General features: G+C 40.7%; 2 protein-coding genes across 5 annotated transcripts in view; both read left to right on the forward strand.

Annotated features, from left to right (window-relative positions):
- The window catches only part of KCNK18 (potassium two pore domain channel subfamily K member 18), a gene marked incomplete at both ends in the record, with an annotated part of 9,173 nt that extends 2,922 nt beyond the window's left edge, over nt 1-6,251 (forward strand). Inside the window, one exon of the mRNA XM_083615158.1 lies at nt 5,440-6,251. Within this exon, the coding sequence (XP_083471284.1) occupies nt 5,440-6,251 (812 nt within the window). The remainder of the gene's footprint in view (nt 1-5,439) is intronic.
- A 27,077-nt stretch (nt 6,252-33,328) lies between these two features.
- Nucleotides 33,329-59,274, forward strand: SLC18A2 (solute carrier family 18 member A2). Of its 4 annotated transcripts, none has more exons than XM_083616715.1 (16): nt 33,329-33,551; nt 36,220-36,370; nt 40,246-40,603; nt 44,903-44,961; nt 45,701-45,784; nt 46,328-46,420; nt 47,333-47,422; nt 47,533-47,576; nt 47,656-47,716; nt 50,150-50,245; nt 51,653-51,731; nt 51,979-52,030; nt 53,785-53,848; nt 55,469-55,588; nt 56,850-56,983; nt 57,553-59,274. In XM_083616715.1, exons 2-16 carry the CDS (start codon nt 36,250-36,252, stop codon nt 57,661-57,663), a joined length of 1,566 nt encoding a protein of 521 aa, XP_083472841.1. In that variant the 5' UTR covers nt 33,329-33,551; nt 36,220-36,249; the 3' UTR covers nt 57,664-59,274. The 4 variants fall into 4 exon arrangements, with proteins under 4 accessions (XP_083472841.1, XP_083472840.1, XP_083472842.1 ...); XM_083616714.1 differs by having other exon boundaries at nt 33,539-33,698; XM_083616716.1 differs by lacking the exon at nt 33,329-33,551 and adding an exon at nt 33,762-33,813.
- The last annotated feature ends 1,674 nt before the right edge of the window (nt 59,275-60,948 follow it).

Below are 60,948 nucleotides of genomic sequence, written 5' to 3' on the forward strand. Positions count from 1 at the left end.
AATTTTATTGGCCTCCATCTATCTTGAGAGACAATGGAGTGTGCCTGGGGGGCAGGCGCAAGTCAAACTGCTGTGCTAGCGGCACTGAAGTGACTCCCCTGGGGCACAAACCAGGACAGTTTGTATGGAGGTCCAGGGCTGCCAAGATGACAAGACAAGATCCCCCTCTCAGCCTCTCTATTGTGGTTCAAAGGAAAGCCGAGCAATATGTTTGGCACCAGCATTGCTGCAGGAGTTGCCGGAAGGAGGTGTACAAGATGCCATCCAACTGTCTTAGGGACTCCACTCAGGATTTGTGTAGGGTTTAGTCCTTAGTCTTTTCTTCTCCCAAAGATATCCCGCAAGGCAGCAGAGGTTTAGGATCAGAGTTTTCCTTCTCCTAGATGGGCTGCCTTCCCAGGTTGATGAGCCCCATCTGCCCCTCATTTCCCTCTACAGCATGTGCAGAAACCCCTTTCTTCACCGTTGGACCCACTACTGGTCTTGTCCACTCAATCTGGCAGCCCCTGTCTTCACGTGCAGGAGAAGTCCCTAACTCACAAGGGTTTGAGACCCATTGGCTACCCTCACCTGGTTTCGCCAGCCAGTGAAGTCATTCCTGGGATATGGCTGCTGTCATGCGCTGACAGCTTCTAAGAGCCACAGGTGAGAGCTGAGTGCAGGGTGGGGACCAAAGTGGACAAACTACCCCAGAAGGAGAACCACGTGTCCCCCACCACAGGTACTACCCCTCTCTTAACACCCCGTTCACCCCTCATATTTAATTCAGCTGCTAATAATATTATTTCATCTCCTGTCAGAATATATTGGTATATAATCAAATTAAATTGGGAGCTCTCCCTCCAGAAAAAAACCTCATTTTTTTCTCAGTGAAATATGATTGCCACTACCTCAAACCAGGAAGAAGAAACCAGGTCAGGAGGACACTAGTCTCAAACCGCCATAGTGCATAATGTATAAATGATGATTTGGTTTCAGTGTCAGAGCATTGATGCCTCTCTTAGTGCTTAGGCTATGTGTACTATGTATATTCTTGTGATGCATGCACCAGAGATAGATTCTCTACCTCTGCACAGATAGCCTGTATAGTATAGTGCTTAGAGTACCTGGCAGACTGGAGTTCAAATCCCCACTCAGCCATGAAGCTCACTGGATCACTACCTCTCCACCTAACCTACTTCACAGGGTTGTTGTGAGGATAAATGGGAAGGAAGAGGAAACATGTATGCCACTTTGAGCTTCCTGGAGGAAAGGTGGAATATAAATGTAATAAATAAATGAATGAATCTTCAGGTCATCAGTTGGTATACCCCAATTTATTTCCTGAGATTGAGGTAAAGACAATAACTTATAGGGACCACTTCAATGAACATATTATGTGGGTAACCAATGATATTCAAGGAGCAAGTAAAATCTCACTTGGAGTTCTCTTAAAGATATATTAGCAAGGAGCAATGTTAGTTTTTAACATTTGCATTTTCCTTCCAGTGTAGTACATCATATGGGGAAAGGTGGGCTTTGGTGAATCTAGTCTTCTTCTGCTAGCTAAGTCATTTAAGATGACTGTTTCAAGAAAGAATCATCTAAGCAACATATGCATACCAAAAGATTCACAGTAATAGGGACCTAATTCGTTTGTGGCTGACAAATGCCATATTGCTATTTTTAGCAATTGAATTTATAGTAAAATAAGCAACAGGGTAGATCCAAAAGGTGTCTCATAACAGAAATATTAATACATGACAATTTTTAACAAAAATAAAATAAAAATATTAGTATTGATGTCATTTGATGATTTTCAAAAGTTAAGACGTGATTGACACTGTTCTGCATTCTCTTCCCCCCTCCTCACTTGTGGCTGCTTGCCATACATTGGCAACCTATTTCTTGATTGTGAGCACTTTGGAACTACACCAACTTTTTGCAATTATCATTTTTGCTGTCGTCAACAATTCTGGGATTACAAGACAGTGCATGTCTGATTTGTAGTCACTTATGAATCCAGGCAATAAGGATTTGGGAGTTAATGGCCAATTATAGTCTGTAATTGATTTCTGTTTAAAAAATTTTCCCAAACTGTTTAGACAACAGTTTGGGAAAGAGGGGATGTTCACTGAGACCTTTCATGGGCATCAGAGGAGGTACCAACTGGCACAGCCATCCTCTGAAATTTGCACATCTTTGAATTTTTCAAATCACTCAAATCATATATATACACATTATACTCAAGAAAACTGCTTTCCAATAATGTGTATATTAGGTAAAACTCTGTACAAAAATGTGTATATTAGAAGAAAAGGAATATAAAGGGACAGAAGAGTAGAGACTACTTAGCTAGATGGACCTGATATGTGGCAAATTCCTACTATCTAACTGAGATCCAGTGTGGTATAGTATTTAGAGGGCCAGGGAGTTCCCCGATCAGACACCTGCCCTCTGTCCTTGGGCCAGAAGTTATATCTCAGCCTAGTCTAGACTGCTGTGAGGATTAAAATGGACCATAAGACATTTTATTTTTGACACCATACATTGCAATCCAGCAACAGCATTCCAAGTGAGATGGGCTAAATCAGTTTAACAGCTGGCCCACTGCAGTCAGTGAGGCTGCAACCTGCAACCCACTTGCTAGGGTAGAGCATGGCAGGTGTGTTTGGATCTTATGGCCTTTAGGTTGCAGAAAGCTATTGGATCAGATGTCTGTCAAGAGCCATCTGTCCCCGTCCCCTTGTGCAGGCAGAAGAGTGGAAGAGAGAGAATAAAGACGAGGGTGGGTGTGGGGGTTAGGTCCAATTTCAGCTCTGGTTATGCCAACTGCTGGCATTCAGCCCAGCATAGCTTATTCTCAAAGACAGATGAAAGATTGACCATCCTTGTACTAAGGAGTAAGCCTCATTAAACTTAGTGAGATTTGCTTCTGTAAGAATGCAAAGGGAGTTTGCAGTGATGCAAGTAGTTCATGCAGAGTGACCTTATCCTGACTTTCCCATGTTGTAGCCTCACAGTTAGAAAAGCCGTAGAAATGTTTCTATAACTGAAGTATCAAAAAGTTGATTGTAAAAAATATTTCCAGTTAGGGGGCAAATGATAAATGAACAAATAAAGGAATCCAGTTTGAATATGACATTCTTAGCAGCTGCAGCAAAGTCCATTTGTATTAACCTAGAATAAAATCATTATAAAAATTTCATATGTTGGGTATTTGCCACCTTATATGTTGAACAGAATAGATAACATTGACTATTAAAACTACTGGAAACATACAGGTGTTGTGAATAAGGCAGAAAAATAAGAATCTATCTTGCAGGGAAATAAAACCTCCAAGAAATTTGAATATATTTTAGTACAGCAGGTTTTCAACGTTATCTTAAAGCAGCAAACATATAAAAGAATATTTGTCCAGCTGTAGACTTGCACTGGAGATTTCATACTATCATAAAGCTGGAAATAATAATAATAATAATAATAATAATAATAATAATAATAATAATAATAATAATATAGTTCCCTGCTCCAAAAGAAGGTTTATCCCTCCACCAGTTCTCTTCCCCTTCCTGGTCCAATCCATATACGCAATCCAGACTGTTGTGGCTCATGAACTAGAAGGTGCCTGTAAGGCAAATACCCCTGGACTCAGGAAATCAAGCCAAGCCAGCAAAATCATGAAAGCAATGCCAATCTATTTGCTGAGGTTTTTTTTGTTTATTTGAGATAGGAAAGGAGGACACACTCTCTGTTGCCTGTAACCTCAGGCAGAATTTGTTAGTATTTGGGTGGACTGTATTGTTAAAGTATTTTACAAATAACAACCCCACCCCATCCCCCCAAAAATCCCAGAGTCTGGGCTTAAGCCTTTTCGATTACTATCATTAAGAGATAAAAAGGAAACACAAAAAAAACTACTCCATACATTTAAATTATAGCAATTAACTTCCTCCTCTAGCCAATCCCTGAAGTCTACATTATTAGTTGCTTCCAGGTGTGAAAGTAAGGAGGTAAAGGCATTCCAAGCTTCAAGGCCACACATCAAGTTGGCTGTAAAGTTGAGAATGGAATCTAAAGACTGTAGGAACGCTTAGTAGCAAGAATTCATGCAGTATTTGGGACGTACTTCTATAACAACTTTTCTGGGAGTAAGTCCTATTGAACTCAGTGCGACATGCTTTTGAGTGGACACAAATAAGATATGCTGTTAAACCTTTGGTTTGCTAACATCTCTTGATGAACTAAGTAGCATATGTAGTGACAGATCTCCTCATAAACTACTATCTTCATATTGTACTTTGTATGCAGTGTGGAATCACTGTACCCCCCCAACCCAATTTTCTATTAGTTCTTAGGAGGAAAGGACTCTGATCATAACATATAGGAATGTTATTAATGCAAGTTGACATCATGTGATTTGATTTGTTGATGATTTGCCCTTTGCTGCTAGATCTTTAAGGGAGAGTGAGGCCTCAGGCAGCAGATACTAAAGGGAAGGGAGCAGGCAGAACTGTGTAACCCATACAGACTGCCCTGAAAGCCCTAAGGTAGCTTGCTGTCCTCAGATGGGGTGGATAATTTTTTCCCATTGCCAAATGTAAGAGTCAAGTACAAGTTTGATCAACTTCCGTGCATGGAATGGGAGAAGTGCCATCTTTCACCTTTGCCTCAGGCAGCAAAATGTCTTGGGCTGGCCTTGTGTTGTAGTCAACCAGTGTATTACAAAGAGATGAAGTTGAAGTATGCTAACATCTTGCTAAATCACCTACCAGCACTTAAAAAAATCAAAATCAACCAAGGATTACCAAAAGTCAGTCTTTAGTTGAGCAAAAGATACCCAAGTTAGATACAGTGGTACCTCGGGTTACAGGCGCTTCAGGTTACAGACGCTTCAGGTTACAGTCTCCGCTAACCCAGAAATAGTACCTTGGGTTAAGAACTTTGCTTCAGGATGAGAACAGAAATCACGTGGTGGCGGCACGGCGGCAGAGGGAGGCCCCATTAGCTAAAGTGGTGCTTCAGATTAAGAACAGTTTCAGGTTAAGAATGGACCTCCAGAACAAATTAAGTTCTTAACCCGAGGTACCACTGTACTGGAAGAATGTTGTTATTTGCAGATAAGCATGAAGAAACTAAGGATAAACTCTACAAAAGGAGGCAACTTTTCCAAAAGAATTTTTAAAATGCACAAAAGGGGACTTAAAGAAACCATTTCATCTTGCATTGTAGGTAGGAAAATTAAGTTCTGCGTAGTATTTGTCACATGCAATGGAAATACATGAATGTAGTAGAGCTGTCTGTTTTTAGACTTCACGTTCTGGGTGGCAGGGAAGCAATATTGGATAAAGGGAGGAAATTCTTTGCATATTTCATCAGCTTGGTTTTAATTGACATACCAGTGAAAAAACAAATCAAATGGAATTTAAATTGTGCTTCTCTGATTCTGTTTGGTTTCAGGTTATGGTCATACCTACCCTGTGACAAGACCTGGGAAATACTTGTGTATGCTGTATGCATTATTTGGCATCCCTCTAATGTTCTTAGTTCTCACTGATATGGGAGACATCCTCTCATCTATATTATCCACATCTTACAATAAAGGGAGACAACTACAGTCAAAAATATTAGCCAGGCTTTCTCTTGCATCCTGCTGGAAGAAGAAGAGAGACTCAAAATCTGGATCCTTAGCCCTCAGGCAAACCAAAGTAGTCCTTCATGAACCTTTAAACATCAAAGAAGTGCTAAGACATCATTCTTCACTGAAAATAAAGCCTTGCCAAAGTCGAAATGTCGAAATATTTGAACAACTTATTGCCAGGGAGAACCAGTTCCTTGCACCACCGAGACCTGGCAAGTTTGAACGATGGAGTTCATGCCCTGAACTGGATTCAGGGGCAATGATGAACCACATGATTGACAATATTGACAATATAGGGAAAAGAGTAGAAAAGTTGGATGTGCCATTTTGGTTGATGATGCTCATTGTCTTTGTATACATTTCCTGTGCTGCCGCCATCCTTCCGCGCTGGGAAAGCCGTTTGAATTTCGAGGGCGCTTTCTATTTCTGCTTCATCACCTTAACAACAATTGGCTTTGGTGACGTTGCCCTGGAACACCCCAACTTCTTTTTGTTTTTGTCATTTTATATTGTAGTCGGCATGGAAATTGTCATCATCGCTTTCAAGCTGGGACAAGACAGGCTCATTTCTCTGTACAAAAAGTTGATCTGCTGCATCGGACGGAAAAATGCCCCACAAAAAATGGTATGAAAAATGTCCATCTAACTAAAAGGAGAGGCAGCAACATCAGTGCCAAACTCATGTTGATGGACAGCTGCTGCAGGCTATTGCAAATGCTTTTGTTTTTCCACCTTAGATTCAGTAATGGAAAATCATGATGGGTGATTATTTTCATTGACAGTGGGATCTGCTGTAAACTAGTGGAATGATTATGGAGCAGCTGAACACAAATGATAGTGAGGGCATTCCTCCCCTTTAAGGAGTGGAATAAAACTATTCTTTGGAACGCTAGGTAATATAGAAGGTGCCACTCTGTTAAATATGAATATTTACAATTGTGTGGACATATCCACCATTTGGCTCCCCCCACTCCATTGGCAATGACAGCGGTGAGCTAGAATAATTGATAATAACAATGAAATATTTACAGTATTAATATACCACATCTTACTGAAATTGGTTCCATGTACATTTACACAATTGAGATAACAAAATAAAACACACAATTGGTAAGATTTAAAATGCTTAAAATTTAAAAACCTGGGATAACAAAAGGGGGGTTGTTTGGCACCCAAAATATGATGGTGATTGATCAATCAATCAATCAATCAATCAATCTAAATAACACTTGACGCAAAAAAAGGACTTCAATATGGTTTACAGGTATATTTTTAAAAATACTGAATCATTGAAATATAGGCATCCAAAATTAAAATGTGCAATAAAACAATTTCATCAAAATATAGACAATTGAATCTGCAATTAAGGGGTCATCCATAACAAAAGGAACTCCTTGATGGACACTGGCGGATGAAGAGGTTCCTGTGGAAGCTGGTTTTCTCTCAGCTGCCCCTGATCTAAGCATGGCAAATGGCTTTGAAAACCACTGAGAAGAAATCCAGAAGAACCCACCATGTTACATTCCCTCTGTCTCTCCTAGAGATGGTTATCAACCAGGGCAACCAAGGCAGTTTCAGATGGCAACATTACTACCATGTGAACTTCCTGGGGGATGCCATTCCATGAATGAGGCACCATGGCTGAGAAAGCCCCCTGTCCAGTTATCACTCACTTCACTGATGTCACCCTGGTCTATTTAGTTGTCACATCTGAACCAGAAGTGGCTGTATAAGCTCTGGACTGGATTCTGTGGTGGGCTGGATGAAGGCTAGGAAACTGAGTGAATCCTGGCATGACAGAGCTTCTGTGGGCAAGTGATTTCTGTGGTCAGAAGATAGGCCAGCTGTCTGTTCTGGGCAGGGTTGCATGACCTTTGAAAGTGCAGGCATGCAGTCTGGGGGATGCTCCTACAGGTGCCTGTCACTGGAAACGCAGGTATCTTCCTAGGCTTGAAAAATCTGCTAATAAACCAATATGCTACTGGGTCCAATCTCTTCTTCTTCTTTCTTTGGCAATCACTCATAGCTAAATATGGTCTTAACAGTGTGTCCATAAGTGACTGTGGAGGCCAATTCTGGACCCACAGATCAAATTTAAGGTGCTGCTGTTAGTATGTATATAAAGCCTTAAACAATTTGGGGCCACTGCCAGGCAAAGCCACCCCCTGAATTGTCGGCAGCAAGAAAGTGGACAAGTGAGAGACGGCTGAGGGCAATCTGAGGTTGGTGGGCCAGTTGCCCATTTGCCCTAACAGATCAGCCTCTACCAGTAGCAGCACTGATGTTATGGAACCCCCTGCCAAAGAAGATCAAGCAAGTTCCATCTGTATTAACTTAGAAGCAAAGATCTTTGTTTAATCAAGCTTTCCTGAAATGTGACCATTTTTGTATTATTAGTTACTTGACTGACAGTACAGTATTCATGTTTGAATTTTATATTGTTTCATGTAACTTTTTGTACCATTCAGCACTTAGGTGGGACTTTCCTTTTGACTGAATGGTGTATAAATTTGCTAAAGAAAATAAAGAATAACAGGAAAGAACCTTAGCTAATGATCTGAGAGTGCAAGCAGGAAGGCACTCCTGCAAGTACTGGGATCCCAAGCTGTTTAGGCTTTAAAAGTCAATGCCAGCACTTTGAGTGGGCATAGAAGTGGGCAGCCAGCCAGTTGAGCTCTTTTAATGATATATGACCTGAATAGGCTGTGCCAGTTAAAATCCTGGCAGCTGTAGCAGCTCAAGCTTCCAAACTGCTGCCTTCAAAGGCAGCCCCAGATGGAACACATTATAGGAATCCAATTGGGAGGTTATCAGGGCAAGGGCAACTGCGGCCAGACTAGCCTTGTGCAGGAGAAGCCACAGATAATAAACCAGGCAAAGCTAATGAAAAGCACTATGACAGCCTAGGCTGTAGCTTGCCCCATGAGAGAGAGAGAAGGAAGGCAACTAAACCAGTCCAACCAACCCCTTCTTGGCCACTTCACCACTGTCACAAAGCGGATGTCTTTATTTTTCTCCGGGTGCCTCTGCTAAAAAGCCCTTTAATTGGCACAACTTGCTCCTAATACTGAGTAGTGTGGCATTTAGGGTGCAATCCTAATCCTGGCTGCCAAGCAGCAAGGATTTATCAAGCAACAGGCACTCTGCCACATCTCCAGCCCCGACACACACAGCAGCCGACATGGAAGGTGGAGGGAGGCAGCAAAAGTGCTGGAGCTGATGCTTCAACTGGTCCCAGTGTCATCACACAACAGCAGTGGCTCAGGATGAACAGATCCTAGGGCAGCTTCCCTCCTCTACAAAAATACTCCATTTCAGGGTAGAGGAGATCCCGTAGGAAGCACTGCTGCACACCTGTACATTTCGTAGGCAGAAGGATAATAACATCAATGGAATGAAACCTGCGACATTTCATCAGTGGCAGAAAGCTGGAGGCTAGCTTAGCCAGGAGAGCTGGGTGCAAGTGACTGAGCACTCCCACCCCTGAGCCTGGCGCAAGAGAGAAGATTGAATTGGTTTGCCAGGCACTGAATGAGTAACAAGGTCTCATACCTCCCCCCTATATGAAGTTTTTCACAATGTGTTCCCTGGAAAATATATGTGGCTGAGAGGGATATGTCAAATTTTCCTGCATATGTCCAATCTTTGTTCGTTACTTTGCAGAGAACACTTGGATAGAGTTTAAGCACTCCTCACACATCCTGATCTTCTTTTTATGGCTCAACTATGTATTATGCACTGCTGATAATGGATGGTATTCAGAATTGTGTGTGTGTGTGTTACTAATAGCTTTTGTGGAATGTGGAGGTGAAGGGCCAACTGATTCTCATGCTTACAGAGCTGGAGAAATGAAACATGGCTGAGAGCAAAAAAACAACAACAACCCAAAACAACCCAATAATTTCTCAAAATCATAAATACCGTAATTTTTCTTATTTAGCATAGTGAATGCATTTCTTCTATTTCCTACAGTACTATCACTAGAAACTTTATTTCACAACAATGTACTCCTGTTATTAAAGCACATAATGAAAACTCACCTTGCAGACAGCAAAGATTCCTCCCCCCAGGCATGCACTTGCTTTGAGCTAGCAGTCACTGGGTGCACAACTAATCTGATTTAATGTTCTAGCTGCAGTTACTATAATATTTTCAGAGAGGCAGAGTTGGGCATGCACTGTCAGTGTTTCTGTAAAACTGCAGTCTGAAAAGCAGTTATATCAAATTTTGCCAATGATATCTTGGCTGAACAGATTGGTGCCTTCTCACTAACCTCTTTCATTTTCACAGTGAAATAACCACCATCTCATAGCCGGGCTGTTACAAGGATTAAATCAATGAAACTTAATGTATACCTTGATCACAGAAAAGCGTTGTCATCCTAATGCATGAATATTTTCCAAATGGTGCTTACATTTGGTCTCGAAAGTGGGTTTGATTCTCTTTGTCACACAAATCCTATATACAAGCACATTTTGATTGTCAGAAAGTTCAGTAGTGCAGAACTAGGTATATAGGCTCTCGTATCAGTGAAGTATTCCTGGTAGGGTCACTGCTCTGACTTTTAAAACCCTGCTTCAATACAAATGGGCAGTTCTTCAATATGTATCATTTGATTATGGTGGACTCCTTTTACAGTTGACATTTTGATCTGAGCTGATTGTTTTTCCTGTATAAGAAGCAGGAGCACTGCTAGGTACTTAAGAGATTAACAACACAGGCCATAAATTGGCACAACATGTGCATATGCTAATTTATATGTGTAGATGCAAGTTTAGGTTTCTGAGTGAATTACGATGGTGTGGCTGGGGTCTCTCTCTGCCACTGTGCTTCATAGCACCCCCAGCATGCCCTGTAAGCAAAGGCTCCCTGCCCCCAACAATGCACTAATTTATTGCCCTGCCGGTGCAAGGATTTCTGCTTGCACAATGGGACTTGCCCCCTCCCCCATGTGTGCCCCTCCCCAAATCTGCCCCAGAGGCTTGGGGATACCCCCAGATCAGATTTAGGGGGCCTGTGAGGGAAGAAAGTCCTACTGCACAAGCAGAAATCCTTGTGCTCATGGGACAGTACCTTAGCACTACATTCAATGCAAGCTAAAGTAGATTTTTTAAAAGTTTGTTTTTAATGGTAAAGGAGTCCAGAGATCTGGGGCCCAGCATAAAAGATGTGGGTCTTGGAGGGGGCCTGCTAAACCACCCACTAACCACACTGCTGGTAAGAAGTGAGAAAATAAAAATCCACGTTCTGAGTTCCTGATCTTTTTGCAAACTGTTAATGACATTTGTCCAATAAAAACAATTATTTTATGTTTGTTTCCTATGGTTTAAGCAAAGAGTATTAAAATAAACAAGCTTTCAGTAACCTCAATAATCATGACTGATTGCTAGGAATTAATGAATAATTTATCATATGCTTTAATGTATGCAAAACAATACTAATAAAGGTTATGCCTGCACCACACCATTCTAGGTATTTAATCTTTAGTTTCATTTGGCAGCTATTGTTCCAAAATAACAGCACTGTTTGGAGTGACTTATGAATTTCTTTCAGGTTGCCTGATATTTACTTATGCTCTATAATGCCTCTAAGCTTGTCCTGATATAACTGAAAAGTAACGCACACAATTTCACCCAAAGCTGCTTCCAGGAAAACATAGGTAAATATGAAGCTGTCTTGAAATTACTCTGGAGATGTAAATTTGGGTGGCCCCTCTGAAGTGGCACTGAGTATGGACCCTTAAGTCCCCAAAACAGCACCATACACACAGAAGAGGGAGATATCAACAGACCTGGTGCAACCCCAAAGCTTGCAGATAAACAAAAGAAAACCTTTAGAAAAACCTTAGGCGTGGAAACCCTAAAACAAACTAAACATAGTGGAAAGGGAAAATCGAAAATAGGCGTGGGTGGGAGATGGAATGCCATAGGAGCACCAGAAGCTGCATTATTGTCAGACTCACATACCCCAAACACCACCGCTGAATGTCCAGCACTCATTCAGCAATTGGGGTTCTCTCCAGATTGACGTTTGCTGCAATTTAGCATAAAAGAGCAGGTTTTCTCTGGGAAAGGAGCAGGGCAAGGGGGAAAGGCACAGCACAAACAGAAGTGTGGAACACTTAAGAGGTGTTTTTAATATTTCGTTGAGAGCCACCCAGAACGGCTGGGGCAACCCAGTCAGTTGGGTGGCATATAAATAATAAAATTATTATTATTATTGAGAGTAAGACAGACTAATAGCAGTATAGGCTCAGTAGCAAACCTAAGGTCCAGAAGTCTAGATTCTAAGAGATTCATAACCTAATGGATGCTTCGAAGACGTCCTGAAAGGTAACATGTCCCTCCTGCCAAACTTTTAAAGACGAGGCAGGCTGAGCTTCCTCATTACACACTCTTGTTCTGTGGGCCTGCTTTGCAGACATGTGCTCTCTCTGGGTGCATTTGAACCCACCAAAGAAGGTGGTACCTTGTTTTCAGTGACAAGACCGTGTCCTGTTCCTCTCCAGCACCACTGCCATCTCCTCCTGTTCTGCCCCTCTCTTTGACTGGTTGAAGTCCTGCCCGCTCCCTGATGAGGCTCGGTACTCCCTGAAGGGGCAGGGGAGAGAGCTGGCCCATCTGCTTCTCTCTCTTTGACATCCAGAGTCACAAGCAGAGGACTTCCCTTCTCCATCTCTTTGTGCCAGCCTCTTCCTCTTCCTCCTTGTCCATCTGGGGTAGCCAAACTATGACACATCCTGATGGAACCACAGGGTCCATGACACCTATTCTGAGCCAGACAATTGTTCCATTTAACTCAGTATTATCTAAATTGACAGACCACAGCTTTTCAGGGTTTCAGGCATGATTGAACCTGGGTCCTTCTGTACATAAATCTGTGCTCTTCCACTGAACTCTAATGTCAGAAATGTCAAACAAGCGTGCTCAACTGTTTGAAGTGTCTCTTACAATAATGTGGAAATGAAAGAGAATGGAACTTGATCTAATATCACCACAATTCTGAGGATAGTTTCTCCCAGGAAGACACCAACAACGTAAAATAGAATATATTCTTTGACATAACAGAGCTGTGTCAAAGCCTGATATTGGCTTGGAAAGGAACATTCTCAATAGTGACAGTGCTTTTTTTCTGGGGGGTACGCAGGGGTACGCATTCTTCTAAACATTTTGTGAATCTAAGTTTGGCCTCATTGAGGGGCAGTATTTCAACATGAGTAGGAAAATGAGAGTATCCCTAAACATTTTTTTTAAGGAAAAAAAAACACTGAATAGTGGCATCCCAGTTTGGAATGTTCTCCCCTCCCATGATAATAAAGTGTCAGCTCCACATAAAAATGTGACTATTCACACAGCCATTTGGCTAGACTAGTGCCCTCTCTTGGCTGATGGAGTTACTGTACATTGCTAGCACATTGCTTGGTGTTTGTTTTTTGTTTTTTTACATTAAGTTGTATTTAAATGAAATATTTTTGTTGTTGTATTTTAATGTTGTTCCTTGGCCTGAGATTGTGTGAAGAATAAAGGGCTGCCGCAAACGAACAAATAAAAGTATGCTGCGAACGTCTTCATGTAGTGTGAGCAAAATGCTCTTGTAAAAGTGATTGTGTCTTGGGGGTGGGGGGAGATCATCTGAATGTATCCGTAATTCCATGGAAACAAGATAATCAAGAAAAGCTCTAGCACAGACCTTCTTCTAAAAGCTGGTGATACTTGATTCTCCGCTTCAGCAGAATTACTTGGCTTTCATGCTATGTTGGCTGTTGGCTGGCTCCATGCTGAGTGCTATGAAGGAGCAACTCATTGACTTGCGGAAAGAATAAGTGACTGTTGACACTGCTGCCTATTGCCATATGTGATACAAGGTCTAAAGAAACAATCACATGTTTAGAGGATTGTGCTTCCAGATGGCACATACTACTCTTCCATAAGCTTGCCTTGCTATTCATTTCAAACAATGGGTCAAGTACTGAGAGACTAAAATGCAAACAAGACCAGCAGTGTTAATTCAGGTGAAGGCTTTCACATTTTAGGTGGTTTTGTCCTGCAGAAACATACTTCAATACTGCAAGATGTAACTGATAACTAGGAGTTTCTGATTTGCTCTATAGGCCCCGTTTCAACTTCAACTGGTGGAAACTATGCTTCCGCTTTGGGTACGGTTCCAACATTTGATAAACTGGGAGCTGTCTTTAAAAAGTTCATTCTGTCTGCAAGAAATTAAACCATTTCCTTCAGTAGTGGCTGTGTATGTAATATGTTTAAAAAGTGAAAAGTGACTGGCCTGAGGTCACCCAGTGAGCTTCATGGCCAAGTTGGCATTTGAACCCTGAAATGCCTTCTCATGAGTAGAAGGCAAGACCTCTCTTTGGGTCCAACCTGCTGAATTATATTTTGTGTTTTCATTTTACATTATTATGGTACAACAGATTCTAAATTATAATTTGAAAATTATTCCAGGTAGGTCCTTGAAGAAATATTTAAAATTAGTATCCTGTTCAATTCCAAATCTATTGCTACTTAGCTCAAAATTCCTGCAGCATATGCTTTTAAGTGCTTTGTTTTCATTGGCCAAATCTCTCCCCCCCCCAGTTAATTGTACTCTAAGCCACATAATGAATTTAAATTTTAAATTAAAGAACTTACATCAAATTTCAAAATGTGGATGGATTCATTTTTTAAAAAAATCAGCTTGCCCTAATAATTCTTCTAGGGCTGCCACTACAGTATCTATCACATCTACATCATATGTAATGAAAACGTATTTACGGCTTGGTAGCAAATATATTGCGGTATAGCTTATTAAAGTATGTCCATGTCATAAATTTGGCCAATTTACTAACATAAAAGAGTCTGGTGACATCAGCATTGTTGTCTGTCCATGTCCAAATGACGCAATTAAAAAGCATTGCAAATAAAGCATGTGCAGCATGCAATTGTCCAAATGGAAAGTGTTCCAGCTGTACTGCCTTTATTTTTTCAAATTACATTTTGGAGCATAGCCATTTGACCAGCATTTATAAAAAGGCCAATGTCTTATCAGAGCATTCATTTTTTGTGTGCTTCCATTAATAAATACACATTATGATCATTGTGCAAACACACTGGAGCCTTCCAGCAAGCACCAGGGAGAAGAATGCAAAGGTTTCAAATTATAGCACTTTCCATTATGAACCAGCTATCTTGATCCCTGCAGGAGGGCAGAAGTGGGCTATTTGAAAGGAGCAACAAAGCAGAATATTTCTCCCCCCACTAGCAAGGGAGGAAATAAATATAGTGAGCCTATTTGTGAACAAATATGCAACTTCTGGTATATGGACAAAAGTTGTGCTTGTTTTGTTGTTGTTGCTGTTGCCATGCTCACACTTTTGAAGGACTTTTCAGGCCTGTGCTCACTCGGTTCCATTAAAAAACAACAACATGCCAACAACAACAACTTGGGATTCTCATTAGGAAAAACTATATACAGTGGTACCTCAGGTTAAGAACTTAATTCGTTCTGGAGGTCTGTTCTTAACCTGAAACTGTTCTTAACCTGAGGTACCACTTTAGCTAATGGCGCCTCCCGCTGCCGCCGCACGATTTCTGTTCTCATCCTGAAGCAAAGTTCTTAACCCGAGGTACTATTTCTGGGTTGGCCGAGTCTGTAATCTGAAGCGTATGTAACCTGAAGCGTCTGTAACCCAAGGTACCACTGTATGTGTCTTAAGAACATGAAAAGATAAAATGGGCCTGCTGGATCAAGCCCATGGCCCATCAGGTCCAGCGTCCTGTTCTCACAGCAGTAGCCAACCAGATGCCTGTGGGAAACTTGCAAGCAGGATTCAAGCACAGGAGCACTCTCTCTTCTTGTGGTTTCCAGCAGCTGGTTTCAGAAGCATGACTACCTCTCTGGCCATGGAGGTGGAACACAGCTATCATGGCTAGTAGACTTCGATAGCCCTCTTTCCTCCAGGAGTTTGTCTAATCCTCTTTTAAAGCCATCCAAGGTTGGTACCCACCACTGCCCACCTCCCTGGGAGTAAGTTCCATAGTTTAACTGCACCCAGAATAACTGCACTTTCTGTAATCTGTCCTGAATCTCCCAACATTCATTGGACATCAGACTTGCCTCTTCTTTTCCATTTCAGTAGAGGGCTTGCTACAAACATTATTCAGAACTTGCTGATTTAAAGGATGAATTGGTGGCAGGGTCTGGAAGGCAAACACATCCCCCCCCCCCCCGCTATTTTCATAGTTTGAAAGTAGTGAAGTGACCTGGTCTCCTCCTTCTCCAATCCTGCTACAGAAGGCATATAAAATTCTTTCTCGTGTTCTTGGTACATGGCCAAATAGTTGAGGGAAGATGGACAGTCGTGAGCAATTTCTGCAGGAACAGCAGCCTCACTATCTCATAGCGATATTTTCTAATTTTGAGAGAAGTTTTTTTCTCACCCAAACAGCAACAACAAACTGCACTGTAATTCCAAAGCTATGGCTTTTGTAAGAGTGCTTTCAGGCCACATCAAACCATTATCTGCTTTCACATCTATAGTAACTGCATCCCTGGTGTAATCTCATTGGCTATTCTTGAGGTGCCCAAAGCTGACTCATAAAGTGTGAGCTTAAAAGCCCACATGAAGAAGTGCTAAGTCTTACAAATTAGACTATATGCCTGCAGGCAGGTCTATTGTCCATTTTTTTAAAAAAATCTGTACAGTGCATCATTGTAGGCATAATTTGTTATATGGTGCATTAAGGAACCTCATATCAATATAGTGAATGCACAGTGATAGCAGAATACTCCATCTTCACTGTAAATATGCAGCACATGGGCGAAGCACTGTTTTTCGCTGGCAAAATCTTCCCAGACATTTAGTAAATTTCTGCCTGGACACTTTTTGCAATATTCTGGCTATGTCCAGGAAATTCCAGACATATGGCAACCCTCAGATGGTTTGGACAAAGCAGCTGTTAAGGCACAGGAGCTCTGGAGTGGAGGTGGGGAGGGACCACCCCAGCGATAACTTGCTTTCTTATACATCCTCCCAAGGACTTTCATTGCGTGCTTCCAAATGCCTATCCTTTTGTTTGGAAGGCTGGCCTCTGTTCTACGTGCAACACAAGTTGACTCCTCAGACAGACTTAGCAGTGGCCACCAGATGGCATCACTGAAACATATAAATAGTTTTGAAACACAAATTGCTTGTGGACATAAAAAATCAAAAGACACCAAATGGAATCCTCTGACACAAACTGTTATTTTTTGATCCTTGCTTCAGTATTCTCATTCCATCATTATTTTTGTAAGCATAAAATGTCATGCAAAGACCTTAACTGATGTTAATGTTGTAGGTAAATCCCATGGTGCAGTGATTTACAAAGCCATTACTTGGGGAAAATGAGGCAATAATAATAATAATAATAATAATAATAATAATAATAATAATAGACCCAGAGCCATAGTGCAGCTCTGTGGCAGCAAAGCCCTCAATTTTCAAAACAATTTGGCTAGTACTTTAGTATACTGTCCTTAATATTAGCACATTTTCATTCAGAATTCTTATTGAGAAACAATGTAGAAGTACCCAGTATATTCTGTCAACTCAAAAGTGTGCACTTATAGTCTAGGTCTTAATTAAAATTAGAAGACAATGTGAGGAATAAAAAAAGTAAAAATTCATTTTAGGAGAATTAGAATATAATCTTCAATAAACTTTTGTATACTGATATTAGGGCATCAATATACAGGTCTTAGGTTGCACTCCTATAGACACTTACCTCAGAGTCTCAACAAAGTTAAATTGGCATGTATAGGATTGTGCTGTTAGGCGGCAACTCTGTGCAAGTTGAAAGCAGGCTGGTCAGGTAAAAAAGAACACAGGGCACCCGCACCTTTAATAGCTGTATAAAAGAGAGAATTTCAGCAACTATTAAAGATACAAGAGCCCTTTCTCTTTTTTTCACCTGGCCACCCTGCTTAGAAGTAATTCAACCCAATGGAACTTATTTCCAAATAAGCACATATATTGTTGTGTTCATATTTCTTTTAGGGAATTAAATATTGTTCGTATTTTGTATAATGTATATAAGGAGCATTTATTCAAATATTGTTATATGGCATGTTTCAAAATACAGAGCCAGCAAGAGCATTTCTGAGCATGTGCAAGGAATACCTCCCTTGCCATTGAATGCTGACTGCCTACAACATCAAGATCTGAGACGAGAGACAGGGGATTCTGGTCAGAGGTTGGGCTTCCAGTCATGCACAGGTATGTTAGATATTTAAGGCACAGCAGTCAGTCAGAATAAAGTAGGCCTATGGTCTCATTGATTTTAATGGGAGGTATTTAAGCTATAACTCTCTTCCACTGAAATGAAATGCTTTGGTTGGATCATGCCAGTAGAGATTAAACACTGACTATATATAACACATGTCATATCTTAAAACAGTTTTAACAAGTGACTGAAATATTGGCTCAGTGCTTGCTCTACAAGGGATGATAAACTCTGATGCATTTAATGCTTATGATAAAAGCATACCCGACTAATGCCAGGTGTTCAAATGATGGACTGAGAAACATATTTTCACTACTGCCTTTTTGGTTTTGCTCTGTGACTATGTGGGTAGCCAGAAAAAGGGCAGGGTTTCAGCAGCTAGGGTTTTTACAACTAGTAAAGGGGGTCTGGGAATAGCTCCCTTTCCTATGCAACTAGTGTGGAGAGCCTGTTTGCAAGTCATTGGTCCCTCAGCCTGCTAGCCAAAGCTTCTCCTGTTTCTTGAACTTATTTTGGGTAGGGCAGCCAGAAGCAGCATCTCTGTGCATGCCTCCAAGTGGTGCAAAGGACTATGCTAAGTGGTGTCATGCTTGGGGATGCTTGAGGGGGGTGTCTGATGATTTGGGACAATATTAGCAGATGGCAATGACCTAGAAGGGTGTGCCTTTTTGTGAAAAAAGGCCTTCAAGATTGAAGCTGTCATTTCTGCCCTGTTCCCTTGCTCCTGCCTGCAGTGCCCTGGGATGCCTTTCAGATCTTTCGTCAAACACCTCGTCAACATCGAAGAAGGTAGCAAGTGAGTCACATAATTGAATGTTCATCTTCTGCTTAAGCTTTTCATTCAGCGGTGAATGTCCTCCTTTACTGGTTGCCTGTTTCCTGGAATTTTAAGCCCTGTGCAGGTTTTGATTAGTCCACCCTTTGTCTCAGACGGCAGCATATGATTCAGTCTTGATGGTACAGCTGATTGCAAGTGTTAGCAGTGCAGCAGGCTTGTAAAATGTCAGCTGTTGCACAAAGGTCTAATTGCAGAATGACAATGGCCTCCCCTCCCCTTTAAGTACTACTGTGACCACCACTGAACCCTTCCTGCCCCAAACACTTAAGAAAACACAGGAAGGCCAAAACACCAGTGATTTTGCACCTGTGAGACACATACGCTGCCGATTATGGTCTTGACTTCCTGAAAAATGAAACGCTGGAGATTTTTTGCATAACATACTTTAATTAAGAAAAGAAAGACGGTCTCTCTTATACAGCTCTGATAAAACAGCTGACAACTTAGCCAGAACTAGGGGGAATGAGAGACGGAGATCTGTACTGAAAAGCTCCATATATCCATTCCTGTGTCTTTGGGAGTCAGCCTTCCCCAACTGGGTGCCCTTCAGAGGTTTTGCACTACAATTCCCATCAGCACTTAATAAGTATTTTAAATAAAAGCAATAAAATATTTATATAAAAGCAATAACAGAGTTCACATTCTCCTGGTCATTCTGACCGGTCCGTAGCAACCTGGAGGACGCTCAGGGCTGTAAAATTCTGCAAACATGGGTCAACCATTTTAATTCAACTTGGATTTCTGTAGAGCTTAGTCATATCAGAACTCCTGTTGTTAGTGTCAGCAGGAGATAGATCTGGCCCTCTGTCTCTCGCTTAATTATGGTCTCCTGTACAAAATGTTTTGCATTGCAGTAGTTCAGGGATATGCAGAACATTTGCTATGGATGTTGAAATGATTCTCTGCTTAGATTCAAACTTTAAAGCTGACTTTCTCAGAAGAACAAAGAGGCAGCAGGATGTAATGAGCATCCAATGATCATAAATTACTTCTTTTATCTCTAATTTGCCCCTTTATTACTTTGTCTTTGTCCTTTTCTTTTTTTTTACAAGGAGGGAATTCATACTAATATTGCAAATTTAAGGATGGAAGCAACAAAGGCAGTCTTTTGAGGGTTGTTTTTTTAGCCCTAGCAGGTCTGTCTGGTTCTAGGAGACTAAAACTGGCATATTTGAAAGGGTCTTATCTGCCAAGATTCAAAACATCAATGTATTTATAAAATATATGATCCAAATACTCTGAATCCACATACTTCACACATACACTGTGCCAGTATTATTATTAAATAAAAATGTGTCCTTTTTAATTTAAAGAAGAGGTGGCCTGGTTTACACTTGCTTTGAAGCCCTTCCCAGATGTGCAGAAGTTTGTAGGAATGACTTAAAGGTAAAGGTACCCCTGCCCGTACGGGCCAGTCTTGACAGACTCTAGGGTTGTGTGCTCATCTCACTCTAGAGGCCGGGAGCCAGTGCTGTCCGCAGACACTTCCGGGTCACGTGGCCAGCGTGACAAGCTGTATCTGGCGAGCCAGCGCAGCACATGGAACGCCATTTACCTTCCCGCTAGTAAGCGGTCCCTATTTATCTACTTGCACCCGAGGGTGCTTTCGAACTGCTAGGTTGGCAGGCGCTGGGACCGAGCGACGGGAGCGCACCCTGCCGCGGGGATTTGAACCGCCGACCTTTCGATCGGCAAGTCCTAGGCGCTGAGGCTTTAACCCACAGCGCCACCCGCACCCCTGACTTAGTGGTGAGGAAAAGGTACTCTGTACATGCTCATGGCGTATATCAGTTTTCACATACAAATTATAATAGTTCCAGCTTAACAGGAAATTGAAAACAGTGCCTGATCATAAAAGAGACTTCAGAAACAGTTGCATTTGTAACATTTTGAAAGTCTTATTAAAGGTAAAGGGACCCCTGACCATTAGGTCCAGTTGTGGCTGACTCTGGGTTGCGGCGCTCATCTTGCTTTAATGGCCGAGGGAGCCGACGTACAGCTTCCGGGTCATGTGGCCAGTATGACTAAGCTGCTTCTGGCGAAACAAAGCAGCGCACGGAAATGCTGTTTACCTTCCCGCCAGAGTGGTACCTATTTATCTACTTGCACTTTGATGTGCTTTCGAACTGCTAGGTTGGCAGCAGCAGGGACCAAGCAACGGGAGCTCACCCCGTCGTGGGGTTTTGAACCGCCGACCTTGTGATCAGCAAGTCCTAGGCTCTGTGGTTTAACCCACAGCGCCACCCGCGTCCCTCAAAGTCATATTACATGGTCATAAATAGCTACCTGGTGGACATGTTATGGACATCTGGGTGAGAATTAACCTATGCAATGTCCTAAATTCCATCTAAATTCCAGGAAATTTGGAAGCCTCCATCTGAGGTTTATCTCTGTGGTCTCTGTGGTTCCAAAAAAGAAAGAAAGAAAGAAAGAAAGAAAGAAAGAAAAGAAAAGAAAAGGAGGAAAAAAGAGGCTTGACTGGTTATAGCTGTGCCACCCTATGCATGTTTACTTGGAAATAATTCCCAGTGGGTTCAGTGGGGTTTACTCCTCAGTAAATGTGTATACAATGGTAGCCTGAATCCTATTGATCCTATTCTACTAAGCTTTGGCTCAGTCTTGTTTAGAAGCCATATCCTCTGACCCAGAAGCCCAGTCTCCTGATCCCAGATGTGTGGGAAGTACTGTATTTCTCTCTGTGATGAAAGCAATACATTCTGCACTAGTTCAGAGGCGCTTTCTTCTTCATTGCATTTTGCAGGCTGAAGACAAGTTCTCTGGATAAGCCCTGAACCAAATTACATCCCAGTTCTTTTCTTCTTTCTATTCCTCTCTTGGTTCACGTTGCATGGCAAGTAGCTAGAAGCAAAATGGCCTTTGCAGTGAGAGAGAGAGATAAGAAAACGGAAGCTACAGTTGACTCAGCACTAGCATTGTGGTCCAGTTTGCTAAAGATCTTGATTTATCTATCAAGCCTAAACATGCCATCCGCTTCCCTCAACTCATCTTTATTTTCAATCTCTGCTGCAGGAAGAGGCTTTAAAGGCAGATCTATGAAACTGTTCTAATGGTGTTTCAAATAAATGATGTTTTGGATGTTTTCCATCTGAGTGGTGGTGGTGGTGATTACCTGCCCTTCACCCTAAAGTCCCAGGTGGGTTAAAACTATTTAAAATACAACATTAAAAGCAGTCTTAAAATAAAATATTTTTAAAATACAATAACAAAGAACAAGGTGGGTCCTGAAAATATACAGGTCAGGTACATTCCACAACAATGGACATATATCAAGAAATCTAATGAACATTTAATTCACAAATCTGTCATTTTAATAAAAGAACTGAGCAATCAGTTACAATTAAATGAGTTTGCATATTACCAAACACTGATAATTTGTGCCTTTTGGAGATACTGAAGGGAGTATAAGCGGATAAACAATTTGTTGAACAAAAACTGCCATCCATTCTTAGTAGAAAGGCCACTGTTATATGTTCTTTACTCCGTTTTACAGCAGAAGCAAAATAGCCTCACCATCCCACAAAAAAGAAGTTGAAAGTGCTTAAACTCACAGCTCCAGCAATTTAAACTTTCCCAGGTTGAAAATTGCCCCGACCCAATAATTTATTTAGTGCAGGTAACTGAGACTGCCATTCCTTAGGAACACTTAACAAAAAGTAAATGCTGTGGGACACTTCTGAATTTTGGATCTTGCTGCATTCCACTGATAAAACATATTAATTGTTGCAGCCCTAATTATGACTTTCAGCTTCAGAACCCACTGGTATATTTTCACCATGTCTTTAAATCCTCCATCATAGGATATTTCACTGACTGTTCTTTCTCTTTGCTGTAAATGTATAAGGGACAGGAATATTAAACCTCTGTCCTAAACAGATACTGCTAGACTACCTATCCTAAAGAGCAGCTGTTTGCCTTAGAAAAAGCTGCCCACCCATTCCCAGGCAACTTACTTAGGATTTTCTAATAGCAATGTGTACATCATCTGAAAATGTCTGGAAGGTGGAAATTACTTGTACGTGCTGGGGACAATGTTCCATTAGCAGCAATTTATTATCCTTAAGAGCCTCACAGGAGTGTTTATTAACACAACAGAACACAGACATTCACAATCTGTTGTAGTATCACATTGCATTTGCCCATTTGTGAATCAGCACTATATTGCTCCTTTTATTCCTAGACCAATCCTTCTATTTCTTAAAAACTGTCCTAAATCCATAGGACCAATTGAGGGAAGGGAGGGTGGTGGGATTAATCCTGCGACAAAATAAATTGCCGTAATTGAGAAAATACACAAAGCAGGCACCTGACATTAACCTTGGTGTTAGTGCTTATAAAATGCATGCGTTTTCCAGCGATATTTTAATTACATTCAACTAAGCTAAGGAACAGTTTTCAATTCTATGTAAAAAGCTTTGAGAACTTGTTTAAAAAGCAATATAAACATTCTGTATGAATAAGACTGCAATCCTACACTTACATGAGTTCAATAGGGTCTGCACTGCAAGTTTCAGGTAGGACTTTGTCAGGGAACTGCCATCGGAACTAGAGGAGGAGGCAAGGCTCCACAGCGATGCTGGAGAAGGGCCAAGCAGGGAGAGAGGCAGCTCTCCGGCTGGGGAAGAAAATCAGCATAACACCAGGGATAGAGGGGGGCCGATGGGGGAAGCGGAGAGGAGGCTCCAGGACTCCTCGCAGGAGACCAGCGAGGAGAGCACGGGTCCTCCGCTGCCCACACCCACCCTGCGCAGAAGACTTCCGCGCAGGGAGAGTAGGCGGCGACTTGGCGTCAAAGAACTTCTTTGCTGGAAGAGGTTCAGGAAACGCCCACTGACGGATTCTGCTAGCGACTGAACAGCCACGGGGAGAATGGCTGTCCAGACAGAAAAGGTTTAACCAGGCAACCTAGCCCAGAGCGGCGGTAACTTACGCACGAGCAACCCCTAAAACCATTACAGACTTGCTGCAAGATTATTTGCACCTCCTAACATCGACCACTGGCCTGTGGATGAAAGAGTATCTGTGTGTGAACGCAAGCAATGTGTACATCCAAGCATATTGGCTTGGAGCCTAAGAAAAGTTAACCTCAGGACATTCAGGGAGGTGAAGTTTCCCATTCCTCCCTCCCAGCTGCAGGCAGCTGCAAGGCTTTTCAGAGGTTGGGGAGCCTGTCTGAAGAACATGGCAGGAGGTGTCAGGAAGGGCTGCTGAAGTGCAGAAGGAATGGGAAATGGTCCTTCTGTGACTTAATTTTAGGACAGCTGCAAGGGGGGGGGTTAGCAAACAGGAAAGTGTCATTCTGTAAGCTTTCTTAAGTTAACTCTGCCCCCCATGGCCCCCAGACCCCTTCCTTTTGTACTGTCTCCTGTCCCCCCTAATTTTTTATTTTACAATTTATGGGGTTTGCTTTGCTTTTTCTTTATTTGAAGGGGCTGCCTTCGCATGGGAGGGTGTTGCCTGCTTTTTTGTCTGGGCTTTATTTGTTTTGGGTTATGTTTTTCCCTTTTTGATGGTTCTGAGCATCACTAGTTGTTATTTTGTGAGATAGGTATTTTGTGGTGCCTTAACAGTTCCTTAGATTTCCAAACAAGTCTCCAAGCCTCTGAAGGTTGGAGACTGCTGGGTTATTTTACCTCAGGATTCAGGTCATTGTCATTATACCAGTTTAACTGATATAACTGTCCTGGCTTATCTATAGTATCCTGGGAATTATAGTCTGAAGAAGGCACTGACAATTTCTTCTTAGAGATACTTTCTCCACCCCCATAAAGGATTCATTGGAGAGATAATAATGGTTAAACCAACTGCCATCAAGCCAGTTGTCTGTGGAAAAAGCTGTGTGAAAGAACAAGCCCTGACCTAGACATTGATACCTGCTCAACTTCTGGGTCAGGTCTGGGATGCTTTGGGGGAAGGGTTGTTCTTGAGTCTTGAACATCTACATGTGGAAGCCCACATTATCTGGCACTCTGCACTTTAGTCAATGTCTTGATGAAGCATGTTTGCAAGCCTCTGTGGACCTACTGATGCCACCTAGAGAATTTTTATATTGAAAAACAGTATATAAACTTCAAAGGAATAAGCAAACCAGTCACTAGGAGAGTCCAGCTAGATCTTATATGGGAGAACTGATATTATATCTTTCCACATTGCTTTCTTTTCCTAAAAGCAAACCTTGGGCTGGATTTGCATCAGAACCATGGCACAGAAGAGGTGGCTTGAACCCTCCCCACCACCCTCCAGAGCCTCCCTAGCCAACTCCTTATGTAAGAAAATAACATGTAGGGAGATCCAATAGTAGATCTCCCATGTTATGTCTGGTTTGGTCCTTAAGTCTATAAATTTGAATGAATTTGGAAAACTCACCAGTTTTAAAAGGGGAAATTCAGTATCTGATTCAAGCAAGCCCCAATTTCCCCCATGGATCTGATTTGATACTTCGTGCATCCAGTTAAGTAGTTTCTTCCCCATGAAAGCTCATGCCACAGCAAATCAATTCATCTCTAAGTTGCCACTGCACTTTCTGCCTTTCTCGATGCTCATGGAAAGTTTGCTTTGTACCTTTCTTTCTACCTCTGTGCTCCTGACGAAAACTGTTTATGGGCTGAAGGCAAGATGTGACATTTTCTTTTCAAAGTTCAGGGCCCAGAGGAGCACAGATGACTGTTTCCCTTTCTTAGCTTGCCCAATGCACAGTTAAGCTACATGTGCTTGTCAAATGAACACAGAGGGGTGCACCCTGATGTAGCCAATATTTAACTCTGAGGAAGCATATTGCTATTTTATTTTTATTTTATTTTTTTTAAATGTGGACCGTTGCACACGGGTCATCATGCAAACATAATCACATTTGAAACATAGATCTATAGTTACATCCATTTGTACTTCCACCATGCCTAGAAGGTGGTATTTACTGCTCGGTGCTTAGAAAACTAAATGCCAAAAGGTTTCAAGAGCAGTGTAAACAGTCAATATAAACACAATTTGCATGTAATGACTGGATTCCTCTAACCTCAAGCGATGGGAAGATTATTTGTCAGATGCCTTTTTGTGAGAGACAAATTTCCAGAAACAAATAATTAGGTTTGTAACACTGCAGTCAGTGTGGCTTCTTATTGATTATGAAGCTAAAGCAAAGTTGCCCTCAAGGCTGTGTCAAGTGTTAACGGAATACTAGGTTTGAAAAGACAGATAAAACAATGTGAGATTTAGCCTGGTTGTTAGCTGGCTTTTATTTTGCTTGACAGAGCCTCTCTTCTTGTTAGAGTAACGAGACATGGCAATAGAGGCCTTCCTTTCAGGGCGCAGAATGGGAAGGAGTGTGTGTCTGTGTGTGTATAATGATATAGCCAGCTGCTCCTGAAACCATTGGCCATTAATATTTCCCCAGTGAATGGATTGCCTGACAAAGTTTAAATGTTGTGTTTTTAAATTCCATTGAGGTTGTATTGTTAGTGCTTGATATGATTCCTCTGAAGAAAACTTTTTATGGTGTCAAAAGGGTGCAATGGAAATAACAAGAATGGGACTATACTTGGCCAAAGCAGAATTTAACAGGAGAAAAGATTGACACAGGAATCCAGACAAGGAGTAGAGAACAGATTTGGAAAAGCACTGCACAGGTCAAGAGTCCATAGAATTAAGGCAGTATCTTAGGAATTAAATATAACATACGAGAAATCATTTCTCTGAGTGCTGGTCCTTAGCTAGCCACAATGAAAATCACAAGAGGGGACGTTTTGATAGGGTTGGAGCATCTCCATGGTTTGTAGACCTTTTAAATGATAGTATCTTATATTATATTATATTATTGGACTGATTAAGGTGTGTTAATCTTGACATGAACTTGTATGACTGCTCTGTATAGTGCTGTGTTATATTCTTTTAAAAATATTCTTATTACAAACCTGAAATAAAAACATTTCCCCCACCAAGGGGAAAACTATATCTCCCTAAAAACAGCCCAGGGGGCATGTAATGCTGACTTTTTCTAAGGGAAAACAGAGAGGTGCGAGGAAGAGATAATGGAACTTAAACATTCCATGCCACAAACATTCTGTTGCAGATCCCACTAGTTCAATACAATATCTGTAGCGATACAGTTGGGATGATGAGTGGGACTGCTGACTCCTCATCCTGACTCAGTGGTTTTGCAAGGTCAGTTTTGAAAGTTGTTCTAAAATAACAGGAGACTGAACTGGTAGAATTGTGGGTGGTAGTATGTCAGGCTGCAGGTGGACCCTGTATTTTGAACCCTTCCCTGGGTAAAAAGCTTGCGGAATGCAGTGAACAGTGGCACCTAAACTATTTTGCTTCATGGAAGGAGAAACTATTTTTCTAGATTTTGAAAGGTGGGAGCATTAAAAATGCAAACCTCCCCCAAACCTAATGTTGGCATCTTTATGCCATTTTAATGGAAGCATGGAATGAATTGCACATCCACAATAAAGTATGTGGTATTTGAGAACATTTGTAGAATTATTAAGGGAAAATAAGTTTATCCCTACAGAACTGTGTGTGTAATTTTTCAAGGGGTTAATCAGACACACGAAACCAAAACATTTCACAAACCAACAAATATTTTCATAATAATTGCTTTGCATTAGTCTTTCCTCAAAAAAGTGTTACAGTCATAGTTCCAGTAGATTAAAACTACGTTCTAATGTAGATAGAAGCAAATCTGCATTTGTAAATTAATATTAAATGTTCACAAAATGTTCACCTAGATAAGGTGAGGCTTAAAATTCACTACTTTGAAAACAGTAGTAATTCAGTGCTTGAATTGTTATGATTAATTTTGACTTAATTTCGGGGGATGCTAGAAAGTGTGATAGGTAAAGGATGAATGAAACACACAGGAAGAACTCTGCTGGACCCAAGCAAAATAATCTGATGATTATTCTAAGTTCACTCGTGTCGATCATAACCTGTTCTGCAAGGGCCCAAGACATTATTCAAGGGAAATTTAGCAGTTAGGATCACATGTAGTCACAGCTGGCACAGTCACAGTGCTTCCAAGTTTGAGTAACCAGATCAGCACCTGAGAGAGCTCCCAGTGAGCCAAACCTGGCAGAAGTTTCTTCCCTCATTGGATAACATGGGAAGATGTTAACACAGCAAGCTGTTGGATTTTAATGGTATTTCCAGGCTATAACGTTATTACTCCTCTATTCTAATTTTTCATAAATCCTACAACAAGGAGTTGGTGATATATGAGGGCTTATAATCACAGGCAAACCCTGTGCTGCTGTAAGATAGTTTCCCCAAAGGCCACTTTCTGCTTGTGCAAAGACTAAAGGCCCCTTGCCTGGTTTTGTATTCTTAAGCTTTTGTGAAGAAGAAGAGAAGAGTTTCGATTTGATATCCCGCTTTATCACTACCCTAAGGAGTCTCAAAGCGGCTAACATTCTCCTTTCCCTTCCTCCCCCACAACAAACACTCTGTGAGGTGAGTGGGGCTGAGAGACTTCAAAGAAGTGTGACTTGCCCAAGGTCACCAAGCAGCTGCATGTGGAGGAGCGGTGAAGCTAAGGAGAGGGGTTGTGTGGTTGGTAGCTCATCCTCTGACAATGTGGTTATGTATTTTGGCTGGGACAGTGCAAAAGAGGGTCCCAAAGGATCCCACTTTGAGACAACGCCCCAAACCTTCTGCTTGTCTGCAACATCCTCCATGCCTTGTAAGAACCCAGAGCCAGGGGTCGTGACACACATAAATTACTATAATTTCTCAAAATTCCATTCAGGTTAGACCCTAAATTTTGTTGCACATTCTCAGGGCTGCAGAGTATTATAGATATATTCTTAAAATTGCTTCACTTTATAATATAATTTCATCTGAAGCCACACTGCATCGTGCTTTTTGTAGTTTTGAACTTCCTTTTCCTTTGACTCTGAATGGAGCAGAGGTCACTTGGGAGTAAACATTCAATATTTTAAGTGTATCTTAAGTGCAAAAATGTGGTGTTGTTGGGATGGACAAAATTATGGGATGGACTCGAGGCAAAGGACTGAAAATGTTGCAATCAATACGGCATGCTGGTAGCTCTTATATTGAAAATCCTAAATTACCAAAAACTTCCAGAATGAACATACAGAGTTTCCTCAAAAAAAACCCTATGGATTTCAGTAAGGCTACATGAATTTCCAGACCAGCATACTGATGCAGCCATAGTATTTGAGTATTATTTTACTATTGATGGATTTTGGCTGTAGTCGTATTATTTGAAATTTAGTTTACAATTATAATATAAATGTTATGCAGAGAGAATAACAAAATGTTGCCATATTGTTCCACAGATATGGACCTCTGGATAATGAAATGATAACTTTGGAATGATTTCTATAGGTCCCTTACAAGAAAAAGAGAGTGAGATCTGAGTAGCATCCAGGAGCTGATTGGCAGACCTTTGTCTTTTCTGTGAGCAGACATCTATTTTCTTCCTTCTCATTTAAAGATTCTAGTCATAACTTTGACTAGTAGGAGCATCACTGTGACTCAAAGCCTAATGATCTTGGAGATCTTGGCTGAACTGTGGCCATCAGAGGAGGCTGTTAACAGAAGTGCTTTAAAATACTTCATCTATATTTCTTTTGTTTTAGCATCAAACGTTAAATGAACCACATCAAATAAGAACAAAATAGCACTTCTGCCCACTTAATGGGCTAACTGCAGTGCAAAGTGCCCAGGGCAGCATGCAGTTACGCTTCAAATACATCTTCACTCACTGATAAGATCCAGACCAGACTATAATGAAATTAACAGTGTATATCACTGGCCCTAGCACACATACACACTTCCTAAAGCATCAGATTAAAAGAAGGGCAGTATCCAACTAAGTTCTACTTAGAGTAGACCATTGAAATTAACGCACCTACATTCATCATACCCATAGATTTCAGTGAACCTTTTCAGATAATTATTATCATGTGGGCAGGGGAGGGGGGGAAGAGCTATTTTCCCTCAGGCTTACAAACAAAATGAATGCACACTATGGAAGGAGAGTGGAGGGAAAAGGTAGAGGAGAGAGATCAATGTGAAAAGATCAGAATTTCAGCAGAAAGTTAAAATATATGCCCTGACTGGAAATGAAATTGTATGACTGCCCCCAAAACCTTTGCAGGCACAAATAATAATAATAGTAATAATAATAATAATAATACATTTATTGTCATTGTACAACCTGTGTACAATGAAATGAAATGAAATGAAATAATATTGAAAGGGGGATTGTATATGACTGCCCCGATAGTATGCCTTGTGAGCACAGATAACCATGAATGCACAACAAAAAGGACACCTGGAGGGGCCCTTAATTCACATGCATACTTGTGAATAAACAGTTTGTCCAAATGTCCATGCATGTTCTGCTGTGGCAATGGACAATTTGCTGTCCAAATTGACCTTTGGATGTTACCACAATGCAAGTATTAATAATATATCTGTGCACAAATAAGTACTCTCAGAAACAATTTCAACCATTTGTGCCTAAGGTACTGACAAGATCCCTTTTAATATATATTGGCTTTTTGTATCTGGCGGTGAGAATGTCAGCTCCTTGGAGGCAAGGAGGGCTTGAGAGACAAAGAAAGCAGACGATTTAAACATGAGCAATACTAAATAGCCATTGTCAACATGGACTGCAGTGAGATGGGACAAAGAATAACAGTCTACAGATCAGAAGGCCTTTCATGTCACGATGTTCGCAGTACAGTATATTCTGTCACAAGCAAATTTGTTCTTCTCCATTCTATCTACAAAACATGTGGAAATACAACTGAAGGCTAATTCTGCTTTGATGTTCTATGAAAGCCCAATTCCTTTTTCTTCTGATGCAATATTTCTATTGATGTTTCATTAAAATGCATTAAAAATGTGATTCCCTATCACCAAAGCATTATCTACACAACTATTCATTTTTTGATGGACTAGGACTTCAAACACAAATGTAGTTACACATATGTTTACAGCTAAACCTTCAACTTGAAATGTATGTCTGTCCCTCTCACTCTGGTCAGTTTTTGTACATAAGGAGGTTTCAGAAGGCATTTACATATCATGAGGAGAATTATTTTCTATCCCAGGAAAATGTATTAATACATACTTTAATATGACTTCTTACGTATTTTTAAAATGCCTTCTTTATGCCTAATGCTTTACAGACCTTTACAGACCTAATGCTTTACATGAGTCTGACCCAAACATACCATGATAGTTAAGCAATGCCTTTCAGTCTCTTTCATTCTCTCAAGAGCCAATGTGGGATTTGGGTTAAAGTGGTGGGCAAGGATCTGGACCTTGGGGCATTCATCACATCTCAGCCTAACCTAATTCACAGGATTGTTGTGAGAATAAAACGAGAAGATAGAACAACCATGCATGCTACCTTGAGCTTCTTGGAAGAATAAATTAAAAAGAAGTGACCAAAATGGTTAGATAAAAATGTAAAGGTAAAGGGACCCCTGACCATTAGGTCTAGTAGTGGATGACTCTGGAGTTGTGGTGCTCATCTTTCTTTACTGGCCAAAGGAACAGACGTACAGTTTCTGGGTCATGTGGCCAGCATGACTAAGCTGCTTCTGGTGAACCAGAGCAGCACATGGGAACGCCGTTTACCTTCCCGCTGGAGCGGTACCTATTTATCTACTTGCACTTTGACGTGCTTTCAAACTGCTAGGTTGGCAGGAGCAGGGACCGAACAACGGGAGCTCACCCCGTCGCGGGGATTCGAACCACCTACCTTCTGATTGGCAAGTCCTAGACTCTGTGGTTTATACCACAGTGCCACGTGCAAAACATATAGAACACTAAAATAAGGACACTTATAGTCCACTACCTTCTGATGGCTAGAAAGTACTGCTCAAGTGCTCTTTTCTTGAAACTTATTGTATGAAGTCTGCCTTCTAATGGAGAGTTCATCACAAAGCAAACCAAGGTGTAGTTGGCACAAAAATGTTTGGCAATGGAAAATCTGACTTTATGAATTTAAAGCATTTTCAGATTCTGGATGAGAGATTTTTAGTAGCAGCCAAGAATGTAACTCTGCTTACAAAATGCAAGTTGTATATTTACTAGTTTGGTCATAGAAACACATTAGGTGGGATCCAGGCTAAGTTAGGTGAAGTTCCTACTGAAATCAGTATGACTCCATGGCTAACCTGCCTGGATTCCAATGGGACCTAAATTCAGCTAATTTAGTGACATCAATGGGATTTACTCTCAGAAAAGTGGGTCCAGGCCTTAGTCTGGTTCCACCCCAGTGATCATAATCCATGCTATTTTTCTGTAAAAAGAGGTGCCAGAACTCCTCCCTTGTTCTCTTATTATCATGGCAATGGTGCCCACCTGAGAGGTGCTGAAACTGAGTTCCAGCAAGTTCCAGCTGAAGAAAAGCTCTGATCATAATTATTATCATAGGTATGCCAATGATAGTGATTATGTTTAAGCAAAGAATAGTGAACTATGTCTACCAATGGCCTGAGAGCATCGGCTGTGAGTCTTGCTGGACCTGCCCCCTTCCTTGTGCTACCTTACTTGTGTGGTGGACAAATTATCAAATCAGCTGTAGAACCTGCTGAAAGAGATTAGTCAAATGTTGACTTCTTTTAGAAATTAGAATTCAATTATTTGTTTGGAGGGGGAAGCATAACCATAAGATTCTCCTTTCCTCATTGCCACCTGAAAACTGTTCCTAAATATATTTTGTTGGGAGTAAGATCAGTATTTTTTCATTATTATTTTACTTCCAAGGAATTATATGTAGGATTCAGCTGCCACCAGTACCCTGCAAGAGGTAAGTGAATATGTATAACGGTGCAGAAATAAACTGGCTAGCACATTTGCAAAGCTAAGCAGGGTCTCGTATGTTTCAAATTGGATTGGAGACTGTGTGTTGAGATTCGGGGGTTGGACTAGATGACCCCTGCATTCCCTTCCAGCTCCAGTGGTGTAGCGTGGGTTGTCAGCACCCGGGGCAAGGCAAGTAATTTGCGCCCCCTAACCCGTGGATTTGCGCCCCCCAACCCTAACCCCCAGATGTTGCGCCCAGTGCGGCCGGCCCCCCCTGCACCCCCCAAGCTACGCCACTGTCCAGCTCTATGATTCAGTGACTCCATATATATTCATTATAATTCTGGTTGATCCCTTATAAAGGCATAATAATAATAATAATTTATTTAAACCCCGCCCATCTGGCTGGGTTTCCCCAGTCACAATTAATGCCCACAGGGAAACATAGGAGTTTAATTTGTTGTTGTTGCTGTTGTTGTTGTTTAAAAACTTATGCTATTTTAACAAAGCTGTGGTTTAACAAAGCTGCCAAAGGACCCATGCCGTTTCTAAATATTTACACATTTGTATATAACAAAGGAAGGTGCATCTGCTATTAGCAGCAGCGTGGAGGAGGCGAGGAGTGTCAGTATCCTGTTCAATGAGTCCCAGCTGGAGACGCCAGAGAAACCCAGCTGGCTGAGTGAGTTCTTTACACATCGCGCCCCTAGTATTTATCCCTCGCCTCGCAGCTGCAACAGGGACCAAGTGCACGGCAGCAAGCGATGGTTTTGCTGCTTATTTCCCGGACCTCCAAGCCAGGCGCTTGCCAAAGTCTGGCAGAGCCGCCTGAGCAGAGCATCCTCCGGGAGCTCCTTGCAAGCGGGGAGCATTTGGTCCAAGGCAGCGGCGAGGGAGTAAAAGCGGGTGCTGGGTGGAGGTGGGGCTGGGAGAGACGCTTGGGTCGAGTTGGGTGCCTGCTTGGAACAAGCAGCGCCCCAGAGGAGTCTGTTGGGAGCGATAAGGATCTGGCGTGACGTCAGAGAGGAGTCTGGTAAGTGGAGCTGCCCAGAGGCGCTGGGAGCTCTTTCGAGTTCTGCTGGAGAGGACGAGGCAGCGTTTCGCTGAGGCGGAGGGCAGCAGGCAAGCAGCGGCGAGCTCGGGGGACCGCGGCTGGGGAAGCCTTTGCCCGAACAGGAGGGTAAGCGAAGCCCCTGGCGCGCGGGGAGGGAATTTAGGCGGGAAAAGGGAGCAGGCGAGAGAAAAGGCGGGAAAAAAGTGAGGGCGAGCGGCGCGCCCAGAGGGAGAGGCGTGGGGTGGGTCTGGGAGTGGGGGGCGCTCACGTGGAGAAGTGAGGGGGGCGGGCAGGAAAAAGGGGTCGCGAATGTGAGGCATACTTGGGAGGGAAACGTCGAGATTTAGGCCTTGCAAAGCAGGGGTGGGGGAAGCTGTGCCCATGGCTGGACTGGAACACCCATCTCCCTCGACATTTATTTATTCATTGCGCTTATATCCCACCTTTTTCTCCGAGGAGCTCAACGTGGCCACGTTTTTCTCTTCCTCCTTTAATCCCCACAACAACCCTACGAGGCAGTGAGTGATCCAGGTTCACTCTGTAACCATTACGCCACACATACTGGATGGGGTGGCTGATGGGTTTTGGAGTCCAATAGCATCTGTAGGGCTGCAGCTTCCCCACCCCTGCTGTGTGGGATACTGAGATGGAGCAGGGAAAGTATCTAGTTGGGCAATGAAGGTGACAAAATACTCAAATAAGTATTGGGGAAAAAAGCAATAGAAGTGGTCTAGAAGCATTAATCCCAGTAACCTTGGTTGCTGTGGCTGGCTCAGAAATTGCTACTGGCACCTGTGGGTTATTAGCTTTGTAAATTGGCTGCTGTTTTTTGAAGTCCTTACAGTAAGGGGTGAATAGTGTGTTTTCTGCACTAAGGTCAGACCTGAAATTGGGTGAGAGTTCTTCTCAGCATGTACAAAGAACAAGTTGCGGCAGTAATTTAGGGATCCCTGGTCTGGAGTTTTGACTAGGGTTTTGGCTCACTGCAGGACTTTCAACGCATCTAGGTTTAGAAAGCTGCTTGTTGGTTAGAGAGAGTGGCTTCCAAGCTGATTTAATTGTTGGCAGTTATATTTCAGCACTTTGTAGGAGAGGACAGTGGAGGAAAACAGGGAGCACAAAGGTAGTGCTCTGAAAGTGCAAGTTGAGTTCACTTTGTGTCTTGTTGTGTAACACAAGCTGTTTTTTGGACAGTGCCAAAGATACATTCAGATTCTGATGAATGGAGATTTCAGTCATCTACTGTGCGCCCACTATGTGGCTGGTTCAAAACTAAGGCTTTCTTAGTTAGCAGGACACACAATAAATCCATGTAATGAACGTCTACCCAAATGCAATTGCAGAAAAAGAGCAACCAGTCTCTGGTGCAAAAACTGCTTTGTCAGTCAGAAGGGAGTGTAATTGTTGGTCAGCGAGAGTGTATAGTGGGGTTTACATGCATTTGGTAGTTCGCACAATAATACCCCTTTGTGTTAATAGCATCCTTACTTTGTGTCCTTTGTGTGATGGACATTTCTCCAACCTGTTGAATCAGACATGATTGTTGAACTACAATTTCCCTTGTTTGCAGGTTAGTAACAGGAGAGACATATTTTTTCTGAGAAGGGAATTTGAGGGATTGATCAAAGCGATGCAGGAGTCTCTCTTTGAGGCAAATTTGCACCTTCCCCATTGTGCTGAGTATCTTGTCCTCACAGCCCAAGTTGCGGCAGTAATTTAGGGATCCCTGGTCTGGAGTTTTGACTAGGGTTTTGAGAAGTCAAATGTTAGTAATCCATTATTCCTGTTGGATATCTTGTTTGTTTATGGCCAAACTAGATTAAGCAGTGAAGAATTAGAACATGAGCATTTTCTAATATGGGAATTGGAACAAAACGTAATTCAGAGAGATGTGTTCAGTTCTCTTTGAATGTAGATTTTCTTTTTAAAAATGTATATATTTGTAGCATTTGGAGTTCTAGATGTTTGATTTGAAAGCTAAGTGGAAGATACATACTCATTGGATACTGCTGACCATTCATAGTGCTTTGAGAATATTCTAAATGAAGCTGAAGTGCTTGATGTTCTTTGCCTTGGGAAATATGTGTAGAGGGATTAATTAATACAGAAGTGGAAATGAAACCTGCTGGCTAGAGATATCTTCCATTTATACCAGTTCAGTTAATGCTCATACTGTATTTGAATGCATCTTTATTGCCCTTATTTTAATATGTTTGGGTGCTGGTGGACTTCATTGCTAGTTCTGTCTCCACCCTTCCTCACAACCCCTTTAAATCCTACATAATTGGACTGGGCACAGTTTATTTTTTGGTAGTCAGTTTTATGAAAAGGGCAAGTGGCTTTTGTATAGTAAATTAGAATGGTAATGCTGAAACCAATGATGAGAGCTTGGCTGGAATTATCATTTGTTTTCATAGTGATCACAGGAAAACATTGATTTACTTTATAAGTAGGTCCCAAATGCAGAAGCAGCCTCATTGACCCCTCCCTATTATGCCCAGGAATGGAAGAGAAGCAAACATCTCTTACATTTCTGGTGGCAGATTGGAAATCATGTTCTTCCTTAAGAAGGCTGCCTTGAAAACAAAAGGGGATGATGCATTTTAATTTTGGATTTGTATTAAAATATTATTTTTTATGTTTGTAGTATAAGCCATTACTCAAGGGAAACTAAACCATGGCTTGGAGTGAATTCGGTGTCCTCAGCTGGCTCAGAGAGAGTCGGCAATCCCGGAAACTAATCTTGTTGATTGTCTTCATTGCTCTGCTCTTGGACAACATGTTGCTTACTGTAGTTGGTACGTAGTTTTTTATTCTTTCCTCTTGTTTTTTTAACAATCATTAAAGGAGGCTAAAATGCTACAATTGCTATGAAAGTGCAATTGATCTCTTTATAAACAAAGCTAGCCATTTGTTAGGGCATATCGCTTAACCATTTCCAGTTACAATTATAATAGTATTGCTTCTGTGGATATCTGCAGGAACCGTCAAATAATGCTTTGAATAAAAAAATTATTCATAAGACAAAAATAGCAATGTAATTTTTTTAAAAAAAATCTACAGTACTTTCCTTTGTGGTTTCACAAACCAAAATGACAGTGAGGATAGGACTTGAGATGTGTGTTTCCTTTTGATAGGTTCTTTTTCATCTTTGAGCTTATGAGACTATTTAGCTTTGCAAAGCTACAGCATTTAGTCATCATAGATTATGAATATGGCCACAGATGGAATAAACTTGCACCACTGCTTGTATTTAATAAGAATTGGCCAGAGAAGTAAACACGACACCCATATTAATGCAGGACATTATTTGACTTCAGCAAGGTATGATCAATACCAAAATACTGTTAGGTTGGCATTCAACCTAGTTTTACTCAGAGTAGACATTACTAAACCCATAGTGAAATCTTCTTAAGCTGCCCCGCTCTTGTTTTTGCTGGTCAGCTTGTAGGGCCAAGTTTGAAGCAAGTGGTTACTATCTTGGAATAACACAAGTTTCCTGCTTTGACTCAGCCGTGGTGAGCGAATTGCTCTGGGTTGTATGTGTATGCCATTACCAAGATGTAATTAGGCGTCAAAAGGCGGGGAGGAATGCATCCACAGTGCTGTAAAGTGAGGAACCTGAGAAAGCAACATAAGAACATGATGCTTGCTGCAGTACATTGCTACCAAGATAAACCATTGTTTATCTTGCTGTCTGAATGTAGCCAATGAAAAGGCATGAAAAAATTCTTTCCATGGCATTGAATAACAAATACTCTTATGCTCAGTAGTGGACAGCATGGTGGGTGAGTTGCTTCTGCTTGCTGGGAGGGACTAGGTTCCAGGATGCTCCTTGGCAGAATGAAGGCTCTCTTTAAATATAGACCCAAGTGTTTTAATTGTTGTTGCAACCAGTTAATAAAATGCTTAATCAGAAATTATGTGCTGTAGAAACTTTGAAGATTGCTTTATACTTGTCCTTTAAGTTGGCCTCTTTTCTCAGTGGTTTAAATCCACCATGCTCTATACACAGTTTCTTCAGCATTTCAAAATATTGTGGAAGTCCATTTTACAAATTCCTTATTGCTGTGCAGTCTAGGTTTACCAAAATAAACTGAAATCCATAAATTATAGAGCTGATGCTCTTCTGTCTTGTTGTATCTCCCCCACTATAACACACACAAACACACATGAAACCTTGAGTGTCAACCTGGATTAAATTCTACTACCAAGTCATGTGTGTGATTGATGTTAAGGAGATTTGCTTTTAAAAAATAATAATCTGACATCTATGGGGTTTTCCCCTAACTATAAACCTAGCTTCGCCTTCATTATTCAGACTGCCACTTCAACATAGTGAAATAATTTGGAATGGGACTGGCTTCAAAAATAGACTTTCGAAATGTTGCTAACCTTTGTAGTTGATTTATCATATCTTCATTTTCCTGTCTCAGTTGCCTAGATTTCCTAGCTGTTCCAGTTTATACTCCTGCCTTCTCGGTGCTTTGCATCTTCCCCCTCTCCCTGCTTGAAAGCACCGTGTAACTGTTTGGGTAGTTATTTGAATAACACCCTTTTATGGCCGTTGGTGCTCTAACAGGAGCAATACAATGTGTCTGAGTGAGACTCTGAAGTGTTTATTTTCCTGTGTGTTTGATGTTATATTCTTGCCAGAGTTGCTATTTTGTTCTGAAATTGAAAAACACCCTTTTGCAAATTTGTTGCTGTATCACTTGGCCTTTCACATCTCGACAGAAAGGTTTCCTAAATAAATATAATTGTTGCCACAGTAAATCGATCCAGACATCTGCAAGTCATGATGCACGTAAATGACTGTTGATTTTGTCACTCATATTTCCTGATAAAACATGCTGCCTCACCTGCTTCTACTATTTTTAGTTCTCGTTTCCTTCCTTTCAATACAGTTAGGATGTAATTAGGATTTTAAATCGCATGCAGAAGTTTAATCTTACCTTTCAGAGTTTAGCTTTATCCTTCCTGCATTATATAAAAGGAACGAGGTACTAGTGGTGGAGAAGCCAATGTTATATGGGATTCTCCAGCTTTTTTATTGTCAGGAGCATGGGATCACGTAGGAGGCAGGGCCATGGTAAGTTGCTTCTCTGCCTCTTTGGTTACACTTTAAGTCTCTTTGAAACCAATAAAAAATAGCTGTGACTTAGCTCCCAATGAAATCAGTGGGACTTAATTGCAAGTCCTGCATTTTAGTCTGTCTATATCCTTTATTCTTTAATGTTCAAGCTTTCTGTAAAACAGTTTGAAGAATAAACAAACTTAATAATAAAATAAGCAACAATGAAAATAAAGAACTCTGGTAAAACGCCTGCAGAAGAGGAATATAGTGTTCCTGATAAAAGATACTGAATGAAACTTGTACTATAAGTACACAATGCTCTCTAGATGTTTACTACAACTGGCTGCGGCTGATGGGAATTGTAAATAAAACAATTATTAGCATATTGGAACAATTCTTGTGATGTGTTGAAGACAATAGCAATTAGGTGACTTTCAGTATAAACATCTCTTGTTTATATTTTATTCCCCACTCTTGGAATAGTAATGATTCTTTTGCCTTAGCAAATGAAATATATTCTTTGCACCGCGTTATGAAAGGGAAGTGTGTGCATGGCATGCGTCACTTTCATTCTTGACTTTAAATGACTGGAAGTTTATATTGTAATTCAGATCAAAAATACCATTGGAGTCTGTGGGGTATGCAGGTTAAAACTGCCCCACTTCTCTTTTCATCATAACTTACCCCATTGTATTTTGCAATAATGTATCGTCATGATGCTTATTTATATGCCACTGTTTCAAATTATACTCAAAGCAGTTAATCACAACAGTAAATAAAAAATAAATGTGTTCCACAAAAACAACAGATATATTAAATACATCTTTCAAAGTGTTTTATACTCATATTATCAAACCAACAAAGAAATTCATCATATTATTATTAGCTACATATTTGCACTAAGGTGTCTCAAAGCAATTTACATAATAAAAATTGAATTACTAAATTTCCCTATTCATATGAAAAACATTCAAATCTGTTTCCTCAACTATATGGGTCTTTCCCTTCTCCCTTGACCTGTCCTCTCATACATGTAGTGCCTAAGAGCTGGATTACTGGTTGCTGGTGCTCAAGTCTATCCAGAAGTCCTTCCCCCACAATATTTGATAAATTGGCACTCTCTATTTGCCAAACATAGGAATTTTTTCCAGGAACTTTAGAGTTTAGTTTCCTTGCATTTTAGAGAAATGAACTTTGCATTGAAAATGGATGCCATGCAGAACTTTGTTGAGCCTTGTTGCAAATTCTCCTGACCATATGGAAACGAGTAGGGGAGAGGGGTTGAATTTCCATCATTTTAGAAAGTAGCGGCACCTATGTTTTCCCCAAAGATGGAGGTAAGATAGGAGGATGCCCAAGGTGTCAGTGTTTCGGTTTGCATGAGAACTTCCTGCACATTTTTGTAAGGAGCACAGCTTATGATTCAGTGATAACTTATGTACTCTTCCATGATTTCTGGCAGTACGTACTGTATAACCTGAAAGCTTACATAATCTTCTTGTAATTTGATCCAGCAAAGGTATAACATTTATGTATGTTTTGATAGTGGTATTTGTATATTTCCCTATATAATATTTGTTCTGTTTGTTTTTTCAGTGCCAATTATTCCCAGTTACTTGTACAGCATTACACACCAAAAAAATGCAACAGAAATCCAAACTATTAGGCCGGAGACACCTACATTAAGCCTGAATAGTTTTCAAAGTATCTTCTCCTATTATGACAACTCCACAATGATTACTGGAAATCATTCTGAAGGGACAAGACCAGGAGATTTTTATCACGCTCGGACAGAGCAAATGGTGGTAAATATGACTAAGGCATCACCAACCTCTGACTGCCCCAAGGAAGACAAAGACCTGCTAAATGAAAATGTCCAAGTTGGTTTGTTGTTTGCTTCCAAAGCAACTGTGCAGCTGCTTACTAACCCTTTTATAGGGCCAATGACAAATAGGTATGCTCTATCTCTTACGCACTAAAGTGGCATTTAATACTGATCTGCCAGTTTATATATCAGCATTTCAGAGAGAGGTTTGCCTTTTTTCTTTAATTATTTGCATTATGTGTATGTTTTCATTGATTGCTCGCATTAATGGATTGCTCTTACCAAAATACATATCTGAATAGTAAATCTCCTCTAAGCCTGCAATATTTTTTAAATAACGGGCTTCTATTAGTTATGTTAAATAAATTTAACATCTCCTTCCTTCTGTATTCCTTGAATAGCACTTGTTTATGAAGGCTTTTGTAGAAAGAGGGAACCTCTTTTATACCAGGGTAAATACCAGCATGTGTGAAGTAGAAATACATAACAGTGGTTGTTATACTTGTAAATTTTTTGAAGATTGGTTTTTGTCTTCAGAACTTTTCAGTGTCATTTCATACAACTACAAAATATGAAATTATAAGATTGAAGAGCTTCTGAAGGTTTTGGATTTTTATATCTCAGAATAATATATATAATCTAAATCTAAATCTAAATCTAAATCATGATGGTGTTTGTAACCTATCCATCCGACTGGGTTGCGCTGGCCACTCTGGGCAGCTTCCAGCATATTCCAAAACGCAATAAAACAGTATCTCATACAAACAGGCCACCATCTTGCTTGGTTAATTAAAAACTAGTTGGAAGTCTGGGAGTGAGGGACCAAGACCCCCAATTTCAGCAGGTGCCAATGTCCTCAGCCTAAGGGAATTTGTATCACAGGTCATAGGCTGGTCAACTCGGGAGCAGAAATTGGTTGCAGGCTGTGCAGCCATCTATTCTGCTAAGGCCAATTGTGTTGCCACAGTAAGTTACTTTATGGATTGAGAGGCAATAGGCATGCTTGAGTGAGGAAAGCAGGTTTTATTAAAGCACAAAAAGCATATAACTGAAGAATGCACACTTAATGGATCACAGTTTAAACAGACTATATAAGGCATATTACTGATAGCTAAGTAGAGCTAAAAATCTATAATAGTGTATCTCATGCCCTTTCTGCTGCTGGGGAAATCCTTGCACTCACAGAAAATTCTCCATGTTGGATTCCACCCAGTGTCACAATCCTATGTTTCTGAACATCAAAGTCAAAAGCACAAAAAATAGGGGTAGAAGCAAAAGCTAACAACAATATTGTGATCCACTCCCACAGAGTGCTTAGCAACTGCTCCACCTACTGATTATGGTGGCATTTGCTGGTGATACATCCACATTAGCCATGCATGAAAGACACCAATAAACAAAGAGCAGTGAGTGGAATTCCAGAATGATGTTCCACTCACACATACTATCATACACAATGCACAATCATGTTATGAGGAAAAGGCCATAACATGTCTGTCAGAGCTTCAGTTGGCCCATTAATTAGGAGATCTGTATGTAATACCTTTATGGAACCATCATCTTCCTTTCCCAAGAAGGATTCAAGTCCTGATGCAATACCAAGGATCCCCACAAAGACAGCATGAAGAACATTGCATACATCACATTTGTACTGGTATCCATGTGAAGTTGTCCCAAAACAGAGAACACTAAAGATCTGGGATGAAAAGAGCTATCAATCTGCCCTACTCCACTTTTCTTTTTGTTTTTTATACACACTATATTTAAAGCACATTCAAAGTGCATTCTTATCCTCAAATAATTCTGGGCACTGTTTAAGTTGGTGGAAATGTAACTCATGGGGTCAACTGCAATGCCCAGAATTATTTGATTGAAAATGTACTTTGAATGTGCTTCCCTGCTATAGTGTGTACACAACTTTAGTCTGGCAGCCAGATCCACAGAACATGTGGGGTTTGCTCATCATATGTATGCATGTTCTTCCATGTTGTGAAACTGTCCAGACTGCTGATGATTGCAAATGGAAAAGGGCACATGGCTCTTGCACCATTTAATAGTTGTTTAGAAGATACAATTTCAACAGGTGTTGCTTGAATGGCAAGCTGTGCCTGCCTCTACTCAACTTCCCTCTTCTACACAACTATTAAAGGTGAAGAAGTCCTATCTTCTCTTTCACCTGGCTACTCTATGTGCAGACAGAACTCTTGGAACATTGAATCTGTGTTTAATTTTTATAATACTATTTTACTTTTTAAATGTATCTTTGTAGAAGAGATTTCAAAATATTAAGCTGTTTAGAAGTGCTTTTAAGTAAATACGATGCAAGTGAAACAGATTGTTAGTGTTTCTGCAGATGGAAAATGTGTGATAGGTAAAGGTAAAGGGACCCCTGACTGTTAGGTACAGTCGTGGACAACTCTGGGGTTGTGGCGCTCATCTCACTTTACTGGCCAAGGGAGCCGGCATACAGCTTCCGGGTCATGTGGCCAGCATGACTAAGCCGCTTCTGGAAAACCAGAGCAGTGCACAGAAACGGTGTTTACCTTCCTGCCGGAGCAGTACCTATTTATCTACTTGCACTTTGACGTGCTTTCGAACTGCTAGGTTGGCAGGAGCAGGGACTGAACAACGAGAGCTCACCCCGTTGTGGGGATTCAAACCGCCAACTTTCTGATCGGCAAGGCCTAGGCTCTGTGGTTTAGACCACAGTGCCACCCGCATATGATAGGTGTATCACAGATAGAGTTTTGGAACAATGTGGTATCTGAGCTGCAAAGCTAGCTTTCACTTATAGACCACTTGGAGGATTGTATCGTGTAACAGCTGTGCAGCTAACTGTGCACAAATAATAGCACTGTGCTATTACCTTGTGCTAATACCATGTGGTGGGGACGCGGGTGGCGCTGTGGGTAATACCTCAGCGCGTAGGACTTGCCGATCGTCAGGTCGGCGGTTCGAATCCCCGCGGCGGGGTGCGCTCCCGTTGCTCGGTCCCAGCGCCTGCCAACCTAGCAGTTCGAAAGCACCCCCGGGTGCAAGTAGATAAATAGGGACCGCTTACTAGCGGGAAGGTAAACGGCGTTTCCGTGTGCTGCGCTGGTTCGCCAGATGCAGCTTGTCACGCTGGCCACGTGACCCGGAAGTGTCTTCGGACAGCGCTGGCCCCCGGCCTCTTAAGTGAGATGGGCGCACAACCCTAGAGTCGGACACGACTGGCCCGTACGGGCAGGGGCACCTTTACCTTTACCTTTTTAATACCATGTGGTATAATAAAGCAGAATTAGACAATTGTAGCAAGTATATTATTTTTCCACATTATTTCATTGCAAGAAAATAAATCTATAAATGGTTTAACGTTTAGACCATTCTTTTTAATGAACATTCTCATTACCAATCAGTTCTGTGATACTGGATCCATCTTTTCACACAGTCTTGGCAATTTATACATACACTGCTAGTCACTGCCTGCTTTCTATCAGCCTAACAATGCACACTTTTCTGGAGATCAATACTTTCTTTTAGCTGGAGACATACCTTTTTAAACATGGTGGATTCTGAGCTGCTCCACTTTTGCCCCTCCTGAACTACAAACTAAGCATTGTATCAGAGCATTATGAAGAGAAGTGTGCTGATCCAAAGCCTCCAATCTACCAGAATAATTGGTTGCTTAGGGTGGAAGTAGCCATTACCCAAAACAGATGCTGCCAAGAAATTAACCAAGCTAGTGTGGTGCACTGGTTAATGTGTTGGACTAGGACTTGGGAGATCACCATTCATATCCCAGCTCAGTCATAAAGCTTACTGGGTGACCTTGGTCCTATCATAAGGTTGTTGTGAGGATGAAAGGTACATCATATAGTGCATCTTAGAGGAAAGGTGGGATATAAATTTAATATAAATTTAATATATAAATTTTCTGCCTCTTGTTCCACAATATATGACAGTTGCGGTTGGCATGGTGGGGCCAAGATACTTACTTGATCTTGAAGGTCTGCTGCTTGCCAGGCAAGGTTGGCACAGTGCAAATGCACCAGCAGAGTCAATTTGGTGCTCCTGCTGGTGCACTTGTACTGCAACGCCTTTCTCAGTGCCTCATCCCACCCTGCCTCTCCTAGTAAGCAGTGGTGACTTGCCTGCTGGGAGATCAGGTAAGTGTCTCTACCTCTTGACACCATCTGCTAGAAATGTGTGCTGCCCTGCCCTGTTGACAACTAGTGGCATTTAGGACCTAGCGAATGGTCGGATAGCACCTGATGCTTTAGTATTTGTTACAGCTAAATAGTAAGGCCCAGCGGAGAGACCACAGAGAGGTCCATGTAACTGAATTTTCTAAAGCAGCTTTCTAGTGAAATAAGTCTTTTAAAGTATGTTAAGATGCAGGAAAGCATAAACAGCAAGCCAAAATATTGTGTTGGTTTTGTTTTCCAGAATAGGCTATCAGATTCCCATGTTTGCTGGCTTCTGCATCATGTTTGTCTCAACAATTAGTAAGTGCTTTTCCTCCCTTGCCTATGTCACCAAAAATTATTATATTATACTGGAGATGGAGGGGTGGACGGATAGGAAACACACAAATGGGGACACTAGTTTAAAGCATGCATGAGTGTACTGAGGAACTTCCCTGCTTATATTGTTCCATAACAGTACAATATGGACATGATCATTCCTTGCTTCAATTTGGGGGGTGTTGCTTGGTGCCTAAAATATTTGCTTTTCTTGTCCAGTCCAAAATGTTGAATCAGCAGCACTATTTACAACCTAGCACAGTCAGTGGGAAGAGAAGGCTGCCATTTCCACGTTGCCCACCTTCCTTTGCTAGTTTACAAGCAGCCACAGAATAATTAAAGAGGAAACTCTATGCTCTTCTACTCATCCATATGAATGTTTCCTTGTGCTGTATCCATGTTTAGTGTTGTTAGCCGCCCTGAGCCGGCTTCGGCTGGGGAGGGCGGGATATAAATAAAAATTATTATTATTATTATTATTATTATTATTATTATTATTATTATTATTATTATTTTCTTATGGAGGCTTGACATTAGTTTGGCTCTTCCTGTGCTATTTTCAGCAAAGCACTTCTGCCAGCAAGTGTGAACTGTATCTGGTTTGGGACACTTCCTGTGGTGTTTTTTGTGGTAAATGCATTGTGAAATGCCTTTACAAGATCCTGGATCAATCTAGTTCAGTTTAATACAGTTGTGTTGGTGTGTTCTGTCTTTTCCACAGTGTTTGCCTTTTCAGAAAGCTATAAGTTACTATTTATAGCAAGATCTCTTCAAGGAGTCGGATCTTCTTGTTCTTCTGTAGCTGGTAGGTATTCATATGCACTTCATGATATAGATTGGTGGTTGCTAGATCTGTCATTTTGAGCATATTCTTGACTCTGTCGTTTTAGCTAATATTTATTTAGTTAAAATAATTTCTACTTTCATTTACTTCCTCTATTTAATCAGATAAATTTTCTCCATCTAGCTTTTTACTTTTTACAGATGAGCTGAAATGGTCTAATGACCCCATTATTGTTGCTTTTTAAAAGAATTATTGCATCTTTTTTTGCTTTAAAAGTTTTAAAATTCAGTTTTATAGGTCAGATGATATTAATATATTCTGTGTGAGGTAGGATACATTTTACTGCAGGTCTTCTTGGCTCTTGGGATTCCTTTTCCTTCTCATTTGGGTGTTCTATTTTCAACAAGCTTGCTAAGTTTAGCTTTTTTTGTGAACAAATGAAGCATGTTCTTGTGCTTCATATGCACCTTGCTATTCATATCACTGTGTGATTTCCTGCCTGATTTTCACACTGAGAACAATAATCAGTACTGACCTGTCCTTTTTCATTTACTGCTTATGCAGGTATGGGTATGCTGGCCAGTGTGTATACTGATGATGAAGAAAGAGGCAATGCAATGGGGATTGCCTTAGGAGGCATGGCTATGGGGGTATTAGGTTAGTATGAGGAAATTCATTAAAAAAGAATGTGTGGTCCGTCCCCCCCAAGTTCTATCTCTTTCATACACTGATGCCTTTATGTACCTACACTGCAATAAATGCATGATTTAAAATGTTCTAATCAACAGCGGCTAATGGGGGTGGTGTTGGTGGAGGAGGCAGTCCCCATCCCAGCAGGGGTAGTGCTGCTGCCATCAGGACACCACTGCCTTTGCCTTCTTGTGAGCGACTGCTGTTTCTAGTAAATTAGTATGAGTTTCCATATTGGTACAGATTGGAGAAGATATACCTGAGGCGCTGTGTAATCTTAATTATTTCTGCTGTATATCATTTAATTGAGTCATTTGCCTCAGGACTGTTCCTTTCTGCTAAGTGTCAAATATTTCAGTTATTAATATACAGGTATCTCTTTGCCCTCCCTCTGTTTCATAAAGTCATTTTAGTGACATAGCTAAAATATGCTAGAACAAGATCTGCTTGTTCAGTGCCACTTCCTCTCTCTCCTCTTCTGTGCCCCTGGAGGAGGGTTGTGTGAACTCCCAAAACAGGTTTGGTGGAGGGGGATGGAATACAGTTGTATCTTGGTCATTGAACGCCCTGGAACTCGGACATTTTGGCTCTCGAACGATCAAAATCCTGAAGTGACTGTTCCAGTTTTCAAATGTTCTTTTGGAAGCCGAATGTACGACAGGGCTTCCACGGCTTCTGATTGGTTGCAGGAGCTTCCTGCAGCCAATCAGAAGCCACGCTTTGGAAGTCGAACGGACTTCCGGAATGGATTCCATTCGACTTCCAAGGTACAACTGTAGTCCTGTTGCATGAGTGGACCTCATTCATTGTGTACATACCCCACTTAGAACTATGTTGAATTCCACCCTAAGAAATGTGTAAATGACTTTTTTTTGGTAGTGGGACCGCCTTTTGGAAGTGTAATGTATGAATTTGTTGGGAAGACAGCACCTTTCCTGGTGTTAGCAGCATTGGCTCTTTTAGATGGTGGTAAGTAAAATTCCCATATCTATGACATGACCAATAGCTTTGAATTGTGACATAGTCACCTACTATTATTTTTGAAAAATACCCCAACATTATGATTTCTTTTCCTGCAGCAATACAATTGCTAATTCTGCAACCATCCAGGATACAACCAGAAGTAAGTAGTTCAACAACTGTTTATTTTTAATGCTTGTATTACACTTTCCCTAAAACTGAGGTTATTTATCTGTTGATAGAGTCAGAAAGGAGCATCGCTGCTGACACTCTTGAGGGATCCATACATCATAATTGCTGCAGGTATTTGCAGTTATTGCACACTTGCATTTATTTGTTGTGGTCATTTTTGATCTGTATTTGGTAGTCTGTGGGAAGGATCACTTAGTCCAACTAAGGAAGGATCACTTGAGCTGCACGCACCAGGATGCAGCTTGTGCACATTATGGTTAAAACTATAATGTGAACAAACAGCCAGTGTTGTTTTCAGGTATTCAGTTGTGATAGAAGGACAAATCTACTACCTTGTGCTCATAGACATGCGTTTTTCAGGTGGAGATTATAGTGGAAAGATTACATTAGACATAACATTTTATCTTTGTAAGAACAGCACTGAACTATTGCTTCTTGCCCTCAGGATCACAGCACTAGTGAGACCACAATATTGTTTTAGGGATTCTTCATACAGAGTCTAATGCAACTTGGCATATTTGAACAAAGAATGACAGCAGTGGTCATTTTTTTGCTGAACTGTGTTACAAGAGGAGAGCCTTTTCCTAGGAGAAATAATTTATCCGTGATTTAAAACAAATTAGACTTGAATTTTAAAGATAACAAGCTCCTTTAGCTGTAAATGGCTGCAGCATGAGTCTGTTGTATTTTTTAATTGTGATTGAAAGGGTATAAACATGTTTTGAAGGTACATTCAGCACTGAATGTGCTGTTCGACAAAGTGGAGTGGCAGTTTGTAGATTCAGGGCTTCTTTACATAAGACAAACATCCTAGATTTCCAGGTAGGAAAAATTGCATGAACATAGTGTGTGCATGATGATTCCACACTGCCTGCTTTGTCACATGTACATATTGTAATCCAGAATGATGGTGCATTAGTATGATATATTGCTATGGCAAAATAAACCCATGTGCGTTTTGTTGCACACAGCATAGTACAACAAGAATATATCAAATAGTCCAAAGTTGAAATTCAGATATGTATTGACAAATGCTGTTTAGCCCATGTGCCTTACATGGAATATCACATTTTCTTTTGAATATATTAAATGCACTCAATATATTGGGACATTGTCCTGTTAAACGTTTGGTTAGCTGGGATCTGGCATCCTGTTAAATTAGTGGGGACCATTTCATCGCAGGCTAAGCAGCAGAGAGTAAGGCAGCCCACATATATGCATCATCATATATATAGAATTAGTGTGATCTTTGTCAGCTTTTTATGATGAAGAATAATCCTTAATTAATTTGGGTGTATACTTACAGTACTGACAATGGAGTCCTATTCATGTTTTCTGTGGAAGTAAGTCCTCCTGTCTTGAATATGGTTTACTCCCTAGTAAGTGTGTTTAGGACTGCATCCTGAATCTGCTTATGTTTTGCACGCATGCAAGTTCATAATATACCATATAGTGAATGTCATCCACAAGTATATGCACATGTACCAAAGTGTGCATTTGAATCCACTCTTAGTTCTCATTAGCTTTATCTCTCCAGGCAACAATTCTATTTTATTACAAGTGATCAATTCGCTGGAGCCTGTCCTTGCATGCAGGGGAAGTCCTTAACTGCCAGATGTATCACTCTGCTTTCCTTTGGACCACATTAGTGAGGCTGAGAGGGGGGTATTGTCATCTGGGCAGCCCAGGACCTCCATACACACTGCCCAGACTTGCACCTTGGGAAGGTCACTTTGGTCTGACTTCACCCCTGGAGGTGCACTCCATTGTCTCTTGAGACAAATGGATGCCAACAAGTGATCGACGCTTCAGTTCCCATAGGGATGAAAGGGACAAAGGGCAATTCAACTAACTAAATGTTCTGGTGGATGGATTAATGTTAGCACAATGAGACTTTCCCCCCTTATCAACCTCAAATCTGCTCCAGAGAGTTGGTGGGACCCCAATAACAGATTTAGGAGACGCATGAGGGGGAGCATGTTCCATTGCAAATGAGCTGACAAAAAGTTCACATTAGTACTACATTGAATACAACTGAAAGTCTTCGGTGTTCTTCTTTTATTCTGCTTCAAGTACCCGAGGAATAGGTTTTTAACAAATCTGTGTCCAACAAAGTAAACTGTTTCTGAACAAAATTAGAAGTATATTTTCAGATTAATTGTTTTGTTACAACCGGAGCATGTGAACCAGGTGCAATAGAATTATTGGCAAATCTACTATTGATAACTGTGTTGCTCCTACTAGAGTTCACTTTCACAGTATCATCACATACTGAAATATTTTGTCTTTCTATTCTGAAATGCAATGAAAATAGGGAAGTCTTTTGGGTGTTTTTTTTGGGGGGGGGGATAACGGGACTATATATGAAATTACAGATTAAATGACTTTCCTCCCACACTAGTAATTTAGAAGTAATCAGTGTTGTATTATTTGACAAGCAAGTCTTCAAAAGACGTTTTGTTTCTGTAAGTGTTGCTTTTTCGAGCTGTTGATTGGAATTTAAGTGAAACAATTCCAGCAATTTGTTTTCCATCTCTTTTCAAGGATCAATATGTTTTTCAAATATGGCAATTGCTATGCTGGAACCAGCTTTGCCCATCTGGATGATGGAGACAATGTGTTCGAGAAAATGGCAACTTGGTAAAGTGTTTTCTTTCATTTATTGTATTTCTGATCCTGAGAATGTTTGTGATTGCCATCTCAGATCATATGACAAATGGTAACATTTTTTTAAAAATGTGTCTCTAGACAATTGAGTGAATACTGTAGATTGCTGGTATGCCATTATATAGTTTATATTGCACATAATCAAGGGACACTTTGGTACCTATTTATTGGGGAGGCAGTGGAAGACAGGAGTGCCTGGCGTGCTCTGGTCCATGGGGTCATGAAGAGTCGGACATGACTAAACGACTAAACAACAACAACATCCTGATTTCAATGAGAGGTTATATGATGCTGTCATTGAGCATTCATTTTGGTTGGTTTGTTATGCATTGTTGCATCAAGCAATTGTTAACCTACACAAATATCTGTGTGTCTTTCTCTCTTCCTTTCCCCAAGTAACTCCTTTACATTCCACCTGTTTTTCAGCACACCCCACCCCTGGTTGTGTCAGCTTTCTGTGTGCACTGAGCATGTTCATTCTTCATTGGGCAGGTTTATTCCCCTTCCCTACTTTAGTGTTTGTTCCAAAGTTTTTTTGGGGTTTTTTTGTACTTCTGTAGATCTCTAGATATCCTGTTCTTGTGCATGAGTGATATGGTTTTGGCTACAGAAAGGTGAACCGCTGAAGTCTTTTGAGTTTGGTGTTGGTATATATGGTATTTTACATTTATCATAACTCAAGTTCAGTATAGGAAAAGAGAATATACGTGATTGAAGTTATTACATATGTATCCTGTCTTTTCTCCAAGAAACTCAGGGCAATGTGTTGGGAGTTTTACCCACTTCATCCTTATAAATAACCTGCTGTTTTCTGGGGGTGAGGAAGGAGAGGGGCTGAGCCTCACTGCCATTACATGATGACATGGGACCTCATTGCTGTCCCACCTCCAGGCTGTCAGATGTTTGCCTGCCTCCTGCCCCCCACCCCTTCATTCTGGCTGGAATGAGCAGCAGGGCTGCAGATGCAATTTGTCCCCTCTGTCTGAATAAATTCTGCCCCTGTCCAGGTCTGGATTGCAGCCTTGGATTGCAATACTCTTAATCTTAATTCAGCTCCTTTTAATACAGTTTATTATTGTGTTTAATTTGGAAGCTACCTTTCTTTTGTTTTATACACATACACACTACTTCACTTATGCAAGATACTGGTGTCCGATAGCAAGTATTATTTTTTAAATATAACAATGGTCTAAATTTGATGGATAATCTTGCTAGATCAAACAAAAGGCTTGAAACAAACCGGATATTAATTTTTTTTGGTTCAGGCTAAAGACCTTCATTAGATATGTTCTAATCAAAACTGCTGTGTCTGAACTTATTGCTTTTCCCAATGCTTCACTGAAACCAGTGTTGATAAGATAACCCGTTCATATTTTTCAGGCGTTGCTTTTATTCCTGCCAGTGTCTCTTATCTGATTGGAACTAATATTTTTGGGGTCCTTGCACACAAAATGGGACGGTATGCTGAATTTAAACATTATCTAATTCCTTAACACAGTTGTACAGTATTTTCTATTCTTACAGTGTTCCTTCAGGGAGTTGCATTATGAGAAACAAACTGCAGCTTTCATGATAAATAAATTAACCTGCTGCTTTATTTTAAAGTTAATATTTTAGTAGTAATTGTAGTAGAAATGCTGAAGTAAAACACGTGTTTAGTGCCTACATTTGTTGGTGTCTAAAATATAATGTTTCTTCTTTTATAGGTGGCTTTGTGCTCTAATTGGGATGGTAATAGTGGGAATAAGCATTTTGTGTGTGAGTAAAAATTGATAGCAAATTCTGTTATTTCTATAATTTCTATAATTTACTGATGGTTCTATCCTTTTGGTGTGGGTATTTGTAGATGTAAATTGGGGAAGGGTATTTGGGATTCAGTGATGACACAAACTTTCTTCAATCTTAATTTGAATGTAATCCCCTGAAGGGTGCTATAGCAGTCGTACTTTCTTGGTTTCATGCATGAGAATATGGAGAAGAGATCTGCAGGAAGATTCTATTATATTTGTTTTTTATCTGGGCTATCTTTATTTGTTGTTGCACACAGTCTCCTCATTTACAGTAGTGTCACTGTGGCTGATTAGCTTCTTTTAACTTCAACCTAAACTGTTATGGGTTATTAGATGTTTCATGTTTGATGCTAGTAGGGAGCAATCATATGCAGCTTGGGAGGGCAGCTGAAGGGCCCTAATGAACTGTGGATCTCTGTGGGTGGGTGGAATGAATGGTGTGGCATAGTGTCCCTGGTGTGGCAGGAAAAAGCTGCCAGTGGTGGGGCCAGGATCAGGACACATTTGGGGGGTGCCACGTGAGGCTGTGAATCTTCAGGATCCAATTCCCTCTTGTTTCCCCAAAATCCCACTTTTAAAAGGCTTGACTAAACTAGTCCAAAGCTGGAGCTGGCATAGTTAATTCCCTTCCATTGCCCATAATTTGTAGAGTGCAGGAAAAGGATACCCTGGCCACTGCACCCTTCTCCTTGCACCCTGCCCTTTGATCGCTGTATGTCAGAACTTACTGACTACAGAGCATAATAATAATAATAATAATAATAATAATAATAATAATAATATTTTATTATTTATGCCCCGCCCATCTGGCTGGGTTTTCCCAGCCACTCTGGGCGGCTTACAGAATCTATAAAACATAATAAAGCATTAAACATTAAAAACTTCCCAATACAGGGCTGCCTTCAGGTGTCTTCTAAAAGTTGTATAGTTCTATTATCTCCTTGACACCTGAAGGAAGGGTGTTCCACAGGGAGGGCACCACTACCGAGAAGGCCCTCTGTCTGGTTCCCTGTAACTTCACTTCTTGCAGTGAGGGAACCAGCAGAAGATCCTTAGAGGAGGACTTCAGTGTCTGGGCTGAGCGATGGGGGTGGAGATGCTCCTTCGGGTATACTGGACCGAGGCCGTTTAGGGCTTTAAAGGTTAGCACCAACACTTTGAATTGTGCTCAGAAACGCACTGGGAGCCAATGAAGATCCTTTAGGACCGGTGTTATATGGTCCTGCTGGCTACTCCCAGTCACCAGTCTAGCTGCCGCATTCTGGATTAGTTGTAATTTCTGAGTCACCTTCAAAGGTAGTCTCACATAGAGCACTTTACAGTAGTTCAAGTGGGAGATAACCAGAGCATGCACTACTCTGGCAAGACAGTCTGTGGGTAGGTAGGGTCTCAGCCAGTGTACGAGGAGGAGCTGGTAGACAGCTGCCCTGGATATAAGATCGTGATTAGGGATCCCCTCAATATTTGAAGACTTAGTGAGCTACTGGTATGTGAAGAGTTTTCATGAGGGTAAGCAAGAGAGAGATTGCAAATATAATTGTTCAGTGAAAGCAGTACAATAAACATTAGCAGAAATCTAACAGATCAGAAAGCTAATAGATCAGATTAAAACTAATAGATCAGATGAAAGAAACACTCACTAGTAATTAAATGAAGGTCTTATGATACAATCTAGTAAGCAGCTTGATGTTTGATTTTGAATGTTTGCTTTTCTTTTTTCAGGTGCCACTTGCTAGAAATATATATGGACTCATAGCACCAAATTTTGGGGTTGGTTTTGCCATTGGTAAGGAAAACACAAAATACTTGTGTCTGTTTTTTGATGTATTCTATTTTTTTTGTGAGTCGCTCAGAGAATGTATGTTATTGAGTGGCATGTACTGTACAAATACTAAGTAAGTGAATCTGTAGCTGGGAATTTGATTTATTGGTTGAAAGTATGACTTCAAAGTTATATACAGGATCACATTTGAATGTTATCCTAATAGGCATGGGCATAGCCAATGGGGGCGGGGGGGTAGCTGCCCACCTAGATCAAGTAAAACAATAGAAATAACTAACCAATCACATCGGTTCTGCCCCCCAACAAAGACCTGCCCTCCCCCACAAAAATCCTGGCTCCATGCATGCTAATAGGGTTAAAAAGAATCTGCACTTTAATATATTTATTAATAGATAGGACTCAGTTTAGATTTCTCTAGATGGGGTGAATGTCCACCTGTGTGATAATTGGGGAGTAGTAGTCCTGCCAGGTGTGCATTCATGTTCTCGCATTTCAGGTAAGGGCTGGTGCATATGCACCAGGCTAGTGACTGATGGGAAAAGGGAAGGAAGGGGAAAGTGCTCTGTTAACTTATGGGGATTGCCTCCCATGCTCTGCTGTGTTCTAGATTTTAATGATTATGTTGCAGCATGTCATCCTAAACAGTAAGGCCCATAAGCAGACTTTCATGTGTGGCTTTGCCTACCAAACTCCGTATGGATGTATGTGCTTAAAAAATCAAGGGAAGCTCTCTAGACTATGGACGTGTTGGTCCTTTCTGAAGTGGGCCTGCTTGTGTGCATTTCCTAAGAGATGGTTGCTTTTGGGGGGATGGTGACTCTGAATCCAGAACCCTTCCCAGCTTCCACTGCTAATGGGTGATCAGCACTGCCAAAGCTGACTTTATCTGCCACTCACACTTAGCAGTGGGTGTGGCCCACAGCTACAGGTGAATAATTCTGGCTTGGGCTTTAGCTTCTGGGGGGGTCAGAGATCTTAAAATTCTTTGTAATTTATATGACATAAATTTTCAGAAGGTTTTTTAAATGTAAATTCCCTACTGTTCCTTTCCTTTCAAGAGCAATTTATGTATTGCTTGAAATGCAAAAGGTGAACAGGTTCAGGTTTATTTAAGTAATTCAACCAGGTATATTAGCAATCTCATCTTATTTCAAGCAAGTGTGTTAGACAGTGCTGAGAGTAGTAAAGTCATGTAAGTGTCTTTATTATACAGTGCAGGAGTTGATAGGTGATGAAACAATTAGATATTTAGAAATTTAGCTTCTTTTGAAGGTATTAAAAGTTCTCTGAATATCATTTTTTCCAATTCTGGAGAAAAGGGTCAGAGGGCTGTGCAAGATTATAATTGTATAAGGTTTTGTGAAGAGGGTGGTTTTGCATTTGCTGGCAGATCTTGTGTTTAGGACAATGGCACCATCTTAAAATGAAAAAACCTCATACATTCAATAATGGTATAAGGAAAATTGAACACAATATACTGGCCATAAAAATGAGCAATTATCTCACTATTATCTGTTTTTTCATATATTCATGCTTTAAAATAACTTTTCTAAACTGTGGAAAGAGGAAAAATGAAAGGTCTTTCTCAGAATAGCATTTGTTTTCTCCCTATCTTATAACCAGGGATGGTGGATTCTTCGATGATGCCTATTATGGGTTACCTTGTTGATCTGCGCCATGTTTCAGTCTATGGAAGTGTCTATGCAATTGCAGATGTTGCATTTTGTATGGGATTTGCTTTAGGTAAGAGCTGAATTTGCTTCTTGAAATGCATCTAACAGTACCAAAAGGATATTACAAAGGCCTTGGAGCAAATGCTGGCAGTGCCAGCTGCCTGGTAGGCTGCAACAATAGTGAGATTGCTGCATAGAATATGCAGGTGATAAGACAGAAGAAGAAGAAGAAGAAGAAGAAGAAGAAGAAGAAGAAGAAGAAGAAGAAGAGGCTGTAGTCATGCTGTTCAGTCTCCACACTATTGGGGTAAATATCTACCCAAGTCTCTGTTAAGACAAGGCAATTGCATTGAAAACTCCATCAGCTAGACTCTCTTCTGAACTGATCAATAAGAGTGTTCTGCTTACATACAGAGATAACAGCTTTTTACAGGGATGACTAAGTTGTCACAACCTGGTCAGTAAGGAACAGCAAGAAACTAGCTAGGCTGAAGTCAAAACCCCTGACATTCCATTCATCTACATTCATTTTCTCTCCCACCTTCACACTTACTCAGTGGCGTAGCGTGGGGGGTGCAGGGGGGGCCGGCCGCACCGGGCGCAACATCTGGGGGGGGCGTGCTCGCACTCGCAGCTCTCTGCCCCTACCTGGCTCGCTCACTCTCTCTCACTGCAGTGCTGGCTGTGCGAATCCGATCCGAGCCGCCGCCCACTGTGGAGGGGGGGTGCCAGGCGTGTGGTGCGGTGCGGAGAGAGAGCGAGGGACTATCAGGTTAGGGGGTGCAAATTACTTGCCTTGCCCCGGGTGCTGACAACCCACGCTACGCCACTGCACTTACTTTCTGTTTACTCTCCAAGAGAGATGTGGCCTTAAGATCTTAGCTGGCCCAGGCCCTTGCAGACTTCAGACCCATACATTCTGCTTCCACAGATTACAAAAAAAGAGAGGACTCATGAACTTGTATTAATTTGTGGCTACTGGTGGGGGGTAGGGAGAATAGAGGGAAGGCAGAATGCCTTCCATTTCTGTAATTATGGGAACTTTTGTCAAGCCTTTTGCTTGGTAATGAAACAAAAGCACTGAACTAGTGGGTAGTTTTAAAATCCATGTTGAATTTGTACTATTTTCACTGGCTTTAAAAGGCATTTAAAAAATCAATAATTTTCCAACACAGAAGTTTTCAAGCATACTGTATATTTGTTAATTCTGCTCATACAGTATATTACGTTAGGTCTTATTTTTTTCTTGCTCACAGATTCTTTTAGGCTATTTCTTGTTTTTCTTATGTATGTACCCTAAGACTTTTTTTTTAAAAAATGTGTTTTTAAAGGTCCATCTGCTGGTGGTGCTATTGCAAAGGCAATTGGATTCCCATGGCTCATGACCATTATAGGAATCGTTGACATCCTCTTCGCTCCTCTGTGTTTGTTTTTGCGCAGCCCTCCTGCCAAGGAAGAAAAAATGGTAAGCACAAACTTTTTCTCGTTTTGCTGTATTTGAATTCTGATATATTTTAGTACATAAGGAAATAGAGAAACGAACTATTTTGTAATGTTCTATTTCATTAGCTGAAATCAGTATTTTGTATTGAGTGGGGTAACTTGGTTTGCGCAAGACAAAAAAAATTACAAGGCTGGCTTATCTTTGGAAACCAGCAGTAACAAAGTTACTATATTTTGGGTGAAGTTTGAATTAAGAGTGCATGTTAGACATCTGGTTTTCTTTGAGGCTTTACCACATTGATGCTGGAATTCAAGTAACTGTGAAGAGTTCACATGGAAGGGTATTTGAGACTAACACCTTCTCTGAACCCTCATGCTAACAAATTGTGTCAAAAACCTGAGGCAACTTTAGGAACAGTGGAATGTCTTGAAGAACCTTCAGGTATCTGATTTCAGTGTGAGAGCCCTCAGGGTTGCTACAGTGCATGCACAGAAGCTAGGAGATACTTGGTTCCAATTCTAAGCCATCTGTTGCTGAAAGCAAAAAAATGCTTAACAGATATACTAATGCACAGCTCTGTTCTTTTTCAGGCAATACTTATGGACCATAACTGTCACTATAAAACCAAAATGTATACGCAGAACAACATCCAGTCACATCCAATAGGCGATAATGAAGAAGAATCAGAGAGTGACGAGTAATTTCTGAAAGCCATATCAAGTAGTTTAATGTATACAAGTGTTTCCTGTGGAACATCTCATCAAGACGTTTTAGTTGTACTGTACTTTTAATGGTAAAATAGTAAACAAGAAAAAGCCAAAGGTAGCTTTATTTATTGCCCTTGATTATGAAGCAGATTACCCACTGCCTTATAAAAGGAGAAGGGAAGCTTTTATAGGAGTTTGCTACAGTGTCAAGAATTTGTGCATTTGACATTATGCACTATATTTTTGATTAAATTAGTAGTGTAAATCTAAATCGAGATCTATGCCTTTAAAATGTCCATTCATTAACACTTTGCTTATTCCACCATTTTCTCTATTTGACGGATCAGCAGCAGAGAGTGCCTGAAACTAACAATGATAAATTATCCGATTGTACACTATATAAAGAAATGAAAATGTTGCATTTGTCAAATAGCTTTCCTTGAAACCATGAAATAGAATACATAATTCCCCTAATTATATGCATTTCCCCATTATTCCTAGAGGAAAAAATCATTGAAAAATAAAATATGGAAATTGTGAAGGATACATTTAATTGAACTCCTTATTGGATCATCTCTAACTACTATTATCAGATAGTAGGCACTACACCAAAAATGGCTGTATATTTTGCTTGCCAACACATTTGTGCAACTTAGGTGGAAAAAATCTATCTGTATAGAAATATTGATTCACAGTGCATTATATGATTTAAATTTTAGACAAGTGTTACTAGGTGCACACCATAAATTAAATCCAAATTGTGTCAGACACTTACAGATGCAGAATACTTGCAGATGGACAATCCCTCCCATATAACACAAGAGAAGACAGTTTAGACAAATATATGACACTAGAAGCAAGACTGGTCGATGTCTGAACAGTTTCACCTAGTCGATTTGAAACTTCTCAACAATTCGGATGAAATTGTTTTTTCTTTATTTTTATTTCTTAAAGCTTTATTTTGATTTTTAATTAAGAGAGTTGCAAGACACAAATGTCTCCTGGGGGACCTGTGTGTCTGCCCAAATAATATAAATCTAAGAGCTATCAATTAGGTAATCAAATTTTCACTCTTGGCTGGCCCTCGGGCATGAGGAGACTACAGAACCACAGCCTTAGAAAGTATTGCTGCTCTGGGCAGAGTAACTTGCAGCAAGGGGATTTGGAGAGACGAGGACTGTGTAGATTGCTATATGGGAGGAATGTAATACCCCTGCCTCTTCTAATTGATAGGCAACTCAGCAGTCCATTGAGCCCTACAACAGTGTTGTCCTTCATTTGGACCTGAGCTCATGAAAAGATGTGTGGTGCCCTTAGTTGTGAAAATAGAATTCCAACAAATGATAGACCATTATCAATATCAAATATTTAGTGTCATGTACTTGTCATGCTGTTTGTAAAACATGATCTCTGTGCCTTCTTTCATTTATCAACAGATGGTTTGTGTCTTAAAGCAGACACTTTGTTTACATATTTTTGTAAGTGTATATATTGGTCAAAATTAGAGATGCTGTAGATTAATTATTGTTGTTAATTATGCAGAAAAGTAACAACTTGGAATGTTATCATTTCTTGGAAAACCCCCAAAATAAACGGTGGACAATTTGATGTTGTTTTGCTACAAGTGATGTACAGATTAGTAGAATGACTCCAACATTGTCTTCTAGGAAGAAAATAGGCTTATGATTTCATCATGCTGTTGCACTCTTGCTGTAACAGCTCTTGATATGATCATACGAGAGCTTAGGGGAAGCTGTTTCAAAACACACTTGTTCCTGCATGCTGTTTCCATATCCTTAAGTCAGCACCATTCCTGTAGCACAGGACAGTATAGTGACTGATAACAAGAGAGTACTCTGTTGTGTGTATTTTGCAAAGGGTGCTTCTATAGCTGTACAGTGGTACCTCGCAAGACGAAATTAATTCGTTCTGCGAGTTTTTTCGTCTTGCGAATTTTTCATCTTGCGAAGCACGGATACACTGGGTATTAACGGTTTTAAGAAAAAGGAAACAAACTCGCAAGACGTTTTCGTCTTGCAAAGCAAGCCCATAGGGAAATTCGTCTTGCGAAGCAACTCAAAAAACGAAAAACTCTTTCGTCTTGCAAGTTTTTCATCTTGCGAGGTACCACTGTAGTTGCAACTTCTGCTGCAAAGTCACTTAAGAGTACAGGATTTGGTCATATACAAATTCAGACTGCTTGACTTAACTTCCAGATAAATGTTTGTGCTTTAAACAGATTTTCATTTGCGAAAACAGAACGTCTGTCTCTCTTCCCCCTGTGGAACAGATGGGGGCACAGGGAGAGAAGATGAAGAAGCCCTATTTATTGCAGGAGCAGAATGCTGCTCAGAGTTTTGGATATAAGCCTGTTTTATTTTGTTATATAGTCCAAGGGTGGCCAACTCCCAAGAGACTGCGATCTACTCAGAGAGTTTAAAACTGGCAGTTCAGGTTGAGCTTTTAGGGAGGAGGAAAGCCCCATTTTTTAGGGGTTCAGGTCAAAGTTGTTGAGCTTCTTTGGGGGGGGAGCCAGTGATCTACCAGAGACGTCCAGTGATCTACCCGTTGGACATGCCTGTACACTATCAAAATGCTTCTGAATGGTTCAAATTCTAAATCAAATATCCTGTGATAACTATTCAAACATGTTTTTAAGTTTTTTCTAATGGAAACAGTACTAATGCGAATAATACATGGTTTCAGTAGAACCTTGAATAATGTAATATACCTCACCCATCAGACTGGATTGCCCTAGCCACTGTGGAAGTGAGATCTATGTCATAATGTGTGTATCTGAAGAAGTGTGCATGCACACAAAAGCTCATACCAATAACAAACTTAGTTGGTCTCTAAGGTGCTACTGGAGGGAATTTTATTTTGTTTCGACCACGGCAGACCAACACAGCTACCTGTAACTAGAACTATGTCATAATGGTTGCATTTGTTTCAAAACTTATCTGAAAATGCTGTAGTCTGCATATTGTTTTTCTATCAGACTAAACTTCAGAAACATCCCTTCAAGTGGCGTCGGTATAACTTGGGTCAGAGGAGATGGTTAACTTTATTATTTTAAAATGAAAATTAATACTAAATCTGAAGTACTTTATGACTGAAGCTTTAATTTCATGGTAAAATGAATTTCAAAATGTTTTTAATATACCCACAAGCATTAGACAATATGCCATAGCTGTTTCACAAAAAGAGCATCATTGTGGAAATTCTCTTCTGAACACATTGCACTGCAATTTTGTACCTGTAGGCCCACATCCATATGAA

The sequence above is a fragment of the Podarcis filfolensis genome (assembly GCF_964270895.1).
Source record: "Podarcis filfolensis genome assembly, chromosome: 5".
Classification (NCBI taxonomy): domain Eukaryota; kingdom Metazoa; phylum Chordata; class Lepidosauria; order Squamata; family Lacertidae; genus Podarcis; species Podarcis filfolensis.

Bases quoted from the DNA above. Each gene is read 5' to 3' on its own strand.
- SLC18A2 (XM_083616715.1), top strand. From the start codon at position 36,250: ATGGCTTGGAGTGAATTCGGTGTCCTCAGCTGGCTCAGAGAGAGTCGG. The intron at 45,785-46,327 runs GTAGGTATTCAT...CTGCTTATGCAG, and splicing joins TTCTTGTTCTTCTGTAGCTG to GTATGGGTATGCTGGCCAGT. The intron at 46,421-47,332 runs GTTAGTATGAGG...TTTTTTTGGTAG, and splicing joins CATGGCTATGGGGGTATTAG to TGGGACCGCCTTTTGGAAGT.